The 72,089-nt window shown below is 35.8% G+C and overlaps 1 protein-coding gene across 1 annotated transcript; it reads left to right on the top strand.

Moving 5' to 3' along the window:
* Positions 1–19,239: 19,239 nt before the first annotated feature.
* LOC145684066 (CD180 antigen-like) lies at positions 19,240–62,126 on the top strand. Its single transcript, XM_081755914.1, has 2 exons — positions 19,240–19,375; positions 53,380–62,126. Exon 2 carries the CDS (start codon positions 53,389–53,391, stop codon positions 54,358–54,360), a length of 972 nt encoding a protein of 323 aa, XP_081612040.1. The 5' UTR covers positions 19,240–19,375; positions 53,380–53,388; the 3' UTR covers positions 54,361–62,126.
* The last annotated feature ends 9,963 nt before the right edge of the window (positions 62,127–72,089 follow it).

Raw genomic sequence — 72,089 nt, 5'->3', positions numbered from 1 at the left:
TGGTTCTTTTCCCCGGAGGCACCTTTAATCCACCGTTTTTTGTTTTTTTTGTGGAATCTTGCCAAACTGACTTATGTGAATGATTTTGATTTACCCAAGTTTTGTCCAAGCAAAATATTGGTCTTGTGTCGCTAGAAGTCCGAATTTCATGCATTTTCCAAAGAAATTTTAGTCTCGCCGCCACAATATCACTCCTCTCCATTAAAAACTTATGTCCATCGGTTGTTTTCTTATAGGCCTACCTGAAACCTAAAACCCGGAGTATTCTGTAAGTGGATGACTTGGAACCTGTAAAGGAAATCTTACTTTTCAAAACATTTGTGATTTTTCACAAAATCGGAAATTGGCCTTGGTTATAAAAGTCAAAAACAGTCCTGCGTACTACGTCCTTGTCAAAATCATTCAGATTTGTGAGTCTTTTGGGAGGTCTTTTGTGTTTTCTAAGAGACATAAAAACTGGAATATTACTGGGAGACAGCTTTCTTGCCTCCACGCAGATTCGTAACACTGTGGCTCGATTTATCTCGCAAGCTTGTGCTGTTAGGCTTTGACACTTTTTGAAGTTAAGTTTCTTTCTTTCTTTCTTCTTGTGATGAGTATTTCTTTAAAAAATGTAAACACAAAAAATAATTCTCCGAGCTTGACTTCGAAGCACTTGTTTTTTAGAAAACCCCGCACTTGTACTCAGTTTGCTTAAAGACATTATCAATTATGGTTTTCGTAGAACAAACAAACCACCACGAAAGAAAGCAACCCAGATACTGATGAATTCTGTTTGTAGTAGATGAGAAGTTGCGTTCCTACACAACTAGCCCCTTTGTTCCTTACCAGTTTTCATAACAATCAACGCTCTTGGGCTTGGTCTAGGTCTCAATCCGTCTGATTCTCGGCGAAATTAAAATACCGCTAATTTTACAGTAATTATTTGATATCTTCAAATAGATAAAAGATAATTGAAATATGGAACAAGAGCGCCCTAGACAATATTATTTTGCATGAGGTACTGTTATCACAAGTCACCTAGTGTCTTTCCGTTTTCAGCTGTTTAGAAACGCGAAAATAAATGCCGATTTTCAAAATGGCTCGAAATCGAAAGCAGATAACGGTTTCTCATGTAAAGTAATATTGTCTAGGGTGCTCTTGTTCCTCATTTCGATTATCTTTTATCTATTTGAAGATATCACATAATTACTGCAAAATTAGAGGTATTTTAATTTCGCCGGGATGAAGACTCTTAAGCAAGTCCATATGATCGAGTTTGTTTTGGGTTACGATAATTTGCGACACCATTCAGACATCTGGTGCTTTTGAATCCCTGCTTGAGGGGCAAAGAGGGAATAAATGGTCGCATATATGTAAAGTAGTGAAACGTGAAGGAAAAAATAAACAAAACATACTGCTTTTTTGTGTCGAATAAGGAAGAATCTATCTGGAAGTGAACTTCAAACCAATACTATTAATTTCCCATACTTTGTTCCTACGATGCTATATACGAGGGTTGGAACTTAAATAGTGGCAACACTGCTGTGGAGACACTATACAATGAAATGTACTAGTGGCGCTGATATCGCACGTTGTTGACATACCTACCTAACCTCCGAGCAAATAGACTCGCCCGTCGCACGTCACCGGCAAGCGCACAAGCGAGGGAAGCACAGTCACTTGTGAACGAGCGGTCTAACGTAAAGGTGTCACTATGTTTTCGAAACAGGAACAACGGAGTTGGATCAAGATTGAATGTGCCAGAGGTCGTACAGCACGACAGTGTCATCAAGAGCTTCAAGAGGCGTGTGGGGTATCGGCATTAGCGTACAGAACAGTAGCACGGTGGGTAAAAACCTTCAACGAAGGTCGGCAAACTTGTGGCAGACATGCATCGGGCAGGTCGTCCTAGCATCTCTGAAGAAGTGCAAGCTGTTGCCAGGTTAGTGGACAGTGGTCGACGCCTGACGATTCGTGAGCTCTCCCATGAAACCGGATTAGCGCATACTACTGTGCTTTGCATCCTGAAGGAACGCCTGGGCATGCGCAAAATTGCATCACGATGGGTTCCTTTACGTTAGACCGCTCGCTCACAAGTGACTGTGCTTCTCTCGCTTGTGCGCCTGCCGGTGACGTGCGACGGGCGAGTCTATTTGCTCGGAGGTTAGGTAGGTATGTCAACAACGTGCGCCATCAGCGCCAATAGTACATTTCATTGCATAGTGTCTCCACAGCAATGTTGCCACTATTTTAGTTCCAACCCTCGTATATAAATCAGAAGCTTGATATTATTTAATTGGATCGCTTACTATTCTCAGGGGTGTAGCCACGGGCAGGAAAGGGGACCCTGTCTTTCCAAACTATTTCCAACCCGGAAATGAGGTTCGTCTGGTATATGTTTAATAAACTTATTTAATAGTTAATGTAAATAAGGAACGTTTATAATAAAACATGAAAATTAAAAAAGAGAAATCATCCGTACGGTTTCTGTACCTAATTAAAACAACTAAAATTAATAATGTGCTTTCCATTCTCATTTCCCTTTCTGGGCTCACACCATGTGAACTTTCTATATTATTGCATAATAATATCTGAGTTGATATTTTCTTCAAGTTTTTTCCTTTACTATTTTAACCCACATGAACACAAAGTCAGATAAACAGATTGCCATAAACGACATTTGTTTTTTTTTATGAATAGCTTATTGATTCATCTTTTACAATCCGGTTTTTAACTTCAGTACTGTCAAGATCCATCTTTCGATAAGGTAGCATTGTGAAAATACAATATGCGTATAGTATGTATGTATGTATGTATGGTGAGTTAAAATGCTTTCATGTTGTGAAAGAAGTAATTTGTTCTGCTTTTAATGTGTGAAAAGCTTGCCTCCTCTGAAAGTAATGTTCCCCTAGAACAACCTGCTGGCTACACCCCTGATTATCATGTAATAAAAGTTGTGAGTTCTATTTACAAATCGGAACAAAATCCACTGGAAATTAGACGCGGGACTCAACGCTCGTTTTACTAATTGTTTTATATGGAAACATTTTAAAGCGTGTATCATGACAACCAGTTGACATAGAGAGATGTAGTTTTCACGTATGTGTTCATAATTCTTTTCTCTACTTCCTAAAGTGAGCAGTTAATGTGCTAATACAATATTTCTAAGTAGCGACTCTGATATTGTCAAGATTCGCAGTAGCGCGAGAAGTCAGTGTGCAGAACTGCTTGTCGCAAACTGTCAACACCGCTCAATGCCAATTGGAAGCCGTGTGAAGCCAACTCAAGGCCATGTCGTTTCTCATTTGAAACCTCAATAGTGTTGATTTTAAAGGGTGGCTCGGGCAGGAAATTCTATCCCCTCCTCTAAAAGCTACGAAATTTTCCTTGGTGCATGTCTTCGACCGTGCTCAACGTGTGTTAGCAGTGTTTTCTCAGTTTCATTTTCAATTCCTATCCAGATAAGGTGGTGTAATCTCTGTTCGTACTAATGCTGGCAAGGATATGTCTGTAGAGTCACGCAAGCGTAGTGCGCTCGCCACCTGTTCGGCGAGCTGCATAGCAGTTTCTTAAGAACTCTTCTCTACTGTATACTTTAATTACAAGTGTGTCTGCTTTTCAGCACATGTAACCCTAGGCTATTCCCAACAAATGTCCTATGAACCGTGTCGTTGGAGGACCCATGAAAAAAAAATTCCATTTTCTTCATCAAATTTTGAATTTTCAAGTTTGGAATTCCCATCGAACTTATAGAAATTTGATCTAGACACCTATGAAATACTATGTGGGTAGCCCTGGCTTCTGTTAGTTCTTATATTACACTTATTACTTTTAGATAACAGTGCAACGTTAACAAATAAGCTGAATAGACGTGTATCTATTACATCAAATAATATATTTGCTGAGTATTTTTTAAAATTTTATTTCCAACTTATAGTCCTATTATTATACTCCGATGATAAGGGACTCGATGATGAGGATAATAAACGAAATGGTTTAATGAAGAAATGGGAGGGAACAGAAGAATCCAGGCAAAACCCACGCACACACTGTTTGTTCACCAAAGAGAATATTTACGTTATAAGGAGAATTATAAAACACATACAATTATGTTGAAACAATAGTGTATGTACTTGACCATCAATCTGTTAATAGACGTTGAACCAAGATAACATTGTATATTTTCTATCGTAAAGAGCTAGATTGACAGAAGATAATTTTCTTGCGCACGCAAAAAATGAGACCATTAAACTCATTATCTTTGAATCTATTGATAAACTATATACGTCTGTTGACATACCCTTCTGTTTTCATACTGTCGTCTGTTTTCAATAGATAGATGTATAAATATTATCTACTCATCCGTTGCAGTTGAAATTTAGTTTCCTTAAGGTTCATATAAAAAAGGAGTTTGAATTCTTCTTCTTCTTCTTCTTTCTTTTTGTTGTTGTTGGAAATATTGATCAAAATTTTTGACAAATTACTACGGTTTCCGGAAAGCTCCTACTTCATTCATTTCACCATTTCATTCATTTTTATCTTCACTGTCTCCTTTCGCCTAGCGGCATAACAATGAAACGTAAAACTTAAAGATTTCATTTTCATTTATAGTTGATGCATTAAACGTACAAAGAAGTGTGATTGAGAATATAGAATCTACCATTTAATTATATGACGAATTTCTAACCACAAACTTTAGAAAATAGCAGGACAAATATATTTGAATTGACTAAATATGCTATTTAGGTTAACTAGATATATTCACATGCTCAGATGATAAAAATAGTGATGTTTAGTTCCAAATAAATCAGAGGCACAAACACGTTTTTGTAATGAATCTGTAGTAGATGAGTCTAGGAACATTCGGTATAGGAGAATTGGCTGCATGGACTTCACTGTGTACCGTGGATTTAGTGTGATGAAGGTTTAATGTACAGTAGATTCGGTGTAATCAAGGTGTGTAAGAATTTCTCAAAGATTAGACACATTATTAACTATTAAGATCCTAAGTATATGGAATATTATACAAATTCAGATATCTTTCGTGGTCATGTAAGGTATTTACAAAGGTTGGTTGGAAGTTTGTGATTTGACCTACAAGGGAGTTTTTCTGATTCGTGAAAGTTTTTGAATGATAGAGAGTAGATTCTATATATATTTCCTGCGAGATTACATATTTTAACTTTGAATCGTTTCTTCTGTTCAGGTATGAATCATCTGTTAATTAGCAGCGTAACACCAATCTTCCAGGGATGCGGTATATCTTTCTGAAGAGTTAGTTGTACGGCCAAACAGAATCATCAGGATATAGAAATTACTCTGCAAGACAATACGCCATTCTATGTAATAGCGAAATACTGGAAAAATTAAAACAAATGTGAAAAGAAATCCTTCAGTAACGAATAGGGTTGCCATACTTTAAAATTAAAAAAACCGGGTGGTGAACTTGTATACTACAAATACTGAACTGGGATCATCCGGACCATTTTTTTAAAAAGTGATTTCTTTGTTAAATGACACTTCCAATGTATTTTCTAACGTAACTAAAGTAAAGCAAATTTAATTTTCGCCTTTAATGTTTTATTAAGTTCAACAAATGTGAATCTCGAATATTGTAAAATAAGTATTAAGCAAGTACATCAGTAAGATATCTTTTAGTGTAAGGATATTTGTAAGGCAAGTTTTCCCTCTCAAAAAAAAAAAAAAAGAAGATATATGGCCGATATTGTTCATACGGTTTTCTCTCTAAGAAAATAACACTGTTCAACAACGAAAATGTAAATTGAACAAAATCAGCTAATTCTTATTGATTTTGTGGTGCTGATCACGAATTTGAAAGTTATTTTCGAATATTAGCTCTAATTTTTATTTTACAGGCATGTCTAATAATAACGCTTTAAAAATAAATATATTCGCTTCGTTTGGGGTAAAATGTTACACTGATCCGGCAACACTGGAGAAACTATATGAACGCTTGGTTTCATTGTGTTCCTTATCTCAGTAGTTTTCTGCTATTGCTAGAAAAGACAGGTTTAGTGCAGTTATCAGCGTTTTGGGTGTGACGTTTGTGTAGTGCAGGACATAAAAATACAACTACAAGTACGCCAAAATTCTGGTATTTCGGATGTATATTTTTAAATAGTTGTCGGAACTATTTCAAGTGACATTTTGAGGATTTCAATAAACAAAAATGCCGCGAAATTGTGTAAACAGTGCGGATAGCTTCTGCTACGTGTGTGGGGAAGTGACATTTTCCTCACAAAAGCAGACTATAACACCACTAATAAGAAAAGCCTATCAATATTACTTTGGTTGTAAAATTGGAGACCAAGATAAATCTTGGGCACCCCACATTGTGTGTAACACTTGTGCCAGCAATCTAAGGAATTGGATTAATGGGAAGGGGCGCTTAATGCCTTTTGCAGTGCCCATGATTTGGAGGGAGCCAAGCGACCACAACAGAGGCTGTTATTTTTGTATGGATCCTTCGGTCAAGAAGGGAATTTCCACGAAGAAGAAGCGGGCCTTGATCTATCCTAACATTCCTTCTGCAATGCGCCCTGTTCCACATGGAGAAGGACTACCTGTTCCTGACCAACCTAAAGAATACGATCTTTTTTCTGATGATGATCAAGAAGTTGAAGCTCCTGAATCAAGTACTTCGAAGGACCCTACGTTTGTTGTAGAAGAACCTCCATGTGAACTACATAGACTTACTCAAGAGGAACTAAGTGATCTAATCAGAGACTTGGACCTCTCGACAAGCAAAGCCGAAATTTTAACGTCACGCTTAAAGCAATGGAATTTATTGCAGGAAAAAGTAAATATTTCAGTGTATCGGAACAGGGAGATGTTCACTTCATTTTTTACTATGGAAGACACACTTGTGGCATGTATAGATGTAAATGGTCTCATGAAGGCACTTAAAATTAATTACAAACCTACGGAGTGGAGGCTCTTTATAGATTCGTCCAAGGTGAGTTTAAAGGCAGTGCTTTTACATATTGGAAATGAACTTCCTTCAATTCCTGTAGGTTACGCAGTTCATATGAAGGAATCTTATGAAAACTTGAAACGTTTACTTCAAGCCATTAAATATTACGATTTTCAGTGGCTCATTTGTGGTGACCTTAAAGTAATAGCACTGTTGCTAGATATACAGTTAGGGTATACAAAGTATTGTTGCTTTATATGTGAATGGGACAGTAGAGATCGTGGATCTCATTACCGCAAAAGTGATTGGAGTACCAGAGAAACTCTTCAGCCGGGAGTGAAAAATGTGCAGCATGAACCACTGGTAGATCGTAACCGAATTTTGCTTCCCCCTCTACATATTAAATTAGGTCTTATGAAAAGTTTTGTTAAGAGCATGAACCAAGAGGGTGAGGCCTATAAGCACCTAAGAGGACAATTCCCTGTGATGCCAGAGTTAAAGAGGGTGTTTTCATAGGGCCACAGATTAGGCAACTATTCAAAGATCACAAGTTCGACGAAATTATCCAAGGTGAGAAGAAAGCTGCGTGGGAAAGCTTGAAGAGTGTTTGTTCACAGTTCTTGGGAAGACACCGAGCAACAAATTACAAACAACTGGTAGCAAAGTTGTTATTGTGCTACGAAACTCTTGGTTGCAATATGTCTCTGAAACTCCACTTTCTTCATTCACATCTAGACTTCTTTCCCGAAGATTGTGGAGCAGTAAGTGACGAACATGGTGAGCGTTTCCATCAAGATATTGCAGCCATGGAGAAGAGATATGAGGGAAAGTGGAGTTCTAAACATATTGGCCGACTACTGTTGGACTATTGCAAGGGATGCTCCAGATGTAACCTACAAAAGTCAAGCCAAGCGAAGACGCTCAAAATAAAATAAACATAATCCTGTACATAAATCACTTGAAACTTTTGTCTACATTGCAGTGTAGTTCTTGCACAAAAAGGTATTTGTACACATTTTTCATGTTTTGATGTTAATACTGATTTTTATTACGGAATTGTTAATGTTTAACTTGACCACGGTTACTTTATTTTCTGTATGGCTGTGAAACTGGTATTTGCGCAATTTTGAAAAAGGAAGTGCAAGGGTATAGAAAGCTATAGGTTAGGGTACTTCTTAACTCCCCAGCTTATCACATCACAGTGAAATAGATAAAAAAAGTGAAATGTAGGTTTTTACAAGGATTTTGCTTAAATGTTCTCTAAATATTAATACATTTGTATATATACAGCTACTGTTGTACAAAGGCGTTTTTTTTTTTCACAACCTGAGCTAAGAAAATTCTTCTATTATCATTTCCTTTAATATTATGCTTAAATGAATTTAAAAATCGCAATTTCAAAGAATTTACATACTTTCGATCAAAGTTTGTTGAACAGTGTAATTTATATAAAGTGATGAAAAATTCAAGTATGTTTGTCACAACATCCACAAATGAATATTCATTCGTGTAAAACCTCCAGTACATTACATTAAAAACACATGAACTACACAAAGAAAACCATTGTGTATTAAAGCAATTCTTTTATTAACAAACGGTTCTGCACATGTGCACTGGGCAAATAGCTCACAGCTTGAACCTGAACGCGAGTCGAAATGTAACTCAATCGCGATTGAGATTGACATAGAGATGTAGTGGTTACGTGGAATATAACAACACTTCATGAATAAAATCGTCTTAGATTTTTCTCAAATTCAAAAAAGCGGGTGGTTTTTCGTGACTAAGAGATGATTAAGTGCGGGACGAATATAGGACCTGAAAATCGGGTAATATGGCAACCCTAGTGAAGAAACTCAAATCAGGCGCTTGTGAAATGCTTCCACTGACAACATAACGAAAGTTAGGTCCGTTAACTTGGAGTTCGTCATAAACCGATTCAAACAAAACTTATAACAAAATTTTGTACACATTATGTGAAGTTTTCTGCACCACATCTCGCGATTTGTGCACTTTAAGAAACCGAAAATTTTTCAAATTTAAATTTACCAACTCTATACCAGGCCTGAGTTTGTCCAACCGAAAAATCAGAAAAACATATAAACATATACCAATCTCTAGACCGAGTATTGTGCACCACTTCTCGAGTTTTGTGCACTTCTGATAACATAGATATAGCCCTTTGAAAATATTGAGTATGACAGACACTGGAGCTCGTATATCACCGATTCTGGCAAAAATTATATCAATGGTTAGCATTTATTTTGTGCAATTTTGTGCAACATCTCCCGAGTTTTGTGCACCTCAAATAACAGAGATACAGCCCCTTGAAAATAGTGCGTATGCCAGGCCCTGGAGGTCGGATAACAGCTATTTAAGCAAAAGTTGCACTAATCTTTAACATTTATTTTGTGAAATTTTGTGCACCACCTACCAAGTTTTCTGCACTTCAAAGAACAGAAACATAGTCTCTTGGAAATAGTGCGTATGCCAAGAGCTGGAGTTCGGATAACAGCTATTTAAGCAAAAGTTGCACCAATCGTTAACATTTATTTTGTATAATTTTCTCCACAACCTCCCGAGTTTTGTGCACCTCAAATAACACAGATACAACAACTCGAAAATAGTGCGTATCCCAATAGCCCAAGAGCGTACAGCGGGCCGACCAAACCAATTTGTTTGTCAAATGTTTGTATTCATTCAGTAGAGTTTTGAGCACAATGTCCCGAGTTTGTGCACCGCAGATAACAGAGATGTAACTACTCTCAAATAGTCCGAACCACTACCACCCGTGTCTGTACAATCCCGGCCAAAGGAATTTGTATGTGAAATATTAGTTCTCATTTTGTTAATTTTTGAACCTGAGAGAACAGATAATCCCACAGGTAAATAGTGCGTATGTTTATTGCCCCAATGTGTACAATGCGGACCAAGGCAATATTTACGCTAAATGGTAGTACTGAATTTGTGGAATTTTGTGCACCATGTCGCGAGTTTTGTGCATTTCAGATAACAGAAAATAACTCCTTGATGTTGAATAGTTCCTGTTCATACATTTAAATGAAGTTCATTTATTTTTCTCTTCAGTCAGAAATTAATCAAAATAATTAGTTGCAGCGTAAGTTTGTCAATGTAATGCATTTGATAAAATCATGATTCTTTCTTTAATTCCTACGCTAGAAACTGTTGTGACTTAACAAGAATTAATATTTTCGTCTTATCATCTACAATATTAAATTAACTCAGCATAACAATGATTCAAATTTTCATTTCAGAGCCAAATGTTAGAAATGTATCCGACAACAATGAAACGTTTTGAAAGTGGTCTGAAGCGGTTCATTTAGTTGTAGTGCGACATCTTGAAATTCGAAATTTATCAAGCTCAGAATTTTCTCCAATCGTTTCTCTCTTTGTCCAACAAAGAGAAAGACTTGTACACTCCGCATCAAAAAAATTGAGACAGCTAACGCCGTGCAGCTAGGCCACCCAATATACACCTTATCCCATAATCGTATCTGGTAAAGAGACACCTTCTCTCTCCTCCTTTCTTCTCTCCCATACTAAAATTACCTAACAACATGAACGCAATTCTAATTTCAAACTACACATGTATTAGTATCGATAAAATGAAATAACAAAACCGAGACGAAACAAGATTCATAAGTTGATTTAGGAAGAAACAGAAACACATACAATGAAAAATTGAAACCAATAAATGGATATTACACATAGGTTCAGAAATGAGGCAGAGAGAGAGAGAGAGAGAGAGAGAGAGAGAGAGAGAGAAGGCGAGAGAAGAAGAAAAAGAAAAGGGAGAACAGATAAAAATGTGGAATTTTATACTTAGTAAGAAAACAACCTAACATCAGAAAGTTCCGTTACCAGAAATCCAACAGCAATATAGAAATAACGTTTGTTTTTATATATTTTTCAGGACTATTCGAATATATAGAGGATACATGAAATTCATTGCCTTTTTCATAAAGGATGGCATACTCAATTTCCAGTAGAACTGTAGATATCACAGACACATCTAAGATAATGTCAAAAGTTTAACACATGCTTTGTTTCCGCGTGCTTCAGTTGTAAATTCGGTAGTGTTCATTGGACGTGCTGATGCAAATCACATTCTAATAAACCCAGTAGGTAGCATAGGTCATATCTTCCATTCCAGACTACTAATGCAAAGTGAACAAAAAAAAAAAAAAAAAAAAAAAGAGAGAGGGAAAGAGAAAGGAAGAAAGAAAGGAAGATAAAATTGAATGAATGCTATTTTATTGGTAAATTTTTATCAGAAATATCCTATATTAAAAGTCCAAACCCTATTATAATGAAAAGTTACAAATGTTCAAATTGAAAATTGGATGTTCCTTATAGATGTAACAGACATACCATGTTTCAAATTTCAACATGAATAAATCACATTGACTTATAGGATGGGAAGAAATTTGTGTCGAACTAGTATAAATAAAATTTTGTTTCAAATAACCAAAGAGGTTGCCACTTTCTAGTCTTTTCCGAAGATTTATCTGTTCCGAACATTCAGCATCACTTTCTTCTCTTGGGGATATAACGTTGTAATTTGCACAGATAGAATGAACACGTTAGAGCTCAAACGGATCATAGTGTCAGTCGGATGATGCTGGTTAGCTTATGGGCCACCACTTGGTCGAGGATTCAATGCCGCAGTGACCCGGTAATTCGACTGAGACTCGGTAACCCAGATGATAAAAAAATATATTTTGCTTATTCCCTTGCGTTTAAACAGTATTTCTTTGAGAGAGGACGAGGACTGGAGATGTTATCCCCAGAGCACAAAAGCTCGACTCTGAAGTTGCTAGTTAATTACATTTTCCAGACCAGGTCTATCGGTCTCTTGCTACGTTTTAACTTTGGAACATGCACACGCACAGCAAGGGCTTGTGTGTGTGAGAGAGAGGGGGAGAAGTGAAAGATGCAAAGACAGGATAGGGAAACGTCAAGAAACAGAGAGAGAGAGAGAGACAAAAATAAATGTGAAACATAGTTATCATTACAGTGTATTATGAAGAACGCACACACTGTTTATTCAAATTCTCGCCAGTGATGCTTCGTAAGTTCTCCAATAGGAGATAAATATCTGTTTGCGGCCATTATTTTATTCGAAAAAGTTATACTACCTGACGGGGAATGGAACCCAGATTTTCCGCTTGGAAGTTTGATACTTTACCATTACACTACCGATTACTTTACCCAAACTTTCTCCAGGAAAGGCTGTAATATTCCTTTCTGAGAACCATAACACGAAAACTGTTTACTGCAGATCAAGGAAATGTTTCGAAGATCCTGTTAAATTTCTTGCCCTTTCCAAACCAACTTTCGTAAATCGTCTCTATCATGATAAAGGTGCTTGCTTCCACATTCTTAAGCATGCACGTCTAATATGAGAAATCGATTCTTCACTATCACTTTGTAAAAAAAATGTAACTTTGGCGTGAACGCGATTCTTACCTATGCTGGACAGCTGTATTAGTCGCAACTCCATTACGTTACCGCTACACTATCATGCCATCTTGAACTAGAAGCCAAATATTACTTACTCTAGCCTTGATCTTTGGAACGATCAAGCTTCTTCCTGTAAGGTTATTTGCACCTAAGTGCACAACGAAATTCATTTACTCGACGACCTAGGGAGAAATAAGGGCCCACTAATAAAGAAAACCACATTCAATCTAGGAAAAATACAGAAATAAAAACATATTATGCAGTAGTTTCGCCGTGCAAATTCAAAAGTATACTATAGACTGTTTGCGAGACACTCCACTAATTGCATGTCTATGGCTTTGAATTGATCAAACATCTCTATTGTCTGGACTTAGTACCTTTCACGTGATCATCTGCTCCCTGCTATGAATACACACCTTAACACATCTGATGTTGTAAATAACTTGTTACATACGTAGGAAGAATTTTGTTTTAGTAGGTCAGAGAAACTGGAACGTCGCTAGAAAGAAAACACACTCAGGTAGAAGGGAATCATGTAAAGCGCCTATGAAAGTTCATCTCGCAACCACGTTGCCTTCTTTGTCAGGCGACAAACTTTCTAGATAACCCTTGTACATCAATATAAGAAAAGACTGTGGCTACATACATATTAACCATTCACAATTTCGGTAGACAGTAAGATCTTGCAGAAAATGACAATTGTCTTATTCAAAAATCCTAACAAGTGCTTTTTCATTAATGAGTTGATATAGTATTAATATTGTTATAATATTATATTAATATGTATTTGTACATAATTTATTTATTTATTTCAACAATATTAATAACGTCAACAGTGAGTCCCTGTCTTACGTAAGTCAAATTTGTAAATTGCTTAAGTGTGTGTTCTTAAGAAACTGCAATCTTTGCATTTTAATTTGTATAGAGGCTGGACAATTTATGTTGAAACGTCTGTGTAACGTGAAACTTTTTACGCTACAGCAGGGTGCGAATTACCTGGGGGATTAGGGGATTTTCCCCCTCAATCATATTATGTTCTCACCAAAGAAATCAGCTGAAATATCCCCACCGGAGATGCTCGCTTTCCCCCAAACTATGCTTAGTATGACGGCAAATTTCGCTGATTTTTGTCATTTTTTGTTAGTTTAATCTTCTAGCTGTATTTCAAAATGAATGTAAACTGTTCAGTTTTGGTCATTTCTACTTCCCATTTAATTACCCACTATTTTCATCGTTGTCTAGATGAACTATATTATTATGACTACGGTCGTTACTTGCAACTGTACCTTCGTACCCTTCAGTTCGCCATCGTTCGTGAATTTGAATGTACTAATTGCGTACTCACATATGAATTTATAAATGTTCTCAGCAGTTGGCAAAGAAGAAGTAAACAAATAGCTTTTTCCACCATGCTTGGCGAAGTTTGGACATGTCATATTCATCCTCTACATTGTATCGAGTATCATCTTATTTTAATTTTGGTTATATTTCATTTTCCAGTGTATTCTTTGTTACCACATGGTCCTCATTCCCTAGTAGTTTGGGTGTATGCAACTCAGAAGTTGCATTTAATTTGTGGTAATTAGCATAGTAATCACTACCTTTTACAGTTTACGGAAATGAACTTTTGAAACTGTACTCAAAATCTGAGATATAGGTATGGTTCTCTCATATGTTTACGTACACACTGGAGATGCGCCGCTAGTAAGCAGACATGTTAGTGAAGTTGAATAAGCACATAATTAAAGATTTGTTTCAGCATTTGCAGCATTTGTTAATACGACTGGTTCTCCGTGTCATTGTCCGTGTCTGTATAATCACTTGTACTGGAGCGGACTTTTTAAAGTTAACCTTTCATTTTACCATCTTTCCTTTTGCTGTACAGTTTGCTGTACACGCCAATAATGTCTGAAAGACTTGAATGTAATTCCTTTATTTGAATAACATAGCACATAATAAATCAACTCATCTCTAACCTAACAGTAAAGTAATTGTAATTGCTTTATCAATTTAAAGCAAGATTTTGAAAAAGCCCAAAATTTCCCAAGCAAAAAAGCGAAGCAGAAAAACCGAGTTTTTTTTTTAAAAAAAAAAACGGTTTTTTCCGAGCCCTTGCATCTCTATGCCTCGATAATTATTACAGTCAGTTTTGTCGCGTTTCTTATGAATTGGAACAATGATTGATTCTTTCCACTCTTGTGGCAATTCTTCCTTGTTCCAGATAAGGAGAATAAGTTTGTGTATCTTATTCCACAATTTTTCGCCTCCAGGTAAAATTAATTCAGCCGGAATTTTATCTACACCAGGAGATTTGTGTTTCTTTAATTTCTTTATAGCGGTTTCTACTTCTATTCGGTTCGGTTCTGGAATATACGGTTCTGCGGTGTGTATCTCCTTTTCTCCACGCGCACTAGGTTTGGTTGCGTGTTAAGCAAATCATCAAAGAAATCTTTCCATCTATTTAAGATGCTATCCGTATCAGTGAGAACTGTACCGTACGATTTCTTTAATATATAAGCACGAGGTTGATAGCCTTTCTTTAATTCGCTGATCCCCTTATATGTGTCCCGGATGTTTTTATTTTTACTATTAACTTCAAGTTCCTTAATTTTAGCTTTCAAAAATTGCGTTTTTTTTTGTTCTAAAAGTTTTGGAAGTTTCCGCCTGATATCTGCGAAATTTTGTGTAGTTATTTCGTTCGGATTTTGTAGCCACCGTAATTTTGCCGGCTTTCTCTTCTCTGTTAGTTTAATGCATTCTTGGTCGAACCATGGTTTGTTCCTACGTATTTCCGCGTGTCCCAATTTTTCTTTTGCTGAAATTTTAATGCTATCTCTAATTTCAATCCAAGTATCCTCAACACTAGTGCACTCCGAATCTTCTAAAGCCGAGAATCTATTCGAAACCTCAATCTGGTATTCCTCTCTTACCTGGCTCTCTTCTAATTTTTTTAAAAATTGAATCTCTCCGTTTTCGGAAAATGAATGTTACCTTTATTCAACGATAATATCTCTCGTATTATCGCTGCTACCAGGTAGTGATCAGTGTCACAATCAGCCCCTCTAAACGACCGGACGTCAATTATGCTAGATTGTCTTCTTCTATCTACTAAAACGTGATCAATTTGATTATGTGTTTTTCCGTCTGGTGATGTCCAAGTGTATTTATGAACGTCGCGATGTGGGAATTTTGTACTCTTCACGATTAGGTTTTTGGATGTTGCAAAGTTCACGAGTCTAACACCGTTGTCAATATTTTCCTTATGCAGACTTTCGTTCCCTATAATCGGTTTGAAAATATCTTCTGGTCCTACCTTCGCATTGAAATACCCTAATAGAATCTTCATATGGTATCTCGGGAGTTGGTCAAATATACGTTCCACTTCTTCGGTAAAACTGTCTTTTATATCGTCATCCTTATCTTCAGTTGGAGCATGTGCATTTAAAACAATAATATCACACCACCGTCCCTTAAGAGTAATGAAAGAAAGTCAGTCGGTAACAAATTCAACCCGTTTAATTTCTGGTAATATTCGTTTGTGAACGAAAAACCCTGTTCCTAACTGGTGATTTTTATTTCCTTCCCAGTAAACGAACGTAAAATTTCCGGAATTCACAGATCCATTTCCTTGCCACCTAATTTCCTGAGCTCCTACTAGGTCCATCCTGTATTTCTCTAACTCACTCGTTACGGATTTTAACGCGCCTGCCCTATAAAGACTTCTAGTACTCCATGTTCCAAATCTCATGTCCATTTTCTTTTGCTGAGGTCCCGCCAAGTTATCAATCCTTGTCCCTGGCTTTTGTGAATATTTCTGAACAAGTGCTTCTTTTTACAGAATGAGATTGTTAGCCTTACCCAAACCCCCAAGCTGGAGGACTACCCTTAGTCGTCTGTCCGTGACTGCTTATTCAGTATATTCGCAGCTAACCTCTATATGTAGAGGTCTTCTCCTCGATCCGCAACCTGAGGACGCGCCATGCTGTGGTGACAGGAACCCACGTTACACGGCCCCAGATAACATACGGGTGTCGCGTAGAATAGTGTCTATTTTTCCGATAAGTAGTCCTCATTGTTTAAAAAAGCAGGAATTTTTCGTAATCCAGCACTAATGACACATTTCATAGATTAGAATGACACCTGGGTGGCTTCAAAAGGAGTAATAACTACAGAAAACGTAAACAACCGATTCAGGAAACGACATACTGTAGCTATATGCTACAAGGGCAGATCGACTTACACGGATTGCATAAACTATGTACTGGGAATACATTTACTCCGGCGGCATTATTACTGAAACCAAGAAATTCAAGTGAAAGACGCAATGATTTCTCCCCTTCCTTTTTACATTGTATACATAAAATAATGTAGTAGCGGTACTTGTGCAAGACTCTTGCGCAACAGTTTTGGTCTTGGTCTTTCACTCCTTGGTCTTGGTCTTCGTCTTGCATCGGGATTCATGGTCTTGATCCTGGTCTTGGTCTTGTTTGCAAAACTTGGAAAAACTGCTAGACCAAGACTCTTGCGCTCATGACTACTGAGGATTAATTAAATAAAATAATTTATTGGCAGGAAGTAGGTGCTGGAGATCCGGTAAAAACTGGATCAAAAGATTCCGATCTTGGCCGATATCAGTTTTTGGATCAGGGGCCACGAAATATTTGAACGGCCATATATCGAATTCTCGTATTTTCTAAGGAATAAGGACATCATACTGAGTTAAGATGTGGTTCGGGTTAGGCTACACTATACGTAGTTCTCCAGATATAAGCCGTACAAGAAAATTTTTGATTAAAATATATTGGATCCTGGATTTTTTAACGGAATAAGCACATTATACTGACTAGGGATGATACCACACCGGGACCAAGTACCTGAAGAAAACCTATATATAGTCTGATAGCTCTTGCCATGAGAAGTACGAAATAATTTTCAAATCACTTGCAGAAACGCAAACTGATCCTATATGAAGCCAGTTTGTTGGTATTTGTGATCCTATGTGTGGTATATTCGACAGAAAAAAAATGAATGTTACGATGCATCACACGTAAGCCCCTGAGCCCATCATGTTGCCGTGTGGCTCACTGCTAGAACGTGACTCGGGTAAGGGTTTGATAATATCACTTTGCACCCAAACGTACCCATTTCGTCAGTGTTGCGAACGAATTTTAAATACAACGTGGCAGATGGATTCTGTACCACTCGATGTATATCCATGAAACGTGGCATAAACATAATTCGTCACTAGAGAAAATATATGTCAGACATATTCCTCTCTCAAGAACCCCAGTTTGTCAGTGTTGCCAACTAAGTATAAAAATAAGAAATTGTAAAACAGGTTCCGTACGATGAGACATTTATACACCAAGCTTGACAGAAACATCACACGAACTATAGCAAAAAGATATTGAGTGTGGCTGTCTCCCAACCACCCTTGGTTGTCAGTGTTGCCAACAAGTGTAAGTATAACAATGTTGAAAATGGCGTGAATGCCATTGAAATAATATATGATAAATCTGACAGAAGCAGCATTGGACAATGGAGAACATAGTGTATGTCCCCGTCTCACAAGCACCCCAGGGTGGCAGTGTTGCCAATCAATGCGAACATTCAAGAGTTTCGCATGAAATTTACCGCATTGGCGGACATAACTGACAACATGGGTGCTTGTGGGTTCACTAATATACTACAAACCTAGTATGAGCCACGGGTCTAATTATACCCGCGACACTGAGGTGCCTGGGAGACGGGGATGTTTCTGCCAAGCTTGGTGTATAAACGTCTCATCGTACGGAACCAGTTTTGCAATTTTTTATTTTTATACTTGGTTGGCAACACTGACAAACTGGGGTCCTTGGGAGAGGAATATGTCCCACATATATTTTCTCTAGTGACGAATTATGTTTATGCCACGTTTCATGGATATACATCGAATAGCACAGAAAGCATCTGGCACATTGTATTTACAATTCGTTGGCAACACTGACGAAATTGATACTTCTGAGTGCAAAGTGATATTATCAAACCCATACTCGAGTCACGTTCTAGCAGTGACCTAAACAGGAACATGATATGCTCAGGGGCTTACGTGTGATGCATTGTAACATTCATTTTTATTTCTGTACTTTTCATGGTAAGAGGGGGCGCGGTGGCTCAGTGGTAGAGCGTTCACCTCTGGTGCTTGGGGTCCCGGGTTCGATCCCAGCCCCCGCTAAGAGTGAACTTTGTGGTGGACGAACACCGCGCTCGTGGGTTTTCTCGGGGTTCTCCCGTTTCCTCCCACTTTCTTCATTCCACCATTTCACTCATCTCTCATCATCACCGTCTCCTTTAGCCTAACCGGCATAACCGTGGGACGTAAAACTTAAAGATTTCATTTCATTTCATTTTCATGGTAAGAGCTTTCAGACGATATATAGGTTTTCCCCAGGTACTTGGTCTCGGAATGGAATCATCCCTAGTGAGTTAAGTGAGTTTGGGTTTAGCGCTACACTATATGTAGATCTCCAGATATAAAGCGTAAAAATTCTTTTGACTGAAATATATTGGATCTTAAATCAGGGGCCACAAACTTTTTGAACGGGCACTAAAATCTAGTTTTCGTTTTTTTAATGGAATAAGCACATCATACTCAGTTAAGTGATAGTTTAGGTTTCTCTACACTGTGTGCAGTTCTCCAGATATAAAGCGTACAAGAAAATTTTTGATTGAAACATATTGGATACATTGGCCCAAAAACATCTATACTTTCTCAGTTTTCAAATGCATTGTACTATTGAACTTTACAATTTATAATTTATAATTAACAACTTTATTTTTGTATCTTTTTAGTGAGTTGTGGATCTGACTTGGAGTGAAAGCATGGAAGCTTATCTGACTAGTGGAAACAGTGAAAAAGAAATACAGTCAGCGTAGAAAAAAATCAGACTTAATCAGTGAAATTAATATAACGTTCTCTGCATAATTTCTAGGATACAGGTAATATCAATTGAATACTTTCTCGAGGAAGACCATGAATATCTTATCTCTTTCATTATTTTGGTCGTAGAATAGTGCAAATAATCAACACAAAATAGTAGTAGCTTGTTAACTTGGCTTTACTTTTGTGGTGTGGACCCGACAAACTTTCATATATCTGTCTAACTTGATCACTTGTGTAGCTTTAATTTTACCTACATTATAATAGGTCAGTCAATAAAGGATGCTTTATGGTTGAATAAGGAAAAAAATTGTGGAAAGCTGGAACAAATTTTATTTTCTTTATATAAGTGTCCGTAACAACATACTAATTTTGCACAACTCTACCACCGCGGATTTGGCCGCCATCTTGGAAAAATGGCGCCAAATTTTTTTTCAAATATCTCGCATGGAAAGCATTTTAGAGCGAAACATGTTATTACAAAAAATAACCTACATTAAATTCTGTACAAGAAACGTTTTCTTCATTTATTCTATAGGATGCACCACTCAGATGTTATAGGCGTGGCAAATCACGCATGTTTTTTCAGCATCGCTTTATAGCAGAACCTTAACGAAAATTTTCTGATACTGTTTTGTTTTAATGATTTTTCTTATATAAAATATAAATTAATATATTTTTCATTCATTGCAGGTGTGACTAAGGATAAGTAATCAGGTCTATTAGATCATCTATGTTCAAGATGTCAGCTAAAAAATGTTTTATTTGTGAGAAACTTCTCGGTGATGGTGTTACATGTATAGTAAAAGAAGATTAGTAGACTGCAGTATTAAAGTGAAAGAGGAAACGACTGTCAACTTAAGGGACTGGGAAGTGTTACACTTCATGAAAAGAGTAGAAACGTTTACACAAAAACAAGAAGAAACAAAGCGTTGCTATTACAAAGTACTTCATCACCTACGCCGATAACCCTTAGGTCAGAAGTACTAAGATTTAATTTTAAAGAAGCCTATCTGTTTCGTAGACAATGTTAATCAGGTGAATTTTTAGAGAGACAGAATAAAAAACTTGTGAGTGAGCGTAATAGTGTACATCGTGTCGAAACCATTCAAGTTAAAGATTCTATTATGGAAGCTAACAAGGAAGAGTGCCAATTTTCAATCAATGAAATTTTGCAAGATTATAATGATGCATTACCAACTGAAAAAAGAACTAAACTGAAAGAAAATTACTCAGAAGATATTATACCAATAAACAAAAACATGAAGTCCATAGTTTGCTTCCGTGATACAGGCATAAAATTCTCATGGATGCATAGTATGATCGAGCCGGGCACATAATTGCTGAAGATACCTAATCTTAGGTTTATGAAACTGATGAATAGCCATCAGCAGATAACCTTTGAATGAGGTTGATTCATTCATTCCTAGAACCTTAAAATGCCTTCTCTATACTATTATCTTGAAAAACAAGACAGGGAATAGCACAAAATTGAAGGGGGGAATTATAACAATTTCTCATGTTATAATTGCAGCTGCTATGCCAAAATATCTTTCAATCTTTTCGCAAGTAGGACTTGTGGTGCATCGTAATCAAAAGTATGGTAGTAAGCATTTTCTTAATGTTCTCTTTCCGTTAGGACTGTGTGCACCATATTCTGAGGAAACTCTCTTTCAAGTTTCGGCTCTTCTGCATCGTGCATTATTTTTTTGTTGATATGAATATATCTTCTGAGTAATTTTCTTTCAGTTTAGTTCTTATTGCTTTTTCAGTTGGCAGTGTATCATTATAATCTTGAAAAATGTCACGGAAAGAAAATTGGCATTCTTCTTTGTGAGCTTCAAGGTAGTTGAAAGCATAAGCCATGACATCTCAAACAACATTATATTTCGGACGACCACGTTTCATTCCAGAAGAAATCTTGTAGAACTTTTTCATGTATGAGGAATGATATCTGGCTTCAGCAGCAACTAAATCATGAACATTGCCAATACTAATACTAACTTCCTTGCCCCAGTCGTCATTTCTTCTGTCGGCTGCTTCCATAATAGAATCTTTAACTTGAATGGTTTCGACACGATGTACACTCTTACGCTCACTCACAAATTTTTATCCTGTCCCTTTAAAAATTGATCTGATTAACATTGTCTACGAAACAGATAGGCTTCTTGAAAATTTAATCTTAGTACTTCTGACCTAAGGGTTATCGGCGTAGGTGATGAAGTACGTTGAAATAGCAACGCTTTGCTACTTCTTGTTTTTGTGTAAACGCTTCTATTCTTTTCATGAAGTGTAACACTTCCCAGTCCCTTAAGTTGACAGTCGTTTCCTCTTTCACTTTAATACTGCAGTCTACTAATGTTCTTTTACTATACATGTAACACCATCACCGAGAAGTTTCTCACAGATTTTTTAGCTGACATCTTGAACATAGATGATCTAATAGACCTGATTACTTATCCTTAGTCATACCTGCAATGAATGAAAAGTATATTAATTTATATTTTATATAAGAAAAATCATTAAAACAAAATAATATCAGAAAATTTTCGTTAAGGTTCTGCTATAAAGCGATGCTGAAAGAAAACTGCGTGATTTGCCACACCTATAACATCTGAACGGTGCATCCTAGAGAAAAAATGAAGAGAACATTTCTTGTAGAGAATTTAATGTAGATTATTTTTTGTAATAATATGTATTGCTCCAAAATGCTTTCCATGCGAGATATTTGCTAAAAAAAACTAATTTTTGGCGCCATGTTTCCAAGATGGCGGCCAAATCCGCGGAGATAGAGAGGTGCAAAATTAGTATGATGTTACGGAAACATATAAATAAAATAAAATTTGTTCCAGCTTTCCACCATTTCTTCTTTATTCGACCCTTCATTGCCTGGTCTAAATGCCATTTTCCCTATTTGAGAGAAACTGGACTAAAGGTGTCAAGAAGCACTTTATTAGCACCGCGCATTACATACACATCTGAAGACCTGAATTGCAAATGTCCTAAGTCCACCGAGTATTTTTTTTTTTTCGGGAGGAAGAACAAGACATTGTACGTGACATGTTATACTATTCAGCTGAAATTACGTACGTGGGTCGTTCACTATATGTTTCGCTAAGATGTAAAAAAATATTTTTAAGGTACATTTCTAAGCTATACATAAATGTGCAGTTGGGTTCTTCCTCAATTCTCCACGCAATCCCTGTTGAGATTCAGGCATTTGTTTTACTGTTGCACCAATTTATTGATTATTATTTAATTATTTAAATATTAATTATTTAAAACCTGAAACTATAAGTATTATAACAAGAAAGGGTTATCGATGGAATAATTTTCAATCAGTAGAAGCTATACAATGACTTTTGTGAAGTGAAAAGGAAAGGGAATAAAAGTAAAGCAAAAGGCAATGGAAAAGAAAATGTAGTGCAAACTGATTTTTAAAGTAGATTGCTATTGGCATGATACGGAGAATGGAAAAGAGCATTTTTGGGAATATGTAGGATTTTTCCATCATGGGTGTCAGATGTACTATCGTAAAGACGACACATACCACTCCGTAATAACCCTTTCAGTACAATGAATATAAAGTATGAAAATATTATGGCCAAAGTTGAAAAATTTGAAGATTTAGGTTTTATTGTGCACACCATATGGGGATGTCAGTGGAAAAGACAAATGAAAAATAATCAAAAGTTTTTTCAAAATGTGTTAAAAATCACCCTGCATACAGGAAAGAACCAATGAGTCCGCGTGGGCGGACAAATGCAGTGAAATTATATTATAAAATTAAGGAAGGGGAGAAAATTAAATATGTTGATGTATGTACGTTATGTCCTTTTTGTAACAAGGTAAAAATCCCATGGGACATCATACAAATATTTATGTAGGAGGTGAATGCCCGCTCATTAATCAGGTATAGGGAATAGTAAAATGTACTATTGTTTCCTCCCCCTGGATTATACGTATTTTCGTGTACTACCGTATCGCACTGGGGATAAACTATTAATACAATTTCGTTTATGCAGAGCGTGCACGAATTCATTAAATCAAGTTGAGTGTGTACATAGCGTTAATGACTGCAATTACAGGTACAAAAATAAATTGAGAAAGGGTACAACATAGTTGAAATGCATGATGTGTGGCAATATAATATTGAACAGTAGGACCCCGATAAGAAACAAGGTGGTCCGTTTACAGAATATATAAATACATTTCTAAAAACAAAAACGGAAAGTAGCGGTTGGGCACCGTCATGTACAAAATAGTTATTTTGAAAAAGAAGGTATTCAGTTGGAGCCCGCTAAAATTTGTGTGAATAAAGATCTAAATAGTTTAGCAAAATTAGCACTCAACGGTTTTTGGGGAAAACCTGGCCAGAAAGAGAATTACAGTCATATAACAATTATAACTGACCCTGGTGAATATTTTAATAAACTTGCCAACACTAATATTGAGGTTCACCAAGATATTCAAATAAATGACTACACATTAATTTTAAATTGATAATATCTTGACGATTTGAGTGTGCCTTTTAACAACACAAATGTAGTAGCTTGTTATACTACTGCTTACGCTCATCTAGAACTCTATAACTACTTAGATAAATTAGAAAAATATGTACTATATTTTCAGGCAGATAGTATAATTTATGTACAGACACCAGATAGGCTAAAGTTAAACACTGGTGATATGCTAGGCGAATTAATTAATGAATTAGAAACATGTGAAAGTCATACATTTATTACTGAATTTTGGGCTGGCGGACTAAAAATTACGAGTTTAGGTATATCACCCCAAAACTGGAGACTTTTCAAATGTGTGTAAGGTCCGCGGTATTACACTGAATTACGAAAATTCCAAAAATAATAATTTGGAACAAACAAAATGTATGGTCCTCCTTAATAACACCACACCTGTACTAGTTATTTTCGATAACAAAATTACTCGAACGAAGGATCATATTATTTCTAAAACAGAACAGAAAATTTACCGATTGGTTGATACGAAAAGAAAAATGTGATTACAATTATGACACGCTTCCATTTGGTTTTAAGAAACAAACAACGCATTCTTTCGTTTGAATTAAAAATGTATAATTAGTATATAATGCAGTTCTTTAAGTTGAATAGCAGTAATATAGAATGTACCATTGCTCACGCTTGTCTGGAGCACTACATGCTTCATTTTGAATTTTTAAATAGTAGTAGTAATATGGAATTTCAAAATCCTTTCACACGTATTATAGCTTTGCCTACTGGGTGCGGAAAATCATATTTTGTGAAAGCGTTTATTAAAAATACTATGATGACAAATGTAAAAAATATAGTATGGTGTTATTTCGAATTTCAAGCTCTGTATAAATCTCCCTCCTCATGTTGTACATTTAAAGAAAGACTGCCCAAAATAGATGAATTTTTAGCACAAAATGGGCTGCAGCTTGTAATTATTGACGATTTAATGTGTGAGTGTGATGCACGAATTGTAGGCTATTTTACTAAAGGTAGCTACTATTGAAATTTAAGTGTTATTTTTATAACACAACATATATTCCACCAAGCCAGAGGTATGAGAGAGGCCAAACTAGAATTAATTATCTAACACGTCAATTATATCCAACTAACACAAAATTTGTTCAAGAATCTTATCAAAACGCAACTCAAGATGCTCACGTCTATTTGGTTCTTGATTTAAAAGATGAAGCCCCGATGAACATCGTGTTCGAACAAATATTTTTCCCTCAGATTCTTAGAATTATGTTTATGTACCAGTAAATAAATAATCTGAATATTTGTTACATTTTAATAACCTATTTTATTGTAATAGCTGTAAAAAGTGATTAGTAAAGAAAGTGCACATTTATTTGGTCTAGGAATTAATTCGTGCGGGTGGACAAGAGATGGCGCAACGAACGGAGCGTCCCACAGTTCCGTGTATCCACACATGTGTTGCAAACCCCTGTCATCGCGTATCGTTCGTAGTATAGGGCAGTGGATTAAAGCGTCAACAACACCAGTTTGTAGTTAAGTGAACATGGCGCAATTTGTGCCTGATAAAGTATTTTTGCGGGGTGTCCTGCTGCATTACTTTAACATGCAGAAAAGTGCGACTGAAAGTCATCGTATTTTGGTGGAAGTGTATGGTGACCATGCTCTAGCTGAGCGAACGTGTCAGAAGTGGTTTGCACGGTTTAGAAGTGGTGATTTCAGCTTGGCAAACCAAGAGCGAGCTGGACAGCCAAAAAATTTCAAGACGAAGAATTGACAGCATTGCTCGAGCAGGATTCGTGTCAAATGCAGGAACAACTTGCAGCAGCATTAGGCGTTGATCAAACAACAGTCTCCAAACGCTTGAAAGCCATGGGAATGATTCAAAAGATGTCACATTGGGTTCCACATGAATTGAAAGACAGAGACGTTGAAAGAGGAAACACCATTTGCGACAGAGCAGAAAGGGGTTTCTGCATCGAATTATTACGGGTGATGAGAAGTGGATCCATTACGAGAACCCTAAACGAAAAAAGGCCTGGGTGAAACCAGGTGAACCAGGTCCATCACAACCAAAACGAGATATTCACTGTGCAAAGGTTATGCTGTGCATATGGTGGGATATGAAAGGTGTGGTGTACTATGAGCTGCTGCAACCGGGTGAAACTATGAATGGAGAACGTTATCGACGACAATTAATGCGTTTGAAGCAAGCTCTGGCCAGAACACGACCAGAATGGGAGAACAGACATGATAAACTTATTGTTCAACATGATAACGCTCGCCCACATGTCGCAAAACCGGTTAAAACCTATTTAGAAAATGTCGGATGGAAAGTTTTACCCCACCCGCCGTATTCACCAGACGTTGCTCCTTCGGACTACTACTTGTTCGATTGCATGAACAACGATTTGATTGAACAGCGGTTTACTTCTTTAGAAGATATCGAAACATGGGTCTCTGACTGGATCGCTTCCAAGGATCAGGACTTCTTTCGCCACGGAATCCGTACATTGCCTGACAGATGGGCGAAAGTGGTGGCTAGCGATGGACAATATTTTTCTTAAGGTATTTATGTATTTTGTGTTTGTACTACAGCTTCAATGTGTGCGTACCAACCGCACGAATTAATTCTTAGACCAAATACAAAATTGTTAAGGAAAGCAAGACCTAAAGTACGCAATGCAATATTACAGAATGCAGATCCCGTTTTAATTTGCTATACTTGTGATTGTTCCTCTAACATATTGCAAGGAAACGTTCCGCTAAATAAAAAAGAGAAAAATATATTTAAAAAAATAAAAGAAACTTAGATATTTGGTAAACAAAATTCCATCATTAAAACAAAAGAAAAACCGAATAATTGTACAAAAAGGTGGTTTTCTCGCTAGCACCTATTATAGAGGTATACTATCTAGTTTAAATAAATAATAAGAATGCAGGATGAGCAATTATTTTAATTTCGCCAGAAAAATTACGTCATTATCAAACTATATCTAATTTAGATGATGAGATGAAAATTTTTTAAAATAATAAAAGTATGAGTGTTGAAGAAAAATGGGTACGATATAAGATGTTATAAAATATTTACACATGTTTTAAAAACCTACAACAACATTAACTAGTGTTGGTACCAAGAGGTTAGAGGACAAGGAGGAGGAGGATGAAACACTATCTACACTCGCAGAAAATTGTCTGCGTAAAGCAAGGCTTTATGAAGTAATTTAAAATAAAACCGGAACATTTAATGGGATGATAATGGTAGTGTTCATTTTATAAGAAATTAATTTCATGAGCCAATATAATATATTTCATCGCGGGTTTTGTTAGGTGTCGCAAGAGAAATATTCCACCCAGAGGTTGGGAATGCTTTGCTCTACTATTAACAATATCCAATATACCTTTAGAGTATATAAGTAACCCTGAAAGTATAGAATATATTCGAAAGCTGACAACGGCTGCTGCTGATCGAAAAGAGGAACAGGACAAGGAGGAGCCACCACATAAACGTAAAGTTGTCAACAGATGGAGTGATTATAAAATATGAAGAAGCTGGCTAATATTTATTATAACCAACCACACCCTACCTCATTTTCAACTTCTACGGTATTATGGATAGCTGTGAAGTAATCAATAACTTTACACAGGGTGTAACATTGAGTAAAAGAACAACCGACTTATACACTACATAAACCTGCACGCAAACATTTTCCACCTAATCCCTATTTAGTGTAGAATGTTGACGATCAGTGGCAGGCTGATTTAAACTATATGCAAAATCTGCAAATATACAATGATGGCTACAAGTATATTTTAACAGTGACTGATTTATTTAGTCGCTATGCGTGAGCCGTACCTGTGTGTACAAAAACTAGTGAAAACATTCACACCAGTCAAATGCCAGGGTGGTATCTAAGTGGTAGGTCCCAGGAGGCTTCCTTTCTTCCCCAATCCTTTCTTTCTTCCCTTTCCCCGGATAGTGTGCTCCCCGAGGGAGGTCATCCCTCAAAAGTGACGGGCTAAATGACCATAGATGCAAAAAGCTCAGAAACCTAAATCATAACCTATCCTAACCTCATGTTATATTTGTGTACATAACAATAAAAAATGAATGATCCGTACTTTAAATATTATTATCAACAAGTAGGAAGTGAATATAATGTGTATAAGGGTGCACAATACCAAGAAGGATATGTTATTGGTAGTTTTCTAGGTGGTTTATTTATTTCATAGTGTATTTCCATTACATTGGTCTGCATGAGTATTGTTGTTTTGAAAATTTCAGGTGGATTATATGTTTTTGAGGTCGCTCATTCAGAATCTGGCATTAGTTTTTCCTATCGCCCTTGAATTACTAGCAATTCATTAAATACGCTCGAACCTTATAGTATCTGTTTGTTTTGTAGTTCATGAAGCGCTCCGTAGATAACAACAGTCCATCTGTAGGCAACTATACAGCTGATGTAGGTATGATGAAAGAAAATTAGTTATAAATTTAGTCGATATAATTTACATTTATTTTTATTTACTAATTAAATTGTATAATGTGCAAAACAATGTCCCGGCTATACGAACATTCCGGCTATACGAACATTGTAGAAACTATGATGTTGAAATTTGAAGAACTTGGGCGCGACATGAATATTAAGATACATGTCTCGCATTGACATCTGGATTACATACCAGAAAATTTTGGTCAAGTAAGTGAGAAGCATGGTGAGAGATTTTACTAGGATATGAGTGATATGGAGCATAGATACCAGGTTAGGTGAAATGTTAGTATGATGGCGAACTATTGCTGAAGCATAAAGAGACAAACAGCGGAAGAAAAGCATAAGAAACTCATCAAAGCTTACAGATAAAAGCGTTTGAAAAACAAGTAAAAAGCATTTGTTTGTTTTACATATTCATCAGTTGTAGATAATATATATATATATAAGAATGAAAATAGATTTGTAAGTGAATGCATTCATATTCATTCACACCTATAAATCTATAAACAATTCAGTGCAGATGTCTGTATAATTCCTTCCTATTGCTGTTCCCATATATAGTATACACATATAAAATTTGTGTATTGGGCTGAATTTTTCAAGCCAATTTACAGAAAAATCTAGGATGAAGAGAAAAACAGACTTCATTTTCGGAATCAGCGAGTGAAGAACTATTAAATTCACCCATTTAAACGAAAACAACTTTTAGATGGTTTTCATTGGCAGGCATGTGTTATTAAAACAAGGTGCTGAAAGAGTAGGTAAAGACCTATTGACGAGACCTTAAAATCCGTTGTCCAGAAGCAAAAATAACTTAGAAAATAAAGCTCAAAATAAATTAGGTATTTGTAGGTTTCAGGCAATAGAAAAAAAGCAAAGTTCATCTTGCACAGACAGGTGGTAATAAGAAAAGGAAGAGAGAGAGATTTTTGATTAATTGATAATAGGGAGCAGAGTACTAGTTACCGCACATTACTCAGTAACAGTTCTATCGAATATTTTCCACAAAATACTCTGTCATGTTATACTACCAAATTATGTCATCTTCTTGTGCTTGAGAAAGGAGTGTGAGAGACATCTGTTATTGAAGTACATTACAGAAGTTCATTTCAGAATGTTTCCAAATATACTAATAATATTTATTACCGTATCATGAATTAAGAAAGCTGGAATTTGACTAAATCTTACCAGGATACTATTATCATGTTGACGATACTCTATCTCAAATTAATCATAAAAGTAATATACTAAATTTACAATTAAAAGTTAAAGCATCGGTAAAACGAATTGAAGCTAGTAGAGTAATTAATGATCAGGAGAAGCATATAGAAGTACGTCTATCCCTGAATTAGCCAGAATGCTAGGTTATGATCATATACAACAAGATATTGCAGTTGTGCATCATGCTGGCTGGCTATTGACCTGATTTACAAAAATCCTACCTACACTCATGTATATTTATAGTGATATTGTAGCACCACAACTGGTAGGTGATACTATAGCTCCATTGATCTGTATTATAAATACCAATATTAATAAGTATGGTGCTAGTAATGTGCATATCTTTGAAAATCATCATTATGTCACTGTGCAACGTAGATAATTATTATTATTGATTTAAGAGGTCAATATTATTATTGATCAAATTATTATTGATTTAAGAGATGGTACAGGTAATCCACTTTGTTTCCAATATGGTAGTGCATGTGTAAAATTGCGTTTTCGCAGACGAGATGCATTATAATTAAGAATAATGTTATTATAAAACTAATTAGTGAGAATATTAATAGCAAAAAGAGAAAAATGCATTGTGAGTGTAAGAAATCAGATTTATTTGCGGGTTTACAAACTCGAGCCAGTATTATAAGTAATAAAAAAGTTCCATATAAGATTGTGGCTTCAGTATCAGATAATGCACCGATATAGTTTGTAGTTCCAAGTCATGACGATGATTATATTGATTTAACTCATACAATAATATATATTAAAGTTAAAATTACTAAAACAGATGGTTCTAATTTAACATCAGCTGATAAGATAATTGGTTCTGTAAATTATTTTCTCAGTGGAATGTTCAGTCATTTGCAAATATATTTGAGTAATCAACTTATTTTCAACTTTTCACGTACATATTTATATCGATCGTATATTCAGAAACCTACTAAATTATAATGTTAATGCTAAATCAACGCATCTTCAAACATATGTGTGGCTTAAAGATACTGCAGGTCATATGGACAGTTTGGCCGATAGTAATTTAGAATTTAAACAACGTTTTCTTCTCACTATTTTAAGTTAGTCATTTGAATTATTGTGTTATATTCATGCAGATATTTTACATTAGCAGACATTTCTACTAAATGGTGTACAACTACGTATTAAACTAATTCCAGATGAACCTGCATTTTGTTTGATGAGTGAGAAGCAGATGCTGAGGGAAAAATTGTAATTACAGATGAAACATTACTTGTGAAAAAAGTTTATCACCCTTGGTTAAAAGAGAACAAAATAAAGTATTACAAAACCCTAAATTTAGAATAAAATATCGTGTCACAAAGGTGCAGGTGTAGACGGAAACTTTTCCACAATGAATTATAGATAGTACACTTCCAGATTTATTTTCCGGCATAATGCCTAAACGTATTATTATTGGGTTTGTTACTAATACAGATGTCAATGGTACTTATCAGTCAAATCTTTTTAATTTTAAGCAGGTTAGTATGTCATTCTTTACATTGCATGTTGATAGCGTGCCTGTACCATCCAAACCACTTCAATCTGCTTTTGATAATAGCTATATATACAAGAATATTCTACGTTATTTACAGGTTCTGGCATTTATAATCTAGCCAGGGTAATGATACTTCACTTGCCGAATATCCTAATGGTTATACTCTACTGGTATTTGATTTCATTCCTGATTCTAGTGCTAGTACTGCATTTCATACTAGTCCACTACGCCAAGGAAGTGTAAGAGTAGAGGTTCATTTTAAAGAAGTACTTGCATCTCCTGTAACAGCAATTATTTACGGTGAATTCTCCTCAGAGCTAGAAATTGATTTGTAAAGAAATATGTATTTTAATTAAAATGTTAAATACCCTTGTACTTCTTGAGGTATTAAAAAATTGCCTAAAAATCATTTTACATGTGTATATGCTGCAGATGAGCTATTTCAGTTTTCATACATTTCTTGCTGACATAATTATAAATCTCATTATCGTAATAAACCTAGTGAACATTGGGTTGCAGTTTATATATCTAATATGCTTTTGGGAGAGTATTTCGACAGCTATGGTATACCACCCTATATGCAATATCATATAAGTTTTTTTTAAAACGAAACTATTTGTATTATACATGGAATAATAGACGTATTCAATGTGACTTATCTCAATTTTGTGGACATTACTGTTTTGTATATTTAGCATGTTGTGCTATTCACTACAGCATTTATTAAATAAATTCTCAATCACCATTACTGATGCTAATGATATGATGCTTTATTTCTTTATGAGAATGTGGTGGTCACTTGAGCGAGATTAAGTTCTCTGTAAACCAGGTGTGTGTTTGTTTGTGTGTGTGTGTGTGCACTGTGTTAAATAGTGTTATTTTTTTTATCTCTGTTCTACTATGTTAAAATATATGTCATAGTCTTTTTTTCTGCCAAAAATGGTTGTAGAAGCTACAAAAATAAGTTCTTCGTAAATTATGTGTGTTTGTCTCCGTAAAGGATGTGCAAAATGAATAGCCTATGTTTTCCGCTAGAAATAACTCCGCCATTGCCGGTCCCAAATCCTAGATGCGAAAGGAGGAGGGTTGGGGTAGCTACCCCCGTAACAAAATTGATCATTCTCTTCTATGAAGAAAAAAAAGCCCTGTAGTATTTTATAGGGGTTGAAAAATAAGCCATACTCTTTTATGAGCTCTTGGTTAAAAACGATCTTTGTAGTTTTCTTATGTAAGCTCTATTATGAGTAACTTTTACTATGTTACGTAGAGGTTTGCGAAAGGATATCTGCTATGTAACATATCCTATGTAATATCTGCTATGTTATCTCTACTATGTTACATAAGGGTTGGAAATTAAACCATACTCTTTCACCAGCTCAGCTATGTTACATAGCGGTGTTGCGATAATAGGTGTTCGTGGTCTGTGTGATTTGTGGTATGTTAAATAAGATTAAAAAAAGTAGTTGTAAAATAGAGCGAGTACACCCCCATACTCTTTTATCAACATCGAAAAACTGGTCTAAAAGAAAACGAGTTTTCGGGGTGTTTAATTTTACATAGCTGGACGTTATGCGTGACATGGCATACCGTGCGACACTGGAAAATCTATTCTTTTGCATCAGGTGGGACCTGGGAAAAGTGGAAAACTCATCACAAAGTGAAATCAAGTGTCGGTATACTACTCGGAAGTTTTTCCTACCTACCTTACAAAGGTTCAATATTGGCATTCTTCGTAACACGCAGATATCTAGTCGATAGTTTATTTCCTACCATACTCGAATCAAATTGTGGGCCGCGGTGGCTCAGTGGTAGAGCTTTCACTTCTGGTGCTTGGGGTCCCGGGTTCGATCTCAGCCCCCGCCAAGTGAACTTTGTGATGGACAAACACCGTGTGCGTGGGTTTTCTCGGGGTTCTCCCGTTTCCTCTCACTTTCTTCATTCCACCACTTCATTCATTACTCGTTATCACCGTCTCCTTTAGCCTAACCGGCATAACCGTGGAACGTAAAACTCAAAGTTTTCATTTCATTTTTTCGAATCAAATTGTCTCTTGTAACGACAGAAAAAGCTTTTGTGATCCGCTCTCGCAGCTACATCAGATCTTTGACAAAGCCCCATAAAATGAAGTAGCGTGGTGCCATGTTTAAAGATCTCGAGGGCCTTCTCAACAATGCTTCATTATCGAACTATCGAAGGCTGTGGGAGATGTTCGTTTAGATACCTTTACACGTCCTATGGAAGTGAGGTGAATCTCTAACCTGTTGGAAATTTAAATCTTGGGAGTCCCCTTTAAGTTGCGGGACCATTTACATTTGGAGCATGTCAAGATACGAGTGTCTCATTACAGTTTTTTAAAAAAGAAAACTGGCCTATAAAGCTTTAGTCTGCCAGCAGCAAAGAAATTAGACTTTGGAGAATCTCTGGCATGATCAATGATTCTCCGAGGGTATTATGAACCCCAGATTCGAACATTATGCCTGTTGACTTTGTCGTTGATAATGAAGGTTTCCTCATCACTGAAGATACCCTGTCCCTAAAATCACCATTTTCCAGGAATCCTAACATGTCTACCCCGAAGACAATGCAAATATTTTTGTCATCTTCAGTGAGTGTATGAAGAAGTTGCAGCTTGTAAGCCTTGAATATCAAAAGCTTACGAAGAACGTCCAAGACTGTTAAGAGGGAAAATGCTAACTCATGACCTGCTTTCCGAACTGATTTGGTAGGGCTGCGTTGGAAGGATTGTCGAGCTCTATCCACTGTTTCCTCTGAATGCGACGGACGATCAACCTTTGCTTTGCATAGGCAACCTTCCTCCATCAGTTGTGTATGCCTACGCTTAATGGAGTCCTTGTCAGTTGGATCGACCTCAAACTTTCCCCGAAAGTAGCGTTGAACTATAATAACATATGTTGCTTTTGCGTATTCCACAGCACAAAATGCCTTATGTTGTTTCGTGATCGCCATCTTGAAAAATGTGGCCTTGGAAAGGCTGGTGTTTCAATCAAGCCTTGGAATATTAATAGCAATCCTTGTAACTGACAGCTCTCTCCACACACTGTGCTCCTAGAAAAAAAATAAAAAAGATAAAATCTTTATCGGATACCCTGTATACTACACTCTAACAAATGCAACTCTTATCACTTCCAAACAACAAAGAGAAGTAAGAGAACGATACAATTCATATCCAAAGTACACTCATGTCCAAAATGACTGTCGCATATCTATAACTGTCTTCTTGTAAGAATAGAATTTGATAATGATTTTGCATTGTACTTTTAATACTGACACTATGTGTATATTCGGGAAATGTATATTTGTGGTAAATTTCATAGGAAAAAAATATAAATACGAAAATTAGAATGAGTAAAACAAAATGTTGCTAAATTTACAAGAAAGTTTGATTTTCGTTTTATTGTTCTTATTTACTAGTCTTTTGACATGATATTTTCCACATACATATCTTTGCCGATTATATACATACTAACATTATAAGAAATACAGGGCGATTCGTTATCAAATTATAATCCTACAACAACATATTTAAAGACATGCGACAATAATTTTGGACATGAGTGTACCTTAGTGTCGAGTACTATGGACGTGATCTGACATGTTTAAAATTAATAGGAACCAAGTTATAAAATAAATAGGATCAAAGTTACTACGGATTGAAGTTTTTGTGTCTTCTAATGGTTTTATTTAAAAAATGCTTAGATAAGTATCACATGCAATCACACAAATAGTTTTTAAATAGATATTACGATTATAATACCGTTTACATTACTTTGATATCTGAAACAGTTTCGAATATAGATAAAGAAACATAAAGTTAGATAAATTCTAAGTGTTAGGACTGATTGTAATTAGAACTACCAAAAATATTGCTGTATTGCTATAGAAGCAAAGATAGGTGACAATTATTTTAACAATTTTAACAAAGTTACATGAGCATTGTAATATAAATAATCTAACCTGTATGCAGGCTGTTTTAAAAAGAATGACCTGATATTTAAAAGTCCATATGTATTGATAAAAGCATACTACAAAAATGAAATAAATTGCAAAATACTCACAAAATCTTCAAGGTTTAGTCATGCTATTACAAATGCTCTATGTGTCCACCATTTCGAGGACTCCGCTCCAACGTTTACCGAATTATTTCAACCATATCATCGGAAGTGCGAGACCAACCTGGATTGTTACCTTTGCACAAGCATCGTGTCTCTTCAAATTGGCGATACCAACGACGAATGGTTTTGGGTGCAGGCGGATCAATGACAAAACGCCGACAAAAGGCAAGCTGGACTGACATCACTGGTTCAGTCTTTGTAAACTACAGCACAGAAAATGTCTTCTCTTGAGCAGACGCCATCCTACTTCTGACTGACTGCAAACTGAGAAGATGCATTAACTGACATCTAACGGTGATTTTCTAAAATTGTAGGCCACTCCCATTCAAACAACATTCATTTTCTTGCCGGCACGTCTCATATGTTTCATAATTATTACCGCCCAAAATCAGATCATTCTTTTCAAAACACGGTGTATATTAGTTATGATATAGATATAATTTTAGAATACAGATTCCTAAAAGGTAGTTTTCGTTCTTCGTAATATACACTAAATTCGTACACTAAAAATGACTTACGCCATATGTTATGATTACTAATGAAATATTTGTTTATAAAATATCAACAAAATCACCAGTGGTATCTAAGCAAATTGAAAAATCTCACTTCAAAGGGTAAACTATTCTCTGTGGATATTCTCATGGAAGCAATTTACGTCACATTATGGACACATTAATAAAATATTTATTTATGACATATAAGAAAGAACTTCTGAGTCGTTTTTGGTAAAACAGTCTCAAAGAAAACTTACCTGCAAATATGAACTACCCCTTATAATTTTTCCATAAGAAGTAATTTACGCAATATTATATAATTATTAATACTAAATATTTACTCTTCCTAGATTTATTCAGACGAATGCTATGTTATTAGGCTCATAAAATATTTATTTATGAATTATGAACAAAATCGTCTGAGTAGTTTGTTAAAAAATCGTCCGAAAAACTCACTTCAAGAGTAAACTTATCCGTCGTACATTTTTCAGGACAAATGATTTATGCCATATAGTTATTTTATTAATGCAATACTTATTTATGAAATATAAACCAAATCGCCTGTCGTTTTTAAGAAAAATAATACGAAAAAAACCTACCCCCAAAAATAAACTACCCCTCGTATATTTTTTCAGGTCGGATGAGTTATGCCATATAGTCAGATTATTAATCTTCTTGTTTCACAGAGAAATGGCTTACAAAACGATATGAGGTTGTTAATGAAATTTAATTTATGAATTACAAACAAAATTATTGGAGACTTTTTTTTTTGGAGAAAATCACAATTTTTTCATTTACCTACTTCAGTAAACTACCCTTATTTTTAGAGGTAGGATGAAAATTCGGAAACTCCTAATTCGGAATTCCATGGATAACTTAATTTTAAAATTAAGTTAAGATACGTTGAAAGGTAAAACATCTAGGCGAGTGCATACCAGGACGAACGAAGAAACAGACAGGCAAATGTAAAAAATCACTTTTTCAGTACCTATGGGCAATGAGCGTGTAAATCCATTGAAATATGAAATTCGATTTATTTCATGATCTTTCTTCTCTGTCTACGCCACTCGAAAGTAAAAATATAAACTTTCTCGTTATACCTAGGTCGTGATGCAGTTGTTACTGAAAAATGATTTATGAAATATGAAACAAATTATAAGCGTTCTCGGTAAAAGATGTCCTGAAGAAAACTCACCCTATATGTAAATAACCTTTCTGAGTTCTCAGAAAGAGATGAATTATGGCTTATGGAAGGGTTAATAGTGCTTTATTGCACACCTTTGCGAAAAACTCATCAGAACTAAACACACTCACTCCGACAGACTTTACTCTCTAACCTCTTGTAGGATACTTGAATTACGTTATTTTTAAGGATTATTGATGAAACAAAGTATTTAAAGGAAATATAACGAATAAATACCAAAATCCAAATCGAAATAAAGACATGCTGGTTTTGTTTTTACAATGTTTTCTTCAGACGAGAATTTTCGAAAACATTTAACAATTTCAAATCGCTTATAAGTACATATTATAAGTACATTACACTTCGGCAAGCAACCTAAATCAGGGGCTCGATATCCCAAGGGGTAGTGAAGGAAATATTTGAGTCTCAAATGGATGTAATACACGTTAAAGTAATTAGAACCTAGCATGGAAAAATAGGGTTTTAATGATTATTTTGAATGTCTAATTATATAAGCAGTTTATATATATATATATATATATATATATATATATATATATATATATATATATATATACAACGTGTATCAAAAAGAATCATCCGGTTTTAAACAATATCTATTCTGTTTTTTCAGAGATATAAGTAAACAACGTACTGTTGGAAAGAGGAACATCTCTAGTTGTACATGGTTTCCGCTAGGTTGCAGCAGTGTGCTTGAGTGAACGCCCACTACGGTTCTGGTTAAAATGACATCTGGACAACAGAAAGCGTTTTGTGTACTGCGTTTTGCGGAGTGCAAGTCAGTGATAACTGTTCAACGTGACTTTCGTACTAATTATGGTGTGGATCCTCCTATTGCACAGAGCATTAGACGATGGCATGAACAATTCCAAACAACAGGTTGTTTGTGTAAGGGAAAATCACCGGGACGTCCTCGAGTGCCGACGCAGACGTGGAGCACGTCCGTCAACTTTTTACACGCAGTCCGAAGGAGCACGTGGAGCACGCAGTCGTCGTGCAGCTCGACAGCTCAACATGCCCTCGATGTTCGTCTGGCGTGTGTTGCGTCGCCGTTTACACATGAAACCATACAGAATTCAGCTACTGCAAGCTCTTTGTGAAGGTGACAAAGAACGACGTATGGAGTTTTGTAATTTCATTCTTGGCAAGATTGCAGAGGACGACAGTTTTGTTCAACGCTTAGTGTTTAGTGACGAGACAACATGCTATTTGAATGTAAATATGAACCGCCATAATGTGCGAATATGGGAAACGGAACACCCACATGAAGTTGTACAACATGAGAGGGACTCGACAAAAATTAATGTGTTTTTTCAGTTTCCCGAAGAAAGGTGTACGGTCCATTTTTCTTTGCCAAGATAACCTACCTTGATATGCTTGAGTACTATCTTTTCCCACAGTTGGAGACTGATTCGAATGATTTCATCTACCAACAGGATGGGGCACCGCCACACTGGCATGGGAAAGTGCGGGGATTTTTAAATCGAACGATTCCACAACGATGGATCGGTCGCACTGGACCAAATGATGCAGCGTTACATTACTGGCCTCCAAGGTCACCTGACCTTAGTGTATGTGATTATTTCTTATGGGGGTTTATAAAAGACTCCGTTTATGTGCCTCAGTTACCAAGCACATTGAATGAATTGCGACATCGCATAACGGCAGCTGTGGAAGCTGTAACTGAAGACATGCTAGCTGCAGTTTGGGACGAATTTGAATACCGCACGGACATATGCCGTGCATCTCATGGGGGGGGGGGCACATTGAACACCTATGAACAGGTGCAATAAAAACTTTCTGAGTTTCACTGTCATGCAAAACAAAAACTATTTGCATATGTTTATTAGTTGCAGAAATACAGATTTGCCAAAGTGGATGAATCTTTTTGATACACCCTATATATATGTAGCAAAATGTAGCAAATCTAGTCTTAACTATATATAAAACTACATGAGCTGACATAAATTATTGAGCACTTCCTGTAGGGCTACAATGATTAAATTTGGCATGATTGTAGCTTTCCGGAACTAACCCACAGGAAAATTGTCAAAAGTGAATATTTTTAATTTTTAGGGGGTCTAAAGAGGGGATGAAGAATTTCCCCATGTTATTTAAATGGACCTTTTTTTGGACATATAATCTCATGTTTTAGGTACTTAGAATTGGAATAGAAACTTGAAATTCGGTATGCTTACACATTTTCGTTAGCACTACCTAAGTAAATCAGTACAAGTAAAACATTCCGAACTTAGAGTGGTTTTATAGGGAACTGAAAAATCTTTCCCATGTTATTTATATGGGACACCTTTTACACCCTCAAATTATTGAGCACTTCCTGCAGGGCTACAATGATTAAATTTGACATGATTATAGCTTTTTGGGACAAACCCACAGGAAAATTGCCAAAAGTGAATATTTTTAATTTTTAGGGGGTCTAAAGAGGGGATGAAGAATTTCCCCATGTTATTTAAATGAGACTTTTTCTGGACTTATAATATCATGTTTTAGGTACTTAAAATTGGAATAAAAACTTCAAATTCGGTATGCTTGTACGTTTTCGGTAGCTTTACCTAAGTGAATCATCAGAAATGAAAATTTCTAAACGTAAAGTGGTTTCATGGGGAACTGAAAAATCTTTCCAATGTTATTTATATGGGACGTCTTCTATACCCCAAAATGTTTAAGCACTTCTGGCAAGATTAGAATGATGAAATTTGGCATGATTGTAGCCTTCCAGGACTAACCGACAGAAAAATTGCCAAAAGTAAAAAATTCCAACTTTAGAGTGTTTTTATAGGGAACTGAAAAATATTTCCAATGTTATTTATATGGAACACCTTTTACACCCTCAAATTATTGAGCACTTCCTGCAGGGCTACAATGATTAAATTTGACATGACTATAGCTTTTCGGGACAAACCCACAGAAAAATGCCAGAAGTGAATATTTTTAATATTTAAGGTTTCTAAAGAGGGAATGAAAAATTTCCCCATGTTATTTAAATGGACCTTTTTTTGACGTATAATCTCATGTTTTAGGTACTTTGAATTGGAATAAAAGCTTGAAATTTGGTATGCTTGTACGTTTTCGTTAGCTTTACCTAAGTGAATCATCAGAAATGAAAATTTGCAACCTTAGATTGGTTTTATGGAGAACTGAAAAAAATCTTTCGCGTGTTATTTATGTGGGACGTCTTCTACACCCTAAAATGTTTAGGCACTTCCGGTATGATTAGAATGATGAAATTTGGCATGATTGTAGCCTTTGAGAACTAACCGTAAAAAAATTGCCAAAAGTGAATATTTTTAATTTTTCAGGGGTCGAAAGGGGATGAAGAAATTCTTATGCTATTTAAATGGGCGCTTTCTTGGGATACAAAATCCTATCTTTCAGATAGTTGAGATAGGAAAAAAAAGAAAGTCGGTAGAATTCCGCTCGGATGCAGCTGCCTTTGTCCCCACTTTGAACTCGTATTGCATACACGCCCTTATGACGCTCTGTGGAGGTCTCATTCACTCTGTTCTTACGCAAGTTCACAATGTAACTGAACTACCATAACCAGGCAGTATGCTGCACATACGCAGAACAACAGCTGACCTTCGTCTTATCCTCATTCGCATTCAACTCACGGTGGGAGGTCCAATTGAACACAGACCTCCACAAAAGCGACAGAACTTTCTTGCTTCCCTTATAAATTAACAGAAATAAAAAATTCCAACTTTGGTGGGGTTTATTTATAGGAACTACTTTTATATCTCAAAATTATTGGGCAATTTGTTTAGGATTACAATGATTAAATTTGGCATGTCAAAGGAAAATTGCCAAAAGTGAATATTTTTAGTTTTTAGGGGATTTTTGAAACGGGTATTACGGAACGTGTTTGTTACAGTTGCTTTATATCTGTAAAACCTTTGAAAATGAGAATCCAACATCATCATTCATTATATAATAAGTCGATAAATTGTGGTTGAGAAAACAAAGGTTGCTATAAAAAAATAAACTGTGAGTTATTAAGCAGAGTATTAAGGAGCAAAGGATGATAAATATGAGATCTGGGGATGTTGGGCCGATTTAAGGAAACATTAAGAATAAATGCACGAACATATGACATGCGAGGCCGTAGATCGAGCAAATACGGGGGTCTGGGGCCAAAGGCTAGTTTGTTTATAAAATATCAACAAAATCACCAGTCGTATATAACCAAATTGAAAAATCTCACTAAACTATTCTCTGTGGATATTCTCATGGAAGCAATTTACGTCACATTATGGACACATTAATTAAATATTTATTTATGACATATAAGAAAGAACTTCTGAGTCGTTTTTGGTAAAACAGTCTCAAAGAAAACTTACCTGCAAATATGAACTACCCCTTATAAATTTTCCATAAGAAGTAATTTACGCAATATTATATAATTATTAATACTAAATATTTACTCTTCCTAGATTTATTCAGACGAATGCTATGTTATTAGGCTCATAAAATATTTATTTATGAATTATGAACAAAATCGTCTGAGTAGTTTGTTAAAAAATCGTCCGAAAAACTCACTTCAAGAGTAAACTTATCCGTCGTACATTTTTCAGGACAAATGATTTATGCCATATAGTTATTTTATTAATGCAATACTTATTTATGAAATATAAACCAAATCGCCTGTCGTTTTTAAGAAAAATAATACGAAAAAAACCTACCCCCAAAAATAAACTACCCCTCGTATATTTTTTCAGGTCGGATGAGTTATGCCATATAGTCAGATTATTAATCTTCTTGTTTCACAGAGAAATGGTTTACAAAACGATATGAGGTTGTTAATGAAATTTGATTTATGAATTACAAACAAAATTATTGGAGACTTTTTTTTGGAGAAAATCACAATTTTTTCATTTACCTACTTCAGTAAACTACCCTTATTTTTAGAGGTAGGATGGAAATTCGGAAACTCCTAATTCGGAATTACATGGATAACTTAATTTTAAAATTAAGTTAAGATACGTTGAAAGGTAAAACATCTAGGCGAGTGCATACCAGGACGAACGAAGAAACAGACAGGCAAATGTAAAAAATCACTTTTTCAGTACCTATGGGCAATGAGCGTGTAAATCCATTGAAATATGAAATTCGATTTATTTCATGATCTTTCTTCTCTGTCTACGCCCCTCGAAAGTAAAAATATAAACTTTCTCGTTACGCCTAGGTATTATTAAATTATGTCGTGATGCAGTTGTTACTGAAAAAATATTTATGAAATATGAAACAAATTATAAACGTTCTCGGTAAAAGATGTCTTGAAGAAAACTCACCCTATATATAAATACCCTTTCTGAGTTCTCAGAAAGAGATGAATTATGCCTTATGGAAGGGTTAATAGTGCTTTATTGCACACCTTTGCGAAAAACTCATCAGAACTAAACACACTCACTCCGACAGACTTTACTCTCTAACCTCTTGTAGGATACTTGAATTACGTTATTTTTAAGGATCATTGATGAAATAAAGTATTTAAAGGAAATATAACGAATAAATACCAAAATCCAAATCGAAATAAAGACATGCTGGTTTTGTTTTTACAATGTTTTCTTCAGACGAGAATTTTCGAAAACATTTAACAATTTCAAATCGCTTATAAGTACATATTTTAAGAGTTACACTTCGGCAAGCAACCTAAATCAGGGGCTCGATATCCCAAGGGGTAGTGAAGGAAATATTTGAGTCTCAAATGGAGGTAATACACGTTAAAGTAATTAGAACCTAGCATGGAAAAATAGGGTTTTAATGATTATTTTGAATGTCTAATTATATAAGCAGTTTATATATATATATATATATATATATACAACGTGTATCAAAAAGAATCATCCGGTTTTAAACAATATCTATTCTGTTTTTTCAGAGATATAAGTAAACAACGTACTGTTGGAAAGAGGAACATCTCTAGTTGTACATGGTTTCCGCTAGGTTGCAGCAGTGTGCTTGAGTAAACGCCCACTACGGTTCTGGTTAAAATGACATCTGGACAACAGAAAGCGTTTTGTGTACTGCGTTTTGCGGAGTGCAAGTCAGTGATAACTGTTCAGCGTGACTTTCGTACTAAGTATGGTGTAGATCCTCCTACTGCACAGAGCATTAGACGATGGCATGAACAATTCCGAACAACAGGTTGTTTGTGTAAGGGAAAATCACCGGGACGTCCTCGAGTGCCCGACGCAGACGTGGAGCGTGTCCGTCAATGTTTTACATGCAGTCTGCAGAAATTAGTTCGTCGTGCAGCTCGACAGCTCAACATGCCGTCTATGTCCGTCTGGCGTGTGTTGTGTCGTCGTTTACACATAAAACCGTACAGAATTCAGCTACTGCAAGGTCTTTGTGAAGGTGACAAAGAACGACGTATGGAGTTTTGTAATTTCATTCTTGGCAAGATTGCAGAGGACGACAGTTTTGTTCAACGCTTAGTGTTTAGTGAGGAGGCAACATGCCATTTGAATGGAAATGTGAACCACCATAATGTGCGAATATGGGGAACGGAACACCCACATCAAGTTGTACAACATGAGAGGGGCTCGCCAAAAGTTAATGTGTTTTGTGCAGTTTCCCGAAAAAAGGTGCGGTTTATTTTTCTTTGCCGAGAACACTGTGAGGGGGTAACCTACCTTGATATGCTTGAGTAGTATCTTTTCCCACATTTGGAGACTGATTTGAATGATTTCATCTACCAACAGGATGGGGCACCGCCACACTGGCATAAGAAAGTGCGGGGATTTTTAAATCGAATGATTCCACAACGATGGATCGGTCGCACTGGACCAAATGATGCAGCGTTACATTACTGGCCTCCAAGGTCACGTGACCTTACTGTACGTGATTATTTTTTGTGGGGGTTTATAAAAGACTCCGTTTGTGTGCCTCCGTTACCAAGCACATTGAATGAATTGCGACACCGCATAACGGCGGCTGTAACTGAAGACATGCTAGCTGCAGTTTGGGACGAGTTTGAATACCGTATGGACATATGCCGTGCATCTCACGGGGGGCACATTGAACACCTATGAACAGGTGCGATAAAAACTTTTTGAGTTTCACTGTCATGCAAAACAAAAACTATTTGTATATGTTTATTAGTTTCAGAAAAACAGACTTGCCAAAGTGGATGAATCTTTTTGATACACCCTGTATATATATATATAGGGTGTCTCACCAAACATTGCGACCTCAAATATTTCCGAAATAACAAAAATTGTAGCAAATCTAGTTATGTAAGAATGAACACATGTTAAGGGCCTATAAAATTCAGTAAACAGCAAGTGCCCCAGGAGTCTCCTCATAGGGCCTCAGGGCCCACTCTAAAATTTCAAAACTAAACCCCGTATTTTTATCGCAGATTCTGATTCAACGATCAATACTAAGCAACTTTTACTTGAAGCATTTTTCGTTATTCTAATAGATGGCGCTGTAATCGAAAAAATGAATATCATCGTATGGACGTCTCCTATCTCTGCGACCTAAAATATTTCCGAAATTACAAAAATGTGACAAATCTAGTTACGGAACAATGTAGTACTCATGTCAAAAGCCTATAAAATTCTGTAAACTACAAGTGCCCCCCAGGGGTCCTATCATAGGTCCCCAGGGGCCAACTCGAAAATTCCAAATGAAAATCTCCTATTTTCATTGCACAATCTGATTCTACGATCAAAACTAAGCAACTTTTACTTGAAGCACTTTTTCGGTATTCTAGTAGATGGCGCTGTAATCGCAAAAAAGGAATATTATCGTACGTACGTCCCGTAACTTTGCGACCTCAAATATTTCTGAAATAACAAAAAATGTAACAAATCTAGTTACGTAAGAATGTCAGGGGCCTATAATATTCTGTGAACAAGTGCTCCCAGGTGTCGCATCATAGGGTCCCGGAAGCCAACTTGAAAGTTTTAAATGAAATCCTTATTTTTATTGCAGATTCTGATTCTACGATCGAAAATAAAGAACTTTTATTTGAAGCATATTTGCAAAAATAAATGAATATCATTGTACGGTTGTACGTCACCCAAGACTAGTGATAATCTAAATACTTCGAGAAATACACTTGCAATTTAAGTACTTGTCCAATCGTTTTAAAAGATCTATTCAACTAACATAAAATGAAGTTAGCTTCATCTTCCCAAAATTCCAAATAGAAATTCTCTCCATTAATGCAGATTCGGATACTGCAACCGAATCTACTCAACTTTTCGTTTAAGTATTTTTTCTTTGTCCTCCTAGATAAGACATAAATCGCAAAAATAATAATATCGTTGTACCTGAGGTTGATAAATGAAAAGCTGGTTCAAGAACTGTGCATGCTGTGTGATGTTGCTAAGACTTGCAAACAAAGTTAGAACACAAGTTTGTGATAATAATATTCTTCAAGAACTGATATTTTTTCTGTGAGCTTGTGGACACTACGAAACTTGATTTACTCTAGCTCTTCATTGGGACATGAAATTTCAATTAATAATCGGACATACTGTCAAAACGAATTAAGTTATTAATTTTTGCCATGTTTATGTACATATGTATAATGCGATTTGATTTGAATATAGACCATGTGATTTTACCTGAGAGGTAAAATTGAAAGTGAACACGTAAGGTTGATCAAGGATCTATTAAAGTTTAAAAAGACATCATTTCTTTTTGTTGTTATGGTTATGTAGATGTGCACAATTACGATTTGATTTGAAACTGCATATAATTCCATTTGAGAAGTAGAAGTAAATATGAACATGTAAAGTTCATCGGTAGATCTAAGAGACCAAATGTGCTCTTATAAATTTAGTGGAACATATGTGTCACTCCTATATCATATTCTGTAAATACTTAGGGTTGATTGTAAATTACGGTCCAGCAACGAAGAAGCCATGATTAGATATTGGTAGCAGTAGGCATTATTACAGAGAACCTCTCAACACTCAAGCTGTATTTCTACTGTATTTCAACCGTTCTCAAAGTAAAGTTCTAACGCTCTCGATGATACGAGGATGAGCAATAACCAAAGGTCATGTGCTGAAGTAAGGGTAATATTTAACAAAAAAATTAGCGTTCTACACAATCCCATTTCGAGACCTACTGTCGAGTGTATCGTAATACGCGTCGAGAAAACGGTAACTGTAAAGAATTGTAACATTCCTGGTCGACCAAAATCGACGACAAATAGCTTGATGTTGCAGTCATCAGTTGAAAACACTCAACTTAGCATTCATAAAGCTGCGGAACAATATGACATTAGTCCATGTCTGCGGGAAGAATGTTGAAGAAAATGAAGTTCTACCCATACAAAATTCATGTGATACACCAACTGAATGAAGGTATCTTTGATCGCTGTGTAGAAGTTTGTAAAGATATGATGAAACAAATCAATGATGATCCTACGTTTCTTACCAGCATTGTGTTCTCTGATGAAGGCACGTTCCACCTAACCTGTTACATTAACAGACGTAATAGCAGGTTTTGATTTGACAGCAATCTCATTGATCCTTTCAAACACACTCTACATCCTGAAAAGTTGAATATCTGGACGACAGTGCTAAATATACAATAATTGGGCCCTTTTTTTATTAATAACAATTTGACCTCTGAACTGTGTGAGGAGATGCTGCGAAATCAAATAGTTCCAGCAATGAGAGATACTGAAGAAGACAATTTGGCCCACAGATGGTTTCAGCAAGATGTACAAGACCCCCACAACGGTGTAAACATGCGGCAATTTCTTAACACGGAATTTCCTAAATAACGGATTTGCAAATGAGGTGAGATTGGGTGGCCCACTCGTTCTCTGTTCCCCTGATTTATCGCCACTATACTAGTTTTTCTTGGTTTATCTAAAACGCCGAGTATTCTCTCTATATCAAACAAACCAACCACTTTGGATAATCATCGTCAAAGGGTTGTTGATGAAGTTGTACTTATTGAACTGAACGTCACCAGGAAGGCAGTATTTGTGTTTTACCATCGAATTGCTCACTGCCAGACCAAGAAAGGTGTGGAGTTTGAGTGTATATTGTGAAACATCAGTTACATTTTGTTTATCTGCCAATTTTAGACAACCAAGCCGAGAGAGGCCATGTGACACATGAAAATAAAGTTCTTCGAGAAAAATAGTAAGACAATATGTGGCTGGTAAAACTGATGTGTGTTACGCATTCCGTAACTAGGGTAACAGTAAATTTAGATGGCAGGAAACGAAGACAGAACAATGTTTTTTTTTTATTCTCTACTTTCATGTGAAACGGAATTTTCAACGAAGTTAGGGTTATGTTAAATCCAAGTGTATCAGTCACTCCTCCCTAATAATTTGACTGAACTTTGAGAACGTATTTAAAAGGAGATGGATTTCCTGCCTCTGGAATGTAAAAAAGAGTGTGCCAAGAATTATACTATCAAAGTGATGTATGTTGAATTACAAACTGCACTCATCTTGAGCAGCTTTGACAAGCAACATAACACGCATGTGTTTATAAACAAAAAATAATTTTGAGTTAACGAAAAAGTGTTTCACGTTAAAGTTGCTTAGTTTTGATCGTAGAATCAGAATCTGCAATAAAAATAGGGGATTTTCCTTTGAAATTTTCAAGTTGGCCCCTGGGGTCCTATAATGGGACCCCTGGGGACAGTTGTTGTTTACAGAATTCTATAGGCCCCTGGCATGAGTACATTCTTGCCTAACCTGATTTGTCAATTTTATTGCCATTTCGGAAATATTTCAAGTAGCAAAGTTAGGTGAGACACCCAATAGCGTCTTTTTACTTATATCTTGAGCTCGGAATACCAAAGCAAATAAACCTATCAGCTAGAATGTTATACTTGATCAATGCAGGGGTGTATACCTGCTTTTGGGCAACCGTGTATATATATATATATATATATTCCTGGCTAGGTGAATGTAATATTAAGTATGAGGTTTTGTGAAACTGAGTTATTAGGTGGAATGGGTTGGGATTGAACCACAGAACAATATGTAGGTAATTTTAATTTCGGAAATATACCTGCAGATGGCTGAGGAAGCATGTTTGGTACGTCTGATAGCATTACATTAAATGGAACTGTTAAACTTTATTTTCCAGTTTGCTCGACATATAGAGAATATGACATATCCATATGTTACCCTATTCGCTGATATGTTTATTTTGAAACTCACTTGTAAGGATTCACATTTCAAAAGGGGAAAATTGTGTGACATATCCTTCAATAGCATCACATTAACATTCTTGCGAACTCAACTTAAGGTTATATTTGTGAGATGGTACTACCTCAGAATTACATATTACAAATCTGCATATTAAACAAAGTCTTACTATATCATAATAGTTATTCAGAGCTACTTCCTAAGGATGCTACAAACTTTGAAGGCCTCTACAACACAATAAGGTAACTGAGATAGAGAAGGCAGGGTACGTCCAAAGTATTTCATTCTCGGACACTACGATCATGATACTACGGATTTCGAATATATAGATACAAAGACACAAAGCATTTAAAATATGTATTTTGTCGAAAAGCTGTATTGTCAAAAGGTGCTAAGTATCACATTCAGTTACATAACAGTATATGAAAAAATGTCGCGTATGTTGTAAATGACGATTTATCAAATCAAAACTACTTCACTTTTCTTTATATATTCGAAATGTTTTAAGGTTTTAATAAGAGGAAACAATTTGGACACATTTATTTTCAATATATTTTTAATAATATCGTAAAGTATTTAAATTAGAAGCGAAACATTTAGGGCTATTAACTATTTCCATTGTCAAAATTGTTCCAAGGGAAATTCGTAGAGCGAAAATGGTACTTCTCAACACTGAAACTTTGAACTTCATCCCGAAGAGCAAGGCTATACTAATTCAGACCTACGTACGAAACATATTATCAAATCTTATAAGTACTTTTTTGTCATCAACTTATTATAAATATAAGGTGCAGTATTTATACCTCAAGATTGTTTCACTGTAGAAAGCAATCCTTAAAAATTTTGTACCGAAATAAGTGAATAGCAAATTTTCTTAACTATCGTATTATGTAAACTAGCAAATTGGGTATCACATAAAGTAAAAATGTAGTCCAGCGGTAAGGTGGTAATAAGATAAAATTAGCAAAACCAAAGATCAAAGGTTAAAGTCCGTCCTAGGAAAAATACTTTTTGTTTCACATGTGATATTATGAAATAAGCAAACAAAATTATTGTTTATATAAAAGCTTCAGACAGACCTGAAAAGAACGATTTTAAAATAATGATACAGTATTGTCTTACGTACCGAGAAATAACTGTTTCATTCGAAAAGTATAATTTGGACAAAACAGCAGCTATTAATTGCTGCCAAAAGTTGAAATAAGTAAAAAGACGTAAAGAAGTCCTGACCCTTGAATGCACTTTTTATTTCCTGAAAAGGTGTGTTTCTTCATTAAATTGATGAGAACTAAAGTAATTGAAAATCCTTCGATTTTGGCAATGTTACGTATGTTAACATAAATCATAACAAGTTCAAATTAATAAACTGTGTTTGTAAACACAAATCATAAGAAGTTCAAATTAATGAATTGTGTTTGTAAAAACAAATCATAAGTTCAAGTTAATAAATTGTGCTTGTAAACATAAATCATAACAAGTTCAAATTAATAAATTGTGTAAACATAAATCATAACAAGTTCAAGTTAATACATTGTGTTTGTAAACACAAATCATAACAAGTTCAAATTAATAAATTGTGTTTGTAAACACAAGTCATAACAAGTTCAAATTAATAAATTGTGTTTGTACGTATTAATAAAAGCATCTTATCTTGTAAGAAGTATCTTACGTGTAACGCTAATTTCTTTACAAATATATTGGAATTATTTGAAATTTATCATATGATTTAAAGATCTCTAAGGAGATATAAGGATATTAAGACGAGGAAAAGGTCTTATATCCAACTGTATGCAATTCTCTGCCTATTTGTTTTTAAACCAATAGCCTTTTCTTCAAATATACCTCAACAAATCCCTTTTATACAGGTAACGCGATTATGTTAGACTTTTCAGTACAGTGCCGCGATTATTGGAATCTGTAGAGATACACATATAGGACGAGAATTAAGGATTTTCCGTCTAGTCTTGTGTCGAATTTCCAGACAACACAAATATAATACAAGTTAAAATATATAATTAAAAACCTGAGTGTTCGAAGTTTGCAACATTCTGATGAATATGTAGCAAATGCCGTAAGTTATGACGGAAGCAACGACCAGACGGAGAAGTCGATAGATGGATACGCAGTTGACGAGCCAATATTTCTGTGCCTATTTGAGTGGACCATCTTTCTATGCCCTGTGAAGTTTTGATGTTTGCGTGCCAATTTCGTATCCACACTTTTGTGCATTTTTCAAAATATTCCGTAGGTAAAATTAACCTTATGATTTCTCAACGAAATTAATAGTATTTAGTACTTGGAAATTACCATTTAGTGAAGTAGTTTTTGTTGCCGATATGTTCTGTAACAGAATATTTCTTGAAGTCAATTGTATAATTTCATTGGCTTAGGTAGAAAACTATTCAAGTACGAAAACCATCTCACAAACATTGGTTAGTTTATTTAGCAAGTAGTATTTTGTGTTTTCTAGAAAAGTGCATGGTTAGCGTGGATGCGAATCGGGTTCGTTTCCAGGTAGAAATCATCTGGTTCGGATTCTACATTGCCTTTTATAGGGTCAGTTCCGAGAGATGCTTAAAACTGCAAACCAGTCAGCCTACTAATACCGACAGGTGAATATCTCATGTAGATGAAGCAAACTTGTGGCTCCGAGTAATGTTGTCACTAATTTTGTCGCCTTTAGTCTGGTCGGTCCGAGTTTTGTTCCCGGTGGGGACACTCGACCGAAAAATGTAACAAGCCTTTTCAAGCCAGCCTCTTCATTCACACCAGGCAAATGCCGGGAAGGTACCTAACGTATAGATCCTTCCTTTCCCAGTCCTTTCTTCTTTCCCTTTCCTCGGATAGTGTGCTCGCCGAGGGATATCATCCTCAAACGTGACGGGCTAACATGGCTATATATACCGAAAGCCCAGAAATCTAATTCCTAATCCTAATCCTAGTGGCGGGCTAACATGACCATAGCTGCCGAAAGCCCAGAAATCTAATTCCTAATCCTAATCCTAGTGACGGGCTAACATGGCTATAGATGCCGGAAGCCCAGAAATCTAATTCCTAATCCTAATCCTAGTGACGGCCTAACATGACCATAGATGCCGAAAGCGCAGAAATCTAATTCCTAATCCTAATCCTAGTGACGGGCTAACATGACCATAGATGCCGAAAGCCCAGAAATCTAATTCCTAATCCTAATCCTAGTGGCGGGCTAACATGACCATAGCTGCCGAAAGCCCAGAAATCTAATTCCTAATCCTAATCCTAGTGACGGGCTACCATGGCCATAGATTCCGAAAGCTCAGAAATCTAAATCCTGAACCATGATGAAGCCACCAAAGTTCATATGAATACCTTAAAAAGTAATCGCACTTAAATGTGTGTTACTCTATTATACATATATCTTACATAATACACCTACAAGTCACTATTTTTATTCTTAGTTAGTAGAGGTCTATTTCGAGAGGTTAGTTATTTAGTTTAGGCATTCCGTAATATTCTCAAGTAACAAATGATTTCTTTACAAAAGAGGTATAAGCTCCCGAAAATATGAAAAAATGAACTTAAAAGGTCAATAGCTCTAAAAATATGGGACCTAGCGTAGCTGGGTCAAATTTCACTTAGGAACTAATATGTGCCCTATCCAAATATACATGTTTCAGAATCCTGCCATACTTCCGCAACAATTTTTATAGAGGTACTTGGTGAGTATTTCAAATTATATATCCGTAACCAAACTATCTATTAATTCCTAAGTTTCATAGCCATATTAGTTCCTAAGTAAGTCTTGACCCGACTACGGTAGGTTTCATAGTTTTGGAGCTATGTACAAGCTCATTTTTCATATTTTCGGCAGCCTACAACTCCGAAAAAAAGCATTTGTGCACCCAGGTTTGTCTATACTTTTTGTCTTATCTTGGTGTCAGAAATCACCTTCCAAACGTTGTCGCTGTTGTTTTGAAACACCCTGTATATAGTGTTTCAAAGCAACACAGACAACGTTTGGAAAGTGATTCCTGACACCAAGATAAGACAAAAAGTATAGACCTACCTGGGTGCACAAATGCTTCCTTTCGGAGTTATAAGCTGCCGAAAAAAAAAAGAACTTTGAGGGCCCATAGCTTCAAAACTATGGGACCTACCGCAGTTGGGCCAAGAGTTCACTTAGGAATTAGCATGTGCCCTATCCAAATATCTAAGTTTCAAAATCCTGTAGTTCTTCATAAAAAATTTCGTAGAGGTAGTTGTTCAGTACTTCAAATAATATACCCGCAGCCAAACTCATTTTATAAAAATTGTTGCGAGAGTACCTTAGGATTCTGAAACATGTATTCTTGGATAGTGCACGTATTAGTTCCTAAGTGAAGTCTTGATCCGACTGCGGTAGGTTCCATAGTTTTGCAGCTATGGACCTTTAAAGTTCATTTTTTTCATTATTTTGGCAGCTTATAATTGCGAAGGAAGCATTTGTGCGCCCAAATTGGTCTTTACTTTTCGTCTTATTTTGGTGTCAGGAATCACTTCCGAAACTTTGTCAGTGTTGTTTTGAAACACCGTATATATATAACTCTATGGCCTATGGAACGCGGAGGTTCAATGCCGCATTCACAAAAGCTCTCCAGTGACTTCTATCCTCAGCCGGTTGGATCCAGTTTCTACTTTGTATTCCTATCTCTGCGAGATCCATGTTAATATTGTCTTCCCATCTGCGCCTAGGTCTTCCTAATGGTCGTTTTCCGATTGGTCTTCCTGTCAAGACTTTGAAAGTGTTTCTACTTTCTCCATTCTAGCTACATGATCTGCCCACCTTAGCCTCCTAGACTTGACGACCCTAACAATGTTGGGTAAACCGTACAAGTTATGTAGTTCCTCGTTATGAAGTTTCCGCCATTCCCCATTCCCGTTCCTCTTGGGTCCGAATATTCGTCTCAGGATATTGTTCTCAAATCCTTTCAGTCTATCTTCTTCCCTCAGACTAAGCGACCATGTTTCGCAACCATACAGATCAACAGGCATTATTATCGTTTTATATATTTTAAGCTTCAAATTCTTCGACAGAATTCGCGACGACAAGAGATTTTGAACCGAATAGTAACACGAATTCCCTGATTTTATTCGACATTTAATTTCTTTGTGAATATGATTTTCGTCTGTTAATATTGATTCTAGATATTTGAAAGTATCCACTTCATCAAAAGTATTATTTAATATTTTAACGCATCCATAATTTGCCGTATTACGATCCCGACGCACTTCCATGTACTGTATATGGGGAAGTTTAGTACAAGAAAAATATCTGTGATATATTTTATACTGGATATCAAGAATGAAATAAATGCACAATAACTTTTTATTTTTAATTTCAGGTGTGAACGATGACGCCACAATACATCTGCTTATGTGTAATACTTTTCATTTATATCGATTTCTCTACTGCTATATTTGGATGTCACGAACGTTGCTTTTGCTACAGCAGTAAGAAAGATGACCATTATTTAATGGATTGTTACGGTCAGAAATTAACCAAAGTTCCAGACAACATTCCGAAACTTGCAACAAAATGGGATTTAAGTTGCAATGATATTACAGAAATATGTATCATTGCTTCAGAAAGGAGGGATTTGAAAGTTCGTTATATTGACTTCAGTAACAATTCAATTTGCTATGTTCATGAAGAAGCACTTTGGTTCCTGAAAACGTTAAAATCTCTTGATTTTAGTTATAATAAAATAAGTAACATTTCTCCGAATTTCTTCCGTAACAATAAGCTTATTGAAAAATTTGTGTTGAAAAAAAATCCAATAACAATTTCTGGAAATTCTTCATTTCTAAGGTCAGATAGTCTTAGGATACTTGATTTAAGTGAGTGCGATATTGATACCTTGTCTTCTGCAGTCTTTTCTGGACTCCCGAATCTTGAGCACCTTAATTTGGCGGGAAATAATCTTCAATATTTGAACGTTACAGAGTTGAGAAAAGTGCTGGGAAAGCTGCATACACTTCATCTTTGGGGAAACAAATTTAAATGTGAATGTGAAATTTTAAAGGAAATGAAAAACTTAAATTCTGTTAGCATTACCTGTGATAACAACGTGTTAGACAAGTCAAACATTTCCGACTACTACAACAAGAGGTGTGACAGTTTAATGGGATATGTTGCTACCACCAATAAAAATGTTTACTCCAAGCCTCAACTTAAAGTGGCGGGAATACCCATGAATGATGAGAAAGTACCAGGTAACGCTCAGCATAACGCTGCTAAATCACTCACCCTGAGCAGTTTTTATGTTTTGCTTGTAAGCGTTATTTTTTGTATATATTTTTCAGAAATTTGTAAAATGAAATGAAATCTTTAAGTTTTACGTCCCACGGTTATGCCAGTTAGGCTAAAGGAGACGGTGATAATGAGAAATGAAACAGATGGTGGAATGAAGAAAGTGGGACGTAACGAGAGAACCCCTAGAGAACCGACGAGCACGATGTTTGTCCACCACAAAGTCCACATGGCGCGAGCTGGGATCGAACCAAGGACTCCAAGCACCGGAGATAAACGCTCTACCACTGAGCCACCTACTCATAGTAGTTTATCTATTTGAATATAATTTTGTAAGTTATTAATGAAACACTAATTACTTAATTAGGTTTATAAGTGAATGTTAATAATTTTAGAAATGCAATAGCTTGTAAATATTGTCCTTTGTTCGTTACATACATTGCTTTTCTTTTGGTTAGTTCTATGATTATCGACATATCGATCCAAGTTGGAGGTAATTATCGCTATCACTCATTGCCAACGGGTGGATGCATGACGTAGGAGGGAATTTTTACAATCTGAGAAACGACTGTTGGAAATATGTGGAGCAAATCATGTACAACAATGGAATAAAGAATTGTTACGTAGTTTCATGATTCTATATCTTGAGTGTGTTTGCAAAATCGTCAAGTAAGCCTCCGACTTTCTTGATTGCCTCTCGTCATCGTCTTTTGAGAAGTTATTGTATCCCGTTCCCTCCTTGTTCTTTCCTTACAGTTCGATGGGAATGAAATCATTAAACTATGACGTCACAGTGAATCCAATTGAAACTGACTAATTTAGTCTTTCTTACTGTTTCCTTTTCAACCGAATAGATGTATGTGCTCGTAAATTTTGATATACGGATGTTATGCAAGGTGACCAAATATGGCAACTGTGCCCGTAGTAATTTTAATTGTGATATTTGATATCACGTAAAGAAACAGGGCTGAAGACTGTAATCAATACTTCAAGAGATAAGAGTACCTGAGTGTTTCTTTTTTCTTTGTTGCTTGACAAGCATTAAGAACGACCGAGTTAATTTTTTTGTGTGTGAAAAAAATGTATAGCTGTGATATTTAGACAGTTCACTGAACATAGTGGAATTTTAATGAAAAAAAGTGTAAGCATTTTGAGTGACGTCACTACCTATTAAGGTACATCCTCAGCGACCATAGAAGAGACTATAAAAGTTTCAAAGCTACCGCTTCTTCTTTGGTAAATCAAAGCCTGGAAAGGAGGAAAGTGTAATCTCGCATTTGCATTTACCCCATTGTCCCTGAGATATAACCGAGGATTTTATGTAAGCATAATCTTGTATTATATGTAAATAATGTAAATAATTTTATGTATATAGAATATGCATTTAGTGCTGTTGCATATTTATACTAATTAATTGCATTAGATTCATATGGTTATAAAATAAGGGAAACATCTGGAGTTCCAAACATGGAAGATGCGTATGAAGCGCCTGGTTGCTTTTAATGATGATGGTCCAAAGTATTCAGGCTTGGTATAGCGGATGTATATGTTGAACTGGATAGGTGATGGTGATACAAAATGAAAGACCTCTCTAAGATATGAAGAGAGTAAAATCTGGTTGTGCAGTTACTTGGATCAAATATATCTAAAGTGGCCAGTTTGTTAGGTATGTCGTGAGGAACAGTATCCAAGTTGATAACAGCCTAGATATCTGATAAAATTGCCTCGGCAAAGATTAGTAGCAGACAGTCTGAGAGAAGCGACTTTTTAACGCAATCTCCATCTCAAGTTCTGTTTGTTATAATCACAATATTACATGAGTTGCTTAAACTGGCCATTTTCAGTCTTGCTGAAATTTCCAAACCTCTGAACACCGATACCAATCCTTTCGCACGGAGAATATTCTGCCGAGATCATGCAGAGTCCATCGCCGATTATTTGAAAACCTGTGATTACGCTCACAGGACACATTACTGCCAGAAATTATATTAACATTTTAGATGATCACTGATCCAGATGTTGTTTTCAACTAATATCTAATTGTCTAAGATGGTATTGGGCGAATTCAAATTGTTGGAGCTATTCAGGCAACGATTCATGAACATAAAGATGATCCAGGACACTTTCCCTGGGCTACGCACTCTGCACATTATTGAACACCTGTGGTTTCTCTTGAAGTTCAGATCCCGTAGCAGATATTCTCTTTTGTCGCTGATTAAACCAAGTGTTGCACTTTATAAGAAATAGTACGATATTCATCTGAAAACTATTCATGAATTACGTACTTCAATTACACGACTAATCAAAGGTGTTTTACAGACTAATGAAGTGGTGACATGTTACTAATCAGCATAGTTGCACTTTCTCCAGAAAGTTTCTTTATTTTGATAACCATTTGTAAATATCCATATCTACAACCATAATGTACATAAGATTGATCTGTTTATATGCATCCGATTTTGACGTCTCACCCAGTGGCGTAACTAAAGGCTTGGGGGCCTCCCCGTAGTCAGCGTGGAGTGGGGTCCCTTCTCTACGCCCTACTTCACGATTTGGAGACCCCTTGATGGCTTGCCCCCCGCAATGCGGGGTCTGCGGGGCTCTTATTTACGCCACTGGTCTCGCCTACCTTAGGAACAATCACTGTTCCACCATCGGTTGCCTTTGATGTGATCACCATATGTCTTAGCATTAGTCCTGCACCGTACTTTCCATTTAGGAGGTTCCGTTGAAGTGAAGAAAGGGATATTTTAGCCACTCCTCCTGGCGCTATTTCCAGAGGCCACGAATTTTAGTGATGACTCGACGAGATAAAAGCGCTCTTTTCAACAGACCAAACTCGCAAAAATTCATGGGATTGGTATCAAGTGACTTCACTGTTATATCCAGGAAGGCAATAGTCTGGATTCCGGAATCTGCTACCATTCTTCCAGAAACCTCTGTGTAGAACAGGATGTATGTGATGAGGACTTATCCACATATACGTACTTGATTTATTGTATTTCCATACAAATGGGACAGATTTTCTGTATAAATACTTGTGATGATATGTTACTCATACAATGCGTTTTTTTTTTACAGTTTCTAGATATATGCCGAATAGTTAACTTGCCTTCTTAGCAGTATCCTGCGACAACCCTTCAAGTAACTTGCTGTGCACTGGCGGACGAAGCCAGAACGGTTTCTTGCGTCCCGCGGGGTGTACGTCACGGTTCGAATTTTAGCACAATCTGATAGATAAATCCGTGCTTCATCGAATGTAGAATCAACTTCCACCTTTCCGAGAATAAATGGCGTTCGTAGAGACCCTTGCAGTGTGTCTTTCTGTCCTTCAAAAGACCCAGTAAGGACAGGTTCACGACCTTTAACCACCATCCGGAACTTTAATTTGTCACGCGTTGCGGTTCACTGTTGATTGTGCCACGTGCAATCGTCATGTCATCACACGTTGTGTAGGAGATTTCTTTTGCAGGGCCATTCGGTGCAACTTCCGAGCTACAGGTGAAGTCACTGCCGTACGGCCGCTTTCTACTTTCCATACTGGGTGAACGAAGTACTGAATTTTCGTGGTGTTTATGCCGGTTACTTATATTCTCTATGGTCGTTAACTTCAATGCACATTCATTTTACCTACACTGTTTTTGAATCTGTGTCACGGAAAAAAATTGTGTGGTAAAGTGCTACGACGTGGTCTTCCCAAAACCGATACTCATTAGGAACCATGATGCATACATTACACACGTACGATACAAGAGGCTTTTGGCTTTCTCCTTCTGTTTGAATCATTTGGATTGGTCAATTTTGTGAGCAGAAGTGAAATTTTAAATTCGGACAAATATAGACGGATCAACCTTCTCTAAGTGTTTGTTTATGAGTGCTTAGAAATTAGAACAGGTCGTTTATATTATAATATTTGTCATTTTTTGTGTATATGTTTGTTTTAATTTTGTAAAATTTTAATTTAATGTTTAGATTAGAGTGTATAATGTTAGACTGGCTCTATGTTGTGAATCAAGTCAGGAAAATCATTTTGTATGAAAACATCAAGTGTAAATAATGTTATAGGATATATACGAGGGGTATGAACAAAAAGGTCGATATTTAAAAAAGAAACAAGCAAATGATAGGAGAAGAAATCTACTGTGATTGGTATACAAGTATATACGTTGACTATTTTTTGACGTAGTCATCATGAACCTCCAGACATTTCTAATAGCATTTCGCAAGCTTCCATATATCTTCTGTGTAAAAATCTGTCGAATGGTCCAGAACTGATGTCTTGAGCACTTCACTGTCGTTGAAACGCCTAGATGCAATCCACTTTTCAAGTGAATAAAGAGAAAGAAATTAGTGGCGGCAAGGTCGGAGCCGAAGTGGATTCAATAGTTCGCATCGAAATTTTTGAATTACTTCAACAGTATGAGCAGCATGGGCGGGTGTTGTCATGGATCAAAAGAACTCCAGAGCATAGTATTTCTCCGCCGATTTTGGAGTGCACGTCGCAAATTATTCAGTGTTTAGTACTGCACATTGTTCGTCCTGATTCCAAGGATTCAACAAGAATTACACCTTTCCCAAAACAGAGTTGCCATGTTTTTGTGAACTGGTGTTTGTTTTCATTTCTTCGCTTTAGGAAAACCAGAGTGCTACCATTGCAACTGATTCGACTTCCCAGTGGCATACGATATCCAGATTTAATCCCCTCTCAGCATGTGAGGAAAGAGTCCTTCCCTATCCTGCCCCCGACGGGCCAAATACTACGCGCAGCTGCCATTCTTTGGTCTTTGTGGCTGTCTCTTAAAATTTAGCTCTGTTTTCGCAGACACTATTGAAAACCGTTTGTCGAGTTCAGTTATTGTAGATCGGCAATTATATTGCACTTTTTAGTTAACGTATTCCATCAAATCGTCCGTCCGAACACTAGAGCTTCCGCTACACACAACCTCATGAGCATTTGAACGCTATTCCCAACACTCTATGCACCATTGACTGACGTTTTCTTCACTCATTTCTTTCGGTTCGTAAATTGCAAACAAATCCCGGTGGAAATCTGCTGCTTTCTGTCATTTGACGATTATAAATCGTGTGACAGATCTGACTTCATATTTTATGAGATTTTGTAGTATTACGGTAGCCATTTCATCTTACTGCTACTCGCTCGCACTTAACCCCACTTTAATAATTCTACTTCTTTTGCAAACACAGAGTACTGGAGCATATGCATGCGCACACTTTGTTGTCAAACCCGCATAAGAAAATATTGTCCTTTTTTCATCATGCACCTCGTATTTCCGGAGCAAACTAAACAAAAGATGGATTTGCTGCAATCTGTGTGTACTTCTAGAAGTTTATGGAATAAGTAAGAGTTTCTATCAGATCAAATAGTCACTGAGTTTAGTGTTGTGCACGGTAAACTAGAATTTTAGAACATAGAGAGATATGTATTAAGAAAATGTAGATTTAAAAAAAAATGAACAGAGGATTGATGTACAGGTTGTATCCTAAACCATCTTACGAAAATGTATTTGAAATTAACTATTTAGTATTTAGAAAATTATGAAGTTATTACAAGTTGCATCATAACATTAAGTTTTGTTACCTAAATCAAGTGTTTAAAGTGTTCTTCATCATCTTTAATGTTCAAAATACATCTTTTAAACATAGAAGATCCAAGTACGTCACTAATATTATTGGATAAAAATTTATCAATTTTAGAAGTAATACACTCTTCTAAATGGTATAGTCACGTAAGTGTTTCAGAAAAGACTTCTTTCTTACATTATTTTCAAGACAGAAGTCGCTGCGTAAGTAAATCAATCATATATCTGCAGACGATATGAAATTATATAAACAAATAAAGATCCGCAATGATGCTTTGCAATTGAAGAAGGACCTGGATGAGTGTTATAGGCGAAGTATCCTAAATAATCTACACTGTCATGTGATGTGTTTAGTTATCACCTTTTCTAGAAACATAATCCACTTCATTGTTAGTGTACGCTGAACAAAAATGTCATACACAGAATTGAAGGAATAAATGATATGGGAATAAAGTTTGACAAAAAAGCATGTTTTAATACACATATTTTGAAAATAGTTGATGAATAAATAATTTTTAATCAGAAATACGTAGGAATTTGGAGTAAAGATTTGATCCAATAGTCTCATTTGTAATAAATTGGAATATGCATCTATAATTTGGACACTTTTTTCAATAAAGTATATATCGTTAGGAAAATTGAAAAATACGGAATATTTGTGAGATACTTACACTATAAAATATATAAAACATCATCATACAAGGAAAATGTATCGTATTCAATTTTGCTAAAAATGCTTGATTTCAAATCTTTATGTGATATAAAGCAATTTTGGAACTTCGTTTTCTCTATAAGTTTGTGAATTGGACTACGGATGATCGAGAGTTTCTTCAACGGTTGCGTTTGAAAATCAATAACACAGTTTTACGAATGAGACCTCCATTTTACTGCAAAACATCATTCCGTAGCTCATTCAAATTCTCCTGTAATTAGATTTAAGTAAAGGATACAATAATTTTATAAACATGAATGCTGATCTAGAAATTAATGACGCCATGAAATTAAGTAACGTTTAATGGAACATAAAAATACTAAATTTATGATGTTTCAATATACTGTGTTTACTCGCATAATAGTTGCACCTTAAGTTTGAAGTAAAAACATTCATCAAAAAAAAAAAAAAAAAAATCCCCGTATATAAGTCGTAGTCTACGGAATTTTTATGTTTGTGAAGGATACTTTCTTCGAAATAACTTACCTTGCGCGAGTCCGAGCAACAGTAACAAAGAAAAAACACCAAGTGTTAAAATAAAGCGCCTACATTTCGAACTTTTATGCAAATGAATAGTACAAAGTTGGTCTTCGATAACATCTGACACCTTGTCAAAAAGCTTCAAAGAGAGCGACATATCCAACCCTTTGGATGGAAGTGAAGATGACACTCTGTGGAATAATTACCCAAATTCCTCAGACGCAGATATGACAGAGTGACTAGTGCTTTTCTGTCACTTCTTATGCGTTTGTTCTTCTTTGTGGTGTTAAGTAGTTCTTATGCATGTGTTTTCCGATTAGGTAAATATATAGTTCTTTTGGGGAAGTGCGAAGAATACTTTTTGTTGTTTCGCACGAATTGTTAAGTTACTAGTTTCATTTTTACAAGTTTTAATATTTTACTTTATGTAGGCCATATTTTATTTTTTTTTATGTTGACACAATGTTGTATCAAAATTCGAAATTGTTTTGATCTCAGCGATAGTTAAATGGGAGATTTTCTCGCGTAATAGTCGAAGTGGGATTTTCACATTAAAAATTAGTACAAAAATGCGACTGTTACGCGAGGAACCATGGTATAATGATATTATTTAATGAATGTGTCCTAATAAATGATTTCTTGCTATTCCAAGGGAAATGAACAATTAATATTTGTAATTTATTTAAGTTTTAAATTTGTATGAAATTTTATACTTACTACCGTACTCATGATTCACCATTTTAGAGTGATTTTATTTAGTTTTAGCATAACTTAGAACGTTTCCTTCTTTTGGGAATATTATATATATATATAATTTTTACTGGATTGATTATATTATCCTATAAGCGAGGTAATTTTTAAAGTAAGATGTGCAATTTTATGATAGAGGTATTTTACTATTTGTTATTCTTTGGTGATCCTTTTCTTTACCCTTGTAATTTTTACTTAGTTTTCTATCTTTATTTATGTATTTTTGCTTTGTCTTTATGAGATCATTTTATACAGATACTGTATGCAAGTATGTTATAATTGGTAATTATGAACTGTATCAAGTGCAATTAAATAAATAAATAAATATTTTATAATTATTTTCAAGCAACCAACACAACTACAAACACACTTTCGTCATTTAATAATTTTCTGTATTTTGTAAAATATTTCATTCAAATGTAACAAGGTTTAAATTCTTTTATACCAGCTTGTACAACGAATTATGAAGGTTGATTAACCAAGTTATTTCCAACCTTTTATGATAGACCACAGATTTTTAGCTAACAGCCACGGCATCGTGACATATTTGTTTAGTTTTTTGAAAATGGATATTACAAATTATACGGTAATAGTGTAAGAATATAAGTCTATATGAAGTATTGACTCTACATATGCTCGAATCAAATAAGAAACAAGCAAACATTTGGGGAAGAATGCGTTGTTCTGTTGCTGCAAGTATTCCTCTGATGCATCCGCTCAATGGCGACGTTAGTTTTTAAATATTCTTGGAGGACATGCTAGAGTTCTCATGTTCAAGCTACGAGGGAAAGCCAAAAAGGAAAGGGAGTTCTGAGAAAAGGTACATTTATTCTAATTATAGGAAACAGAAACATACATTATTTTTCTACATAATTTCCCTGCGTTTCAACTGACTTTTCTCAACGTTTTACAAGTTTTTTGATTCCGTCGCAAAATAGCTTTTCGGTTGCACCTGTAACCAATGACTAGCTGATAGTTGAAGTTTAAATTTCTTAACTTCTTGTGATGTGGCTGCTTCCAAACCATACTCACAGCCTTACTCTTCGGTTTGTGATGAAGGACCCAGATTTCATCTACAGTAACGATTTGCTGGAAAAATCCAACTTTCATCTCCCTCGAGACGATAACGAGCCAAATGCTTAGAGAGATATCCAACCTTTGTGTCTTATACTTCGCGATAAACAGCTGTCAGCATACTGCACCTACATTCGGTGAATAATTTCCGCAGGTTTTACACCTTCTGCAAACAAACAGCGAATCACTGCCCTCATTTCCTCCTTGGTCCAGATCGACGATAGAGCTTCCATGTTTAACAGTCTGCTACACTCCAACGACTAACGCGGGAATAAGAGTGACATGTTTCATTGAAGTGTTGCAGACGACAGCGTTGGTTACTAGCAGTGTTACCAAACCCTAGTGCGAGAAATTGTAAGTCCCTTTACTTTTCTGACTTCCCGAGTATTTTTAACTGCTTTGGTTTAGTTTAATTTGATAAAAGAAATACAATATTTTATCATAACCCATTTAGTAAAAAAAGTAATTCATAAACATACAAGATCACAGAGTAGAACAAAGGGAAGTTGAGAGATATCTTACTCCATCTCCCGAACTACAAAAGACATTGAAAAAAAAATGAATTATGATATGACAAAAAAGATACTATAAGAAAATCTTATGTTACGAAGAAATATCGTCGCACGAAACAATATCCTGCGTTTGCCTAAAAGATATTGGTTTTCCTATGTAACGACTCGCGTGCACTCGCTGCATTCCCTCTACTTCAGTTAACAAATACTTCTGAATATATGTTACAAGGTGTAAACATTGTATTTTTGTTGCCCTTTCAACAGAAACGTTCTGCTTGTAAGTAATGCAACAGTGTTCATAATTGGCCCCTCTCTCGATGACCCTAATAACCTCATGGCTTATATTCCCTTCTGAACTCAACGTTTCCATGGTTTTACTTCGTGAATTCGTTTGTAGTTGTGATCAGGTCCGAAACCAGCCACAGAGGTTTTGGGGGGCCATGAATATGTTAGGGGGGCCAAGTCATCAAAAATTCTCTTACAAATATCTAAATTCTGTTTTTTTTTGTTAATAATAGCACTTTGTATTGAGTTCTGGAGGGGCCACGAAAAGTTTAGGGGGGCCAGACCCCTTAGCGTCCTCTGGTTGCGGGCCTGGTTGTGATCCGAATATAGTACTGATCTTTGTTGCTACTGTGGAGGCGTTGACAAGTACAGTTGATTTCAAACTTGATTTTAACTTATTACTTATGCTTCATTATTTTTAACTTCTAACATTTCCCAATTTGTCACGATACACTAGCATAACCTATTGGCAACATCAATGAGGTAGTGCAACTCTAGTCAGTTGAACTTCTGCTAGTGAGAGAAGAAATATGGTCTAAGATGAAATGAAAATGGATGTAATACATGTAAATGAATTTTGTATCTGTAAAGGAATTTACATAAATTTTGTTTTGCATATTTTATTATTTATAGTAAAAACATATTGGGCAGTATTCATAGTTGATTTGAGGTATAAATAGCGTCATACAAAATTTAACTAACGTATGGTTATCAAAGGTGCATTCAGATTCAGTTTCTTTTTACGTTGCCTAATAGCCGTCTAAGTTAACCCCTACTAATCATGTTGTTAAACTGGCCTGTGCAATAGTTTAGCCACAATTTAGCTTGTTTAAAATGGCGAGTTGTGCGAATAAACAATGCTTGACGGCGAGGATACCAGGTAAGGAGAAATCGTTTTTCTAGGGTTAAAATAAATAAATGCATATGAAAGATTACTGTATAACCTACAATTTCCTCTGGTGTAGTATTTCTGCACGATGTTTGAAATTTTCATTTTACGTTTATATGTATAGATTTATAAGTGTGAATTTATCCGACGCACCTCCCGCGCTCCTGCCCTAATTCTGTTCGATAGTATTTTCGTTTTAATAGCATACTTCCTTGTTCTTGTGAAGTGCTTGTAAAGTGAATCTGCACCAATGAATGCAGCTTCTACCCTATGAAACAATATGTAAGGAACTACGAATGAATGTCATGATCATATAATTGCATATAATAGAATAGCAGGTAAGAGGATATAACGTAATCATTTCCAGTGCATATCAGTTTGCACGCATATTATCAGCCAGTACTCGGTACACAATTATTTGAACATGCATCAGAGTAACAACAGTTCAGTATGTCTTATGAATCACTTAAAGGAAAAAGTATGCTTGTTTCATTTGACGAATCATTCATAATCTGCACCCAAATTATAATTGTATTTTGGTAATAATAGATAGAAGTTTGACACTGTACTCCAGTAGTATGTTAGTAAATAGAAAATTGCTCAATCAATGACAAATATGTTTACTACAAATAAATATGAAACAATAATAAAAAAAACTTGAGCTAAGTTTCCGCAGATGGACACCCATAATCGGAAGAACATAAAGTTGTTTTGAATATTATGTCCCTAATTGTTTATGGTTATCTTAATATAACATATTCACAATTACTCCTGTTTTATTTTTCTAATTCTGTTATAATTATCGTTCCGAAATGCTTGGTAATTTCCTGATTTCTTTATATTTAAGTAACTATGTATCCATCCATACTGTATAACTGCGCAAAAGTAATACCTTTCACTGCTCAGAGCTGCAAACCCTATCGTATAGCGAAACCAATGTTTCAATGGAATTGTGGAAATTTTTCTAGCTTGTCACTATGGCGGGCGATACAGTTTAACATAAAACTACAATGCATAAAACACGAATCAACTGAATAACACAAACGAATTTGTGTTAGGTGGCCATTAGAAAGCACGAATTCTTCTAACTGAGCCAAGGCAAGCGTTCAGAACTGGTGTAGCGTGTCTGTAGGAAGTAGTCGCGTCAGTGACGGTGTTTAGGCAATAAACGAGGATAGTGGAAAATCATTTCATATGATATAAAAATATCTATCTAAACTGTGGCACAGCTTAAGCAGTTCTATGATCAATTTATACTAAATTTATATAGCACTTCATTACATCATATCTTTCTTCTATAAGAAGAACATTTTGCATTTCGTTTTTTACCTTATTATCCATATGAAGGATAAGATTTCGATATATTTTAATTACTTATGCAATCCTTCCTGTTATACACTTAGCATAGTTTATTTGTGGAGAAGCATAACGAAGACGGATGTTTTGTGCACTTATGCATATTATTTACTTCTTCTTTTGGTTATAGTAACTGAAACGTAGCGATTAAATTCGTTACAAAACTACTAATTTTGTTCAACATGAAAACAGCTTTTCATACTTATTACGGCTAGAGTTCAATTCGATAATAGCTCATGAAAGTGGTGTGAGTGAAACTTCGCACACCAGAGAAAGGCGTACTTTTTGTTTTATTTTTCTTAAGTGTTATTATATAGTTACCAGATTTGAAATCTTAGGTAATAAAATTGTACGGACAGGCTATGTCATTATTTAGGCTTTAATACGCCTGTGATAGCATGAATCAGAAGGCATTTTTGCCGACTATTTAAAGTGGTGAATAGTTTGTTGAGTATAAGTTTATAACAATCCGTCGTAAAAATAGAATGTCGTAATTCGTACTATCATGCAGGAGTACCTTTTGAATCCTGGATCCCGTTCAATGAATTGTTACATCACTTTGAATGCAACACTAGCTGCAGTTTGTAACGTAAAAAATTTCGACACACTGTAAATTTAATCCTGGCAAGTATGAGGGATTACATTAAGATAGATCAGTAAATTGCCTCAATTTATTTACGCTCATGTTTGATGTTATTTTCATTAATACATTTCTCTTAATTTTCTAGTTTTTGTTGATCATTTATTGATTATTGCGGAATGAAAATTAAGATTGTTGTTATTTATTATCATTTCCATTATTAACGAGGGATACCTGATTTCGTTTCAAATTCATTGTGAGGTTATAAAGACGGGAAACGGAGTGAGAACCCGAGCTTTAGGTTTATATTTATTTAATTTTAAAATAAGTTCTGTAATGAGTTTCCTTGGTGCTTCTTAGTAAGTTGGAAATCCTTTATGATGCTGCTGTTAATATAGTATGCACTGTCATCTAGGCTTTTCTGCTGTACTTTGTTGTTTTCGTCATCATTGGAAGCAGTAATTTTTGAAATGACAGAGTGTGGCAGGCAGCGCCACCACATCACCTCATCCGTTCTTTATCGTCTTTGGAGGGTTTCTAAGCTCTTCCAGCACGTGACAGCAGGATGACCAACCAAGGGGTTATATAATCTGAAGAAAAAGAGACAGCTTCCTTCTTCTTCTCGTCTATCTCTCGTCCACGACCAACAGTAGCACGGAAGTCCAGATGGAGCGAGATCGGCAGAGGAGACATTCGAAGGACAATTGTGGTGACTATTGCAAGAAGACTTCCTTTAACTGATCAAGTGTCTGATTAGACCTCAAATGAGGAGAAGTACAAAGACGTTCCTTAAATTCCCAAGTTACTGATTAGAGCTCAAGTATGGAGAAGTGAGATCGGCGGATGGGACTTTATGATAAGTATCTACCTTTTTATTACCCCAAATTACCTGTACAATCAAAGTTGCAGTGTTATCTGTATACCAATTTGTAAAATATATGAAACTTTTTTAAAATTTTTATTATTAATTGCCATAGACGAAACCACCTTCATAACACCATGCGGCCTATACACAACCAAGATTAAATACACCCTCTCATTTGCTCGAGCGCAAACGCGGTGTTGACTAGAGTGATGTGATTATTCACACTTGAAGCGTTACGGAACTTAAGGTGATGTTTATTTTACATAATGTTTCTTTGCTGATGTATCATTTATATATCGATCACAGATTATTCGGCCACTGCCGCTCAACGGTAGAGAGATAAGATGTGGTATAAAACACATACAAATATGTAGTGATATTTATATATCTTTATGCAACACTTGTTGTAATATTACCTGTTTGTTAATTTCATCCTATGGTTACATTTGATATACTTTGTTATCATTAATACTGGGCGAGAATAATGAGGTACACCATTGGATCTAATTTGTATTTTTTGTTAGTTCAGTTATATACAGTATAGATTATCTGAAACAATTTGGGACTTGCTATGTTCGAATAACTGATTTGTCAGATAGCCAAGCATTTACGAAAAAAATACTTGTATAAGAGCAATATGAAACAAAAAATATTAAACACAAAACTATATGTTTTGTCCCACACGTTTTACAAATATCTCGTATCTTAAATCAAGTGCACCTTCAGTTCAGGAAAAGAAATCCAGAATTATACTTTGCTTTTGTAGATAGCATCACATTCTTCTTGCTGTTTCTAACCAATTCATAGCCGTCTTAAGGCAGAAAATTTTGGGACTGTAAGAGGAATGTTAAAATTCGAATAATAAGAAAAATATTATAAAAAAATTAAAGGCTCTAAATTGGAAGGATTTTGGTTAACCGATGTTTCATCATCATAGGTATTCTGCCATTATTGGCAAATCATTTGCTGCAACTGAGGAAATTCCATGCACCACGTTCTTCCACCAACCTCTTCATGTTCACGTACGATTTTTTGTTTTGAAATCGTCCCTTAACTGCAGTCCTCTCTTTCGCGCATCACACTGTGTAGCACGTCCCTCATTCTACGTTCCTTCTTAACCAATGTCCCAACCAATTTCTCTTCCTCTTCTTAATCAGATCTACATTTTTTTCTCCCCCACCATTTCTATCACCTTTTCAAACGTTTTCCACTGGACCTAGCTAATTTGCTCCATTCTTTTATACACCCACATTTCGAAAACATTTAGTTGTTTTTTTCATCGTTTTTGAGTAATATCCAAGTTTCTACCCCATCCAGTACAATACTCCACAAGAAGCACTTTATGGGTCTTTTCCTTAACCTTTTATTCAAGGTCCAACAAAATATTTTCTCCCTCTTAAAGGCTTTTTTTTCGCTATTCCTATCTTTGTTTTTATTTCACGTTCGCACTTCATATCATCACTAATAATAATACGATGACAGCACAGCTTTTGTCTGCATTGATTTTAATTCCCCAATATCTTGTTCATTCCTGAAACCTATGAGTTGACGTTGCATGTGTAAGTGTAAGTGCAGTGCAGTTTTAGTAACACTGTGTAAGTGAGCAGCTGGTCATGAAAAGGCAGTATCGTCGGCGTACGTTGCGAAAAAGCAATGTGGTAAGGTTGGGAGATCTGCCGACTACAAATTATATAATAGTGTGTACTAAAACCTGTACTAAAATCTCTGATTCGCGCAACGTTGACATTTTATTTTCTTTCAGTTTACCTGTCCATAGCGTGGACTTAAGGTGAAACTAATATAATTTGGTTCAGTGTTCTTAGTCGCCACTGCAGTGATTATCCAGGAGCTTCGTTGTGAAGACAAATGCCGACAGTGAACATATTTGGATTAGGTCAGGTACATAAACTTATCATATGGGATATATTAGCGAATTAATTTACAAGCAAACAATAAACAAACAGTTACCATTAAAATAATCTGTGACTGAAATTTCATGGAAACTTTTATATTCCATTCGATTATTCATGAACATAATGAAAACTTATAACATACAAGATCTATAACATGACAATAAAGTAAGTATTACAGCAAGCAAGAGGTGAGTAACCAAATTAACAGTCTTCTTATCCTCTGTAGCCTCTAAATTGTTGCACCTAGAATATCGGTTTCACGTAGAATAGAACTAGTAGTATACCTAGATTGCTTTTAGAATTTAGAAGTAGTTACTTACTAAGAATGATAGCTAGCTAAGAAGTAACATAATTGAACGAGGTATTCAGTCACAGCAAATTTAGTTTATCTATTGATCGAGATAAGTATATATAATTTACGTCATTTTACGAGTGAATAGCCGATAAGAGGAGGGAATGAAGATTCAACTTCCCCAACCGGTGATTCCTTCAATGATACATCATTTTTATCATCTTCTCCCTAGACATAAATAAGAATGAGTATAATTGACAATACCTTGAAGTCGATGTTACTTTCTACTCCTGTCTAATGTTTGGCCCTCTGAATATATATATATCAATTCAAACAATAGTAGACCAGAACGTATTGATTGCAAATTACATCTAAATTCCTCGGAATTTCGGTTAAATTCTTGCGTTTACTTTTTACGTTCTTCGTTTTAAAATATTAAATTCAATCAATCTATCTATCTATCTATCTATCTATCTATCTATCTATCTATCTATCTATCTATCTATCTATCTATCTATCTATCTATCTATACAGGATGATCGCGTGACAATGTTACAAAATTTAAGGGATGATTCCTGACACGGGAACAAGAAAAAAGTTCAAATAAATTTTTGTCCAACGTACATAATTTCGGAGCTACAAGGTGCCGAAAGCGTGGGAAAATGACATTCAAAGCTCTATAGCTCGACTATGGTGAATGATAGATCTAATGCAGCATGGTCACGTCAAAGACACCGAAGCTGCTGTATTCAAAAATGCTTAGGTCGAGATCGTGCAATTCGTGCACAAGGGATTCCCCAAAGGAGCGTAGGGATTCCCGGATAATCTGTCAAGAAAGATGGGTCGAAAAGGATACGGATGAATAGCTGTCTCAACTGCTAGCAATAATGCGTCTGTCTCGCACAAGCACAAAATGGCGAACAATTTTATACGTGCCATGTGTGGTTGCATAACGTGCACTAAATAATAGTGGGAAAATATGAAAGGAAAATGTGAATAAATTGGTGCAAATGGTAAATACATGATAGTACACTGTCCTGTTCATTGCACGTATAGACGCGTTTAAAAAAGGGAATAATCATGAAACGTATTAAAATGTTGTACAGACATCACACTAACATTGTTTTCTTCAATATAGTTTTGTCATTGAAAGCAAGTAAAACTAAGGAGAAAAACCGGAAGATATGGGTGCTTTCTTCCACACAGAAATCTTATTTTATTTGATGATACGAGCCGAGGACACTTTTTACGAGAGGGGGATTTTTCCGCCATCCCATGTTAATGTGACCACTGCCAGAGAACAACAGTAAAATATCCGTTTCTTATCATTAGCCGTAATGTGCGTTATCCGAACATTGAAAAAGAACAATGAACAACAATTTATCAGGATGTTTGTTTTAGTCGCTGCTTCAGATGTTTTGCAGGACTGATTCCGAGATTTTGTCTAGAATGCTTAACATGTCGTCATATTGTTCTCGTTTAGAAGATATTTTGTTTTCACAGATATTTTGTTATCACCTGAAGTACGCCACAGTTTGCAGGTTCGATCACAAGCATTTGTTCTTCCTTCTATCGTAGAAAACAATCGAAGGTAAGGAAAGTACAAGACAACCCTACTAGAAAGCGTTGTGGAAGGTGGAAGGTCATTCTTCATGTGGTTTGTTCGTAGCGTACGAGTTCCTTAGTGCAGTTTGTGCTTTACTTGCTCGAATGTGAGATCAAATGGAGTATTCGATAGCAGAACTTGCGGACATGATATTTGTATACGGTCAAGCAAATGGCAACAGTCGAGAAGCTGATAGGTTATATCGACTGAAGTATCCACAAAGAAGACATCCAGCCCATACTATGTTTGCCAGACTTTTTCAACGCTTACGAGACATGAGGAATTTACAACCTCAATACTACGACCAAGGAAGACGAAGAACCGCAAGGACTCCTTACTTTGAAGAACAAGTGCTTGATCGTTTTGCCCAAGACCATACAGTAAGTACCCGGAAAGTAGCACGTGAAAGGGGAGTAGCACAAGATACTGTTTGGAAAGTAGTACACGAGCAACAGTTACACTCCTATCATCCGCAGAGGGTTCAGGCCTTACGTCCAACTGACTTTCAACCTCGCGTTCGGTTTTGTGATTGGTTTCTCCAACGCTCTGCAATTGATCCGCAGTTTGCTTCCTACGCGCTTTTCACCGACGAAGCTTGTTTTACGAAAGACGGGATATTTAATAGTCACAATAGTCATGTATGGGCAGATGAAAATCCTGATGCAATTGTGGAAAGGTTCCACCAAGACCGATTCGCCATAAACATGTGGGCGGGTATTATCAGTGATCAGATAATAGGTCCTTATTTACTACCACCACGATTAACTGCACCAGTGTATACGAGATTCCTGCGATACATACTTCCAGAGTTATTAGAGGATGTCCTTCTCGGTGTTCGTCAACGAATGTGGTTTCAACATGATGACACCCCAGCCTACTTTTCAGCTA

This window comes from Thermobia domestica, chromosome 4 (assembly GCF_964235325.1).
Source record: "Thermobia domestica chromosome 4, izTheDome1.hap1.1, whole genome shotgun sequence".
NCBI lineage: Eukaryota > Metazoa > Arthropoda > Insecta > Zygentoma > Lepismatidae > Thermobia > Thermobia domestica.
The sequence above is the reverse complement of the archived record's forward strand: the minus strand, read 5'-3'. Positions and strand labels throughout refer to the sequence as shown.

Bases quoted from the DNA above. Each gene is read 5' to 3' on its own strand.
- LOC145684066 (XM_081755914.1), top strand. From the start codon at position 53,389: ATGACGCCACAATACATCTGCTTATGTGTAATACTTTTCATTTATATC.